This window comes from Schistocerca cancellata, chromosome 11 (genome assembly GCF_023864275.1).
Source record: "Schistocerca cancellata isolate TAMUIC-IGC-003103 chromosome 11, iqSchCanc2.1, whole genome shotgun sequence".
Lineage (NCBI taxonomy): Eukaryota > Metazoa > Arthropoda > Insecta > Orthoptera > Acrididae > Schistocerca > Schistocerca cancellata.
Window position 1 is genome coordinate 138,840,830 of NC_064636.1, and position 72,089 is coordinate 138,912,918.

The following is a 72,089-nucleotide window of genomic DNA, read 5'->3' on the forward strand; positions in this document are numbered from 1 at the left end:
AAAGAAATCGCATCAAGTCGGGAGAGCGTGGAGGCCATGACATGAATTGCTGATCATGATCTCCACCACGACCGATCCATCGGTTTTCCAATCTCCTGTTTAAGAAATGCCGAACATCATGATGGAAGTGCGGTGGAGCACCATCCTGTTGAAAGATCAAGTCGGCGCTGTCGGTCTCTAGTTCTGGCATGAGCCAATTTTCCGCGGGCTACGCGTGAAACTTGCCGGCACGCGTTCAACCGTTTCTTCGCTCACTGCAGGCCGACCCGTTGATTTCCCCTTACAGAGGCATCCAGAAGCTTTAAACTGCGCATAGCATCGCCGAATGGAGTTAGCAGTTGGTGGATCTTTGTTGAACTTCGTCCTGAAGTGTCGTTGCACTGTTATGACTGACTGATGTGAGTGCATTTCAAGCACGACATGCGCTTTCTCGGCTCCTGTCGCCATTTTGTCTCACTGCGCTCTGGCGGCAGAAACCTGAAGTGCGGCTTCAGCCGAACAAAACTTTATGAGTTTTTCTACGTATCTGTAGTGTGTCGTGACCAAATGCCAATGAATGGAGCTACAGTGAATCTACAAAATCGCTTCAATCATTTTTAATAGCCCTGTACAGTAATCGACGTGTTAGCTGCCGAGGCTAAGCGATGGGGTGTAAACCTCGATGTAACAAACATGACGTTTCAAGAGTTCAAAAATGTATTCTTGAAAGAGTAGTGGTCAGAGCTGATACAAGAGTGTGTATGGCACTATTTCGTAATGTCGAGGCCCTACGATGTAAACACGCGAGGCTCCATGATAGCATTTTGTGGAAACTGGATCCGCAAATTGGAATATTTGCGCGATCGGAAAACTGAATCGGAGATTATGTGGGAGCTGTGGCAGAAGCTTCCAGATGACTCCAACATATACTTGGGCAGTAGTTCGAGAACGATTGCTGCGTTTGTAGAGAAAGTAGAAGACGAATACAAATAGCGGAATAACCGCGAAAATGTTAAAATTCGTGGCAATGGTAACAATTACCACCATAGTCACCGTGGCAATAATGGTATCAACCACCATGGTAATAACAATCCACAGCAGTATAACAATAATGGTTATAGTAACAATAACAACAACTGCAGAAATGATAGAGGCCGGTATCAAGTAAGTACGGTACGTGGTCCTTGGAGGAATGATAGTAGAGAGGAGCGGAATGATTCATCCCGGCGGTCTGGTAGCCACAGGTCTGTGGGAATCGGTGAGGGAAGCAACCAGCCGCGCCCGTTAGGGGGGAGACCTCGGCGGCCCAAACGAGAACCTAGACAATGCCGCCGTGACAAATCCGGAAGGGTAACTCAGCGATGGGGGAATGTGCGAGAGAGTAAAGAGGGCGGCGCACCTAGAGTAGTGATAACTGAGCTGTAAGCGGCAGCCGGCGCAGCTGCCACTGCTCGTAAAAGTAATGATGATATTAGTGCACCGGTAGGGGAGCAGGAGGCGGCCGCAACAACGGTTACGCAGGTTTCAGCAGAGTACGAGTCGCCGGCGTAAGTATGAGAGCCGACCTCGAATAAAGTTTCCGGAATCGAGCAGGGAAATGTGGAATGCGACGAGGCGTGGTCGGTCAGTTCGGTCGGATGTACGACGAACTGAAAAGTTAGAGAGGATTGTATGGGAGGTGTGCTAATGGGGAGGGCGGACAGAAACTGACGCTTCTCAGCCCTCAAGAAATTAACGTTTCTGAAACGGAAAGCACTGTAGCTGAACGGCAGGCTTGTCCAAATGAAGTTTCTGAAGTAGCCAACGCCAGCGACGCTAGTCCTGTTGGAAACAGAGGCGGATGTTACGAGGAGGGGCAAGATGAATTCGGCGACAATGACCAGGTACAACCAGTTGAAAGCCACGTAGACTGCAGTATCTACGAGGCCAAACCTGGCGTTACACAGGCAGTGGAGACGGACGACGGTTGCGTGAGCTCGGCAGGTGACACAGAACACAAAACAGAGCACTTTCCTCCAAAAATCTCGGAAGACGACAGCCATCTTTGCGAAGAATACCTACCTGAAGTGACAATTAGCGAACTATTGGTTAAACGAAGTTCATTAAGCGATGAAATTGATAGTAATATTGCGGTGTTGAGATCAAAACAAGTTCAACTACCACAGGACAGAGAAATAGAGATCAAAAACGTTCAATCACAAAGAATTAGAAAACCGTCGGGTAAACCGCTGTCGGCATCGGAACCGGACAGAGTTTTCTGGGACGACCTGCAGATAGACGAGGATTTCTTGTGCGAAGAACAAACCACTGACAATGAAAGGTGTAGACAGATTGTAGTGCCCGTTAATATGTATGGCCTACAAACGCAAATTTTAATTGATAGAGGTGAAGAGCCAAGTGCTATGTCGGGAAAAAGTTTTCAGTTACTGAAAGGTAAACCAGAGGTAGTAGTAATGCTAGCAGTGGGAGTCAAAATAATCGGTGCTACTGGAAGCAATAGCAAAGCGATAACAAACCAAATTTTGGGTGTTTTGAGATTCAAGGAGGATCATTCGAACAGGAATTCGTCGTTGTGCCACCAGTGTTATTGCGGGTTTAGATTGGTTGTTAAAAGATTGCACAATTATTAACTGCAATAATAAGACCGTGAATGGCATTTCCAAAGACAAGACCGAAGTAAAGGTGAGTTCTGATGAAACGAGTGACGATGTGAGTAGTGAATACAAACCTATTCATCTTGTTACTTGTCCTAATGAGATTGGTTTAGGCAGGAGAATGGAATACTAGGGTATCCGCAATATGAACCTCGACAATTGTTTGGAAGGCGAAATAGAGAACATTGTAGGCACATTGCCAAACGCCCTGCCTGAACAAAAACGAGACCTGTATGACGTAATAATGAGAAACAAGAACATGTTTTCAAATAAACTGCGGCTTGTTACTGGCTATCATAGCAAGGTTAATACCCCATAAAGCATTCTTTGTAAGACCAAGTGCAGTACCGCTATCCAGGAAGGAGGCTGTCAAACAGAAGATAGATCGGATGTTAGAATGGAATGTTATAAAGAGGAGTACCAGCACCTATAACAATCCCTTAATAATAGTAGGAAAGAGAGATGGTAGTGTCAGGATTGCGATAGACACACGCAAGTTGAGCAAGGTCGTTCAACGTGAGAAGGATAGACCAGAGAGTATGGGAGAGATAGTGGAAAGATTTCACTGTGTACAGTCTATGACTAGCCTTGACCTCACAGCTGGGTACTGGCCAATAGCCTTAGAAGAAGAGTGTGGAAATATACGACGTTTTTATGTGCAGGCCGATGTTACCAGTACAGGGTAGTGCCGTTCGGCCTGAATACATCTGTTTCTGTCTTTGTCAGGGCCCTGGATAAGGTGAATTCGTCGTGGCGACAACATTGCGAACTGTTGGATGTAGTTTTCAGTGCGTTATGCAAAGTCGGAATGACGCTGAAACTGAGGAACTGTGAGTTTGTGAAGAAAGAACTGAATTTTCTTCGTCACGTTGTGACAACAGAGGGTATCACTAAAGAGCCTCAGAAAGTGGAGGCAATAAATAACTGTCCGTCGCCGAAGAGTAGGAAGCAGTTAAAGAGCTTCCTAGGGCTCTCAGGATTCTATCGCAAGTTGGCGCAGGGGCATGCATTAAACGATCCAAACCTGAACAGCTTGTTGCGAAAAGATACGCCCTTTGTGTGGAGTGACGAGTGTCAGGCCGTATCTGAAAGACTGAAAAATGAATTACGGCATAATAACATATTGTACCATTCTGATCTTGCGTTGCCATTTCATATGGGAACGGAATCGTCTAATTATGGCTTAGGAGTGGAATTGTTTCAAGAAGTAGGAGAAGGAGGAAATAAAGAACTCAGAACAGTCGCGTTGGCAAGCCGAACGTTGACGAAATGTGAGCGAAACTATACAATTTCTGAGAAAGAATGTCTCGCTACCGTATGGGGTTTCAGAAAATTTAAAGGTTATTTGTGGGACCGAAAGGTGATAATTCACACTGGCCACAAGGCGCTCACTTATCCAAAGGATCGTCGTTTCCCGCGTGAAAGACTGACACGGTGGTCTCTTTCCTTGCAGCAGTTTTACTGTGACGTTTGTCACGTGAGAGGATCGGACAGCTGTGTGGCGGGCGCGCTGCCACGTCTGCCTGAAACCGGCCATCGGCTTGTGGGGGACGAGTCTGAAGCCGCACTGAAATTGTACTGCTTTCAAGATGTAGAAGGTCGTAAAAGAGTAGAGACCATCTGTAAAAACATGCGTCGTCATCAAGAAGTATGACGAAAAGAGTAGAGAAGGGGAGAAACTGAGAAAGTATTATAAAATATATAACCATATCTTGTACATACGTAAAGGTGAAGAAAGCTATAAATGGCGAGTATGTTGGCCAGGCAAGTACGTCACGGAGATGATTGACTACTATCATTTACAGTCAACAAACTACTATCACTTAGCGTATGGTCACTGCGGACTATAGAAGTGCGCTGAGAAGCTGGCGGAAGTTGTAAATATTAGTAATATGCAGAAAAGAGTTGCTCAAGGAATAAGGACATGTGACAAGTGCCGGAGGGTGAAGGTAAGGAACTGCACGAACCGTGGCCCTAGGCAGACGATGTGCTGGATTTGGTTTGTAAGGACCTCTACGGTCTACTGCTCAACACTTCAGTGAATTTCGCGTACATATTAGTGGTGCTAGAAACATTTTCTAAGTGTGTCAAGTTTTATCCGATAAGAAAGGCAACAGCTAGAGCGGTTTATAACAGATTTGAAACTTCCTGGCAGATAAAAACTGTGTGCCCGACCGAGACTCGAACTCGGAACCTTTGCTTTACCACCTGAGCTACCCAAGCACGACTCACGCCCCGTCCTCACAGCCTTACTTCTGCCAGTACCTCGTTTCCCACCTTCCCAACTTTACTGAAGCAATATCCTTTCTTTCAGGAGTGCTAGTTCTGCAAGGTCTGCAGGAGAGCTTATACAACAGTACAACAGTATTGAGTAAAGTAAAGCAATTTCAATTTTCAAGTTTGAGAATCTATCGCTGGAAAAAATCCAGATCTAAATAAAATGCACAGATTAAGAGTACAGAAGTTTTATTTATTTTACGTATAGCTTGGAGCACGTGGCTGTTTAGTGTGGCACGTATTCTAGTATTTAATTCTGTTCAATTCATTAAGAAAAAGGCACAATTGTTCAGACAATAATATGAAATCCAGTTTGCAAAATAACTAACTTCAAAGTAAAAAGTGCTTGCCTTTTCTCTAAATTTCTTTGATGACGTTATTTTGACGTCACTGAAGGTCATTGTTCACATAACGAAGTTCAGTACTAACATACAGTTTAATTGTATATTTTTAAATCATTACTCGATTGCCTTACTCAAACTTTAATGCCAAAAACTATGTAAGAGTGACTTCTCAGTTTTCTTTATCATTACATACTCACTTAAAATTAGTGTCAAAAAACGTGGCAACCTACAGTTACCATGTCAGTGTTAAATAAGTAATACATGTTTTCCTCTCCCATCATCTTGTAGAGGATTTTGGATGTAAATTGCTCTAGTGTGCTGGCGACCGTTAATTATTTCCTTTTCGTTCATTATTGTAACTTTTGGAGTCATGATCAGTGGTACCCCTTTTCTGACCAGTGTTGTTCCTGAGTGAAAGCACAAAATAACTTTCATTTTTCCAAATTATAGCACTGTTCGGTTAACTACTTTTTACTTGTAGTACACTTCTCCATCAGAAGGGTCGGTTGTACACTTTCCTCCTACTTGCTGGTATTACTCCTTCGGGAAAGATAGCCTTATCCAGTTAGTAAAAATCCATTAGGCATACACGTGATCCACGGTGATTTCTTATATCGCAAGCAGGATAGGCCGATTAGTAAGGGGGAGGTTACAGCCTCCGCAGAAGGTACGGTGCGCTAGACTGAAGCGAACTTTGGCCGTTTGTCAGCTGTGATCTTTGTCACTGCTGCACTAACACATATGTAAACTTGTACATCACAGAACTTGGCAGTGGAAAAATTATAAATTGCTTAAGGAAACAGTTGACCTATTGTCTTGGATTGATATCAGACACTGCTGCCGGGTTAAAATGCATTTATCTGGAAATGTCAGTGAGCTGACAACACGTGATAAGCTGAAAGGCGAGACCGCCTTATCGGAATTCCCCACACTCGTGAACACCAGACCGGCGACGTGCCGGCGCGCACGTTTCGAGACAGGCGAAGGTCACTCCGAACAGCCTGAGCGACTGCGTAGCTGAGGGGTCAGAGCTGGCAGCAGGTTCAGCCGCCACTGCGCGCTCCAGGAGGTTGTGTCACGTATTTGGAGACGGAATGTGTCGACATCCGTACGGAACTTGACTTTGGAACGGGGTGCTCAGATGTAGCCTAACCCCGCTGCATGTGACGTACTGTGCGGGAGGGTCACCCGCTGCACTGAGAACCCTGTCCACATTCCAGGCTGTTGACAGGCGGCAGTGGTGTGTGGCTTCTGTCCCAGAATTCAGTACTGCAGTCGATATCTGACTGGCAAGTAGTGTTTCGTATTCCAAGGATGATTAAGAATGGGCATCAGTATATGGTGGACTATATCATCAAAAAGGGATGTAACTCACTGCCATTGTGTAAACATTATAAAGAATCAACTGAAGACCAACCATTAAAAATAATGCAGTTTTGGGAGATGGTGCCCACGCTTGTATTCCATATGAAGCAGCAAATGATGTGTGAAAATATTTTTCAATAAAAAAAAACGTTTACGTTGAAGAAGTAGTGCTTCAATCGAGGCTAAGACTTTTCTCACAACGTTACCGTCACGTACAAGTGCAAAACAGTAACTGTGTTGCGTTAGGAAAAACTGCATCCGACCGATTCTGCACGAATATTCTTTCAACAAAATAATTTACTGCCGAATGATGGCAGCAAACTTTTATCTACAGACGATCTTGGAGGACTGAATGACAGCACTGGTGTCTGTTGGCGGAAAAGAAAAAATCGTGTTCATCAAGCTGTGAATCATTCTTTATGGATGGAACATTGAAAAATTCGAACAAGTAGTTTGGACAGTTGTTTATACTACATACCAGTCTTACGAGTTCTTGGGAGGAAACAAGCACAATTTCATTGGTGTATGTTTCTCTACGCAATAAAAAGCGTGAAACATACGGTTTTTTGTTTATCTAATATAACGTGCTTGGACGGAATCCTGGTTCTCTCATGATGGCTTTGGAAGTCGCTATTGTCGAATCAGCTGGAAATTTCTTCCCTGAGCCAGATATTATAGGTTGCAATTTCAATTTTGATCAACGTTTGTGGAAACAAGTTCAGTTTCGCAGATTTTCTTACCTGTCTTTAGCACAACGAAGAAATACACACGTAAGAACGTATGGAGCTCTAGCCTATGTTACCTTATAAATACTGCATGATGGTGGGCTGTCTATTCAGAAGAAAAACAAGAGTTTCATAACTTCTTCGACTATTTTTGGACCAGCTGGTTGATAACGAGGATGTGCCAAGATATATGTGGAGTTACGGTGGAAGGCCCCATCACGCTAACAACGCCTCTGAAGGATGGAACCAGGCGATAAACATATTAATACCAAAACTTCGAACAAATGTTTACTCATTAGTGAGAAACCTGATACAGGGTCCTTTGACCACAAGTTTGACCCATTAATTTCGAATTTCGGTGGGAAAATACGAGAGAATTGAGCAATTAAGACTGACTAGACTACTGTAAAGAGTCAAACTGATGCCAGCTTAAAATCATTTCTGACCTGTGTGACCTCTGTACGGAAATTGCAGTGAAGAAGAAAACGTGACAACCATTGGAAATTATGTGAACATTGAAAAGAAGTTCACTGTAACTCATACACACTGGAATGCTTATAAAACCACGAGTCTGGATGGATGTACCGCTTGTTGTCAGACAATATGAATGTGTGTGTCTGTGTGTCTGTCTAAAAGCTCCAGAATACATCTTCTGGAGAGGGAGGCAGACTCTCTCATCTCGGAACCACTCATCCTGAAAATGATGGCTGTATACACGGTGGCTTGCAGTCACTGGATAAAACGCCGACGCTGTTTATGACCGTGTTATACTGCATTCTTTACCACAGAGATGGGCCCTGCATCTTCTTCTTCAGGAAACAAGAGGTAAATATGTCTGTTCAAACGAGTGTTGGTATGTCAATCTATTTAGACTTACAGTGGTAATGGAAGTCAGAGACTGTGGAGGTGCCAAGTTAGACGCGTTAGGTGCTGCTGGTAAAAGTATCAGCCAGCCACACACCTCGAAGTAGTCGACATTATTCTCACCTCCTTACGGCGCCAGTACTTAAATGCCAGTACAGGGTGCAGACCGAGGTATGCAGGCAGACATCGGCCCTCGAATGCCACACGACCAGAATAAGACGGTATGCGGACAACATCGCTTCAAGCCTCACACCTCCCTCCGCCGAACACCCACCTCTGTCTCGGGGATTCTACAGGATGTTTCAAAAGTGTCCCGCGATCTTTAAAGGTAAGTGAGAGAACTCGAACGCTTAGAACTCGACGAAAATGAGCTTAGAATATAAGTCGCTCATCCCAGGAACTACGCTACGAAGCACTCGCATGCCAAACAGCACGTCTTGGCACGAGACACATTCGAATGATCACCTTTCGGAGGTCTAAGAGAAGAACTTTGGGAACGCGAAGAAACAAAATATCGACCCACTAGCGCCAGAAGCACGCATGTATCATCGCCGTGCTTGTCGCTACATTCCGCTCTGCTTAAAATAATTACAGTGAACTTTTTCTGCTCGAAAGAAAGTGTTGCACAGCCATTGAAACTTCGGAGTACTGGAGTTGGGATTTCAGCGAAGTGCTGAAACCACAATATGCCACTTGTTCGACATTCGGCATCCCTTCTGCACGCAGGCAGTCCAGTATCGGTCACCACACTAATTACATTTTCAGACGTTATTTATACGTGAGTTCGTGACCTGCCTTTTGGTAAACGTGTTGTAACGTAAGCTTGCATTTCGATGCAAAAAGTCTACCGTATGGCACAGAGTGAAGTCTGACGATGAACCTACGATCGTGTAGCTTTACGCGTCGTTTTCCACTCTGCGTTCTTACAAAATCGACGACCCTTCTCACGCAGAGCTTACGCAGTGTTTTGGTTTCCCTCGCTGTGCTTTCGGTGCTGTTGTACGGACACTGGAAGTGTTCCTCCCTCACCCCTCCAACAGGTGGTCGTCCAAATGCCTCTCGTGGTCACACGGGCTGTTTTGTACGCGAGTGTACGGCGCGTATCAAAAAGGACGGCGCAGAGTTACACGGCTGAAAGTACACGACAGTAGAAGCACAAATGTCGAGTAGACATGGGCCCCGAGACGCATACCTCAAAAGTTATGAGCACTTGTTCAGTGGAAGAGTTGTGTTCCAAAGTACCGAAGGTGAACAGGTGCTCAAAGTGTGCTGCCCCTGAGTAAAAATTCGATCATATTTTATCAGCACAAGATGTACATAGCCTCAAAATACGCAAAGTAGTAGCATAATAAATATATAAATTTTATTTGTTAAAAGGAATTCTATAATATGTTATAAATAGCACGATAAAGTGGTGGGCGTGCCTGCCGATCACGGTACAACAGCGAACTGGCGTCTAAAGAAAAAACAATACAGAAGGCCAAAAAAGTGTTAATCATTTAAAACAACAATGATGTAAAAGAATAAGAATTTTAGTAGTATGTCCGAAGTAGGTCTGAAGTAGACACAGAGTTCGTCGTTTGTTCTTGGTTAGGACACTAGTTCAACGTTTGACGCTTAATTAACATTATATCTTGCAGTAGGAGAATTTATGATGTGACTTACGTATTTCCACCGATTCGCAAAGAAAGGAAAATTAGCAAGATAGTATTGGATTCTATCCTGATTGGAAAGTTTGAAATTTGTCATCACTTACGTAAGGCTCATCTTTTCGTTTAATTCTGAAAAAGAGAAGTCTGTTTTCACTTAAGGTGAGTCAACAACCACATAAAATTCTTTGTATAAAAGCGAATAATTCTCGGTCGGAGATTGTTCTTATGTTAATTGAAATGGGAAGTTTTAAAGTTAGATGCTTCCAAATGGTTTATGAAACAAGGACTGAGCTGTTCTAGAAAGTTGAACAGAGGTTCAATGTAGTATCTGAAGTTAATTTCAGAATAAATTTTGTTTGGGTTGTAAAGTGACGTAGCTGCCTTTGGTTGAACTTTCGTTGTCTTCGGAGTAGTAGTTCTATACTGTAAAATGCCCACTACAGTAGTACAAGTTTATATGCCTACTGGCTCTGCAGATGATGAAGAAATTGATGAAATGGATGATGAGATAAAAGATATTATTCAGGAAGTGAAGGGAGGCGAAAATTTAATAAAAAAAATGGCTCTGAGCACTATGGGACTTAACATCTAAGGTCATCAGTCCCCTAGACTTAGAACTACTTAAACCTAACTAACCTAAGGGCATCACACACATCCATGCCTGAGACACGATTCGAACCTGCGACCATAGCAGCAGCGTGGTTCCGGACTGAAGCGAATAGATCCGCTCGGCCACAACGACCAGCGAAAATTTAATTGTCATGGGTGACTGGAATTCAAGAGTAGGAAAAGGAAGAGAAGGAAACATAGTTGGTGAATATGGATTAGGGGTTAGAAATGAAAAAGGAAGCCATCTGGTAGAATTTTGCACAGAGCATAACTTAATCATAGCTAACACTTGGTTCAAGAATCATGAAAGAAGTTTGTATACATAAAGAATCCTGGAGATACTGACAGGATCCGATAGATTATATAATGGTAAGACAGAGAGATTTAGGAACCAGGTTTTAAATTGTAAGACATTTCCAGGGGCAGATGTGGACTCTGACCACAATCTATTGGTTATGACCTGTAGATTAAAACTGAAGAAACTGCAAAAAGGTGGGAATTTAAGGAGATGGGACCTGGATAAACTGACTAAACCAGAGGTTGTACAGACTTTCAGGGAGAGCATATGGGAACAATTGACAGGAATGGGGGAAAGAAATACAATAGAAGAAGAATAGGTAGCTCTGAGGGATGAAGTAGTGAAGGCAGCAGAGACTCAAGTAGGTAAAAAGACGAGGGCTAGTAGAAATCCTTGGGTAACAGAAGAGATACTGAATTTAATTGATGAAAGGAGAAAATATAAAAATGCAGTAAATGAAACAGACAAAAAGGAATACAAACGTCTCAAAAATGAGATGGACAGGAAGTGCAAAATGGCTAAGCAGGGATGGCTAGAGAACAAATGTAGGGCTGTAGAGGCTTATCTCACTAGTGGTAAGATAGATACTGCCTACAGGAAAATTAAAGAAACCTTTCGAGGAAAGAGAGCCACTTGTATGAATATCAAGAGCTCAGATGGAAACCCAGTTCTAAGCAAAGAAGGGAAAGCAGAAAGGTGGAGAGAGTATGTAGAGGGCGTATACAAGGGCGAGGTACTTGGGGACTGTTATGGAAATGGAAGAGGATGTAGATGAAGATGAAATGGGAGATATGATACTGCGTGAAGAGTTTGACAGAGCACTGAAAGACCTGAGTCGAAACAAGGCCCCAGGAGAAGACAACATTCCATTAGAACTACTGACGGCCTTGGGAGAGCCAGTCCTGACAAAACTCTACCATCTGGTGAGCAAGATGTATGAGACAGGCGAAATTCCCTCAGACTTCAAGAAAAATATAATAATTCCAGTCTCAAACAAAGCATGTGTTGACAGATGTGAAAATTACCGAACTATCAGTTTAATAAGTCACAGCTGCAAAATACTATCACGAATTCTTTACAGACGAATGGAAAAACTGGTAGAAGCCGACCTCGGGGAAGATCAGTTTTGATTCCGTAGAAATGTTGGAACACATGAGGCAATACTGACCTTACGACTTATCTTAAAAAAAAGATTAAGGAAATGAAAACCTACGTTTCTAGCATTTGTAGACTTAGAGAAAGCTTTTGACAATGTTGACTGGAATACTCTCTTTCAAATTCTAAAGGTGTCAGGGGCAAAATGCAGGGAGCGAAAGGCTATTTACAATTTGTACAGAAACCAGATGGCAGTTATAGGAGTTGAGGGGCACGAAAGGGAAGCAGTGGTTGGGAAGGGAGTGAGACAGGGTTGTAGCCTCTCCTCGATGTTATTCAATCTGTATATTGAGCAAGCAGTAAAGGAAACAAATGGAAAATTGAGACTAGGTATTAAAATCCATGGCGAAGAAGTAAAAACTTTGAGGTTCGCCGATGACATTGCAATTCTGTTAGAGACAGCAAAGGACTTGGAAGAGCAGTTGAACGGAATGGACAGTGTCTTGAAAGGAGGATATAACAGGAACATCAACAAAAGCAAAACGAGGATAATGGAATGTAGTCGAATTAAGTCGAGTGATGCTGAGGGAATTAGATTAGGAAATGAGACACTTAAAGTAGTAAAGGAGTTTTGCTATTTGGGGAGCAAAATAACTGATGATGGTCGAAGTAGAGAGGATATAAAATGTAGACTGGCAATGGCAAGGAAAGCGTTTCTGAAGAGGAGAAAGTTGTTAGCATTGAGTATAGATTTAACTGTCAGGGAGTCGTTTCTGATAGTATTTGTATGGAGCGTAGCCATGTATGGAAGTGAAACGTTGACGATAAATAGTTTGGATAAGAAGAGAATAGAAGCTTTCGAAATGCGGTGCTACAGAAGAATGCTGAAGATTAGATGGGTAGGTCACATAACTAATGAGGAGGTGGTATTGAACAGAATTGGGGAGAAGAGGAGTTTGTGGCACAACTTGACTAGAAGAAGGGACCGGTTGGTAGGACACGTTCTGAGGCATCAAGGGATCTCAAATTTAGCATTGGAGGGCAGCGTGGAGGGTAAAAATCGTAGAGGGAGACCTGGAGATGAATACACTAAGCAGATTCAGAAGGATGTAGGTTGCAGTAAGTACTGGGAGATGAAGAAGCTTGCACAGGATAGAGTAGCATGGAGAGCTGCATTAAACCAGTCGCAGGACTGAAAACCACAACAAAAACAACTTTGTAAAATACGCGAACCTATCAATTGATGAGAAAATGACGACAAGCGTAAGTGAAGCCTCTGTTGTATATTGATTTATTTTGATGATAGGTGTCGGTATATGTAGTGGTAATGGTAGTATGGACCAAAACAAGAAAAACACGTCCAGTAAAGATGTGCTCTAAAATGCATACCTTAACAGCTTCTGAACTGCTACCCCTGAAGAAACGTTATTACCGGCCAGTGTTCAACAGAAGATCCCAAAGAGGATGGCAATAGATAATCACTTTAGAGTACAACATCAGTTCTGAGGAAAACAGCACACCACTTCTGAGCTGTGGTTGCCTAGCTGACGTATCTGAAGATTCCGGTGAAGATATCAAGAGAAGATACTGACAGGATATGACACCATAAATTGACGACGCTACCCAAGTAGCGTATCAAACAGATTTTCAAGGAATATTGTCAATAGGCAAACACAACATAATACTTGCCAAAATATGGGAAGCAAAGAGCTTGCAGTAGAAGAGATTTATTTCACAATATTCAAAACCAATAATACTTCATAGCTCTTAAGGTATGCGTTTTAGAACCCATGTTTACTTGACACTTGTGCTTCTATTATCGTGTACTTTCAGCTCGGTAGGTTTGCTCCATCCTTTTTTAATACACCCTGTATACACACACACACACACACACAAACGGTGTTTCTCATTCCAGAAAACGGAAGGTGTCCCTGATCTTCTGTAGCTGTGTAGATACAGAGAGGACAGCAAAAGAAATTTTGTAACATGAAAGTTAATGAAAGAAGAAATGTACATTCTTTTACTTAAGGGTGAGATAGCGTGTCAGACACTTTCAGACTCTCCTTTCAAGTTAAGCTCGATTTATCTGCAGACGTCGGCTGTGTTGACGTTATCGCACTTTGGAGTAAGCGCTCGGAGAGATAAGCTGGTTACCAAGTGACCCTTATCGCAATTTAACAATTGTGAAGTCGGCTGACAGGTGTACCGCGCTGTGTGCTCTGGGGAGAGTTAAGTTTTTCAAACAGTGATTCCCGTTAGCGAAACTGCTAAGAAAATACGGTAGGTCCCGTCAGAGTGACTCTTATCAACACAATAATAGCAACTACAAATAAGAGAAGGAAGTCGGCAGTTATGTTTGGGGTAAACATCTCGAGCCATTAATATCACGAATTGCTATAAAACATCACGAATTTCTGTAAAATTACCGTTACAGGGAGCGAGTGGACTCGTATTTGACATTCTCTTTTCTACTGGTTGGTGGTAATTTCGAGGAGCAAACTGTCTTTCTTAGCCCACAATCGACAACAGATTTCCTTTCTTCGAAAATCATTCACCAGATGTAGTGATGCAGCAATAAATTTACAACTGCTGCAAGTTTAAATTTCAGTTTTGTGACCACGGCACAGAATAAACGTCAATAAGGTAATTTCGAGAACGAGTGTTACGTTTCTGATGTTTTAAGGCCGGTGTAGTACCCTATCCTCGAGGTGTCCACGAGAGTAGTTCTCCAACAAGATAACGCGACACCCGGCCTGCCTCAGTACGGAAGGCACTGGGCTACTCCCCCGGCTGGCGCACTCTCCGTGTCTCTCAGCCGCCGGACACTTCCGGCGACGGGCCGCCGACAGCCTGTCGCAGACACTGCTCGCCGGCCACTGCCACCGGTGGGGTCTGCACGCGGTGGCCGACCGAGCTCACTCCGGTTCGGTGCCGGGCTGTGACAGAGCAGTTTCTGAACTATCGATTGCAGTGGCCAATATTCTGAAGGTCCAAAAAAAAATTATACATACTATTTGTGGAGAATGTGCCCTGCTTTGTCTGTTTCACGTCAGACTATTCGCTCGAATGAAAGAGAACTGACTTACGACCATCGGCAGTACAACTCCACCTGTTCCGCAGACAGTGGAAAACAAACTGTTTGTGCCCATTCGAATACAGATTGTGTACAAACTTATCACTCGAGAAGTACCAAATTTCGGTGAGACACAGAACTAGTGTCGAAATTTTTAAATTTCTGAATGTGAGACGTGTCAGCCGGCAACGACAGACAGGTTACGTAACCCCGGTCGGTCGGCGCACTCTAGATCGGAGATAACCTGATAGGGGCCGCCACCTGACTGTCGCGCACGCGGCAACAGGTGGACAGAGTGACGTCACGCGGACTCTGCCCCCGCCGCCAGCCATATAAGCGGGGAGCGGGCTGTCCGCGCCGACACCGCTGCACCGGCGGCCGACGGAGCGTTCTGCGTGCTGCGCTGACTTTGTGACGTCACTTCTCCCCGAGTCTGAGGTGAGTAGAGGCTGGCACAGTTGCTCCACGCTGCCGGCAGGCGCCGCACTGCTCGGACAGCCGGTAGCCCCTCCCCGCACTTTAGGTCCTGCCGAGTCTGTGCGCGGCAGCTCTGTAATTTGCAAAGGGACACAGGGCGGGGCCGTAGTACGGGCCACGCGGCCGCCACCGTCAGGCCGTGTCTCCCCGATGCCCTGGGCCTTCGTGTTCTGCACCCGTAGCGTTACACATCTTTCGTGTTCTAACCGGGAAAAGAATGGTTTTGCCGGAGCTGAAAGACGCCGCTGTAATAAACTGTCGCAAATGTCGAGACGACATTGTGCAGTGTAGAGTTATCGAGGTGAACAGTTCTTCCAAATGAAATGTGATTCGTATACTTTTCAATTCAAACACGTTGTTCCCTTCAGTTTCAGATCAATTCACAGCCTTTGTCTTCAGGGAGGTAAGCTCAGACCAAGTTGCCAAAAAGCCTCTCCATGTTACACAGAGATCAGACTATTGCTGTGATGTTTTTTACTGTGTTTTGTGTAGACAGTTGAAACCGCTTCGTAGGACAACTCACACGACACAACTGTGAAGAAAGTAGCAGCTAACTGGTAACAAAACTCAGTTTCTCAGTTTTTGCCGATGCTAACCTACCAGTCCTTCAGATGTTGAAGCACTGTGTGTTGGCGTAGCTATAACCCTAGATGGAAACATAAACTGTGAGTGTGTAGCAGGAAGACAGAAAGTGCGACACCTGCCTATCTCCTCATGTTGCCCCCTTTAAGTATGTAGTGCCTCGTTACATCAGCTGATATTCACGGGGTAGCAGTGTATTCCATTGTGTGAAAAGTTTGAGGTCATCCGCATGAGTGCTAAAAGGAATTCCTTAAACTTCGGTTACACAATAAATGAGTCAAATCCAAGGTCGTAAATTCAAGTAAATACCTAGGAATTACAATTACAAACAACTTAAATTCGCAGGAACACACAGAATATGTTGTGGGGAAGGCTTACCAAAGAGTGTGTTTTATTGGCAGGACACTCAGAAAATGTAACAGATCTACTAAGGAGTCTGCCTACACTACTCTTGTCCGTCCACTTTTATAATACTGCTGCACGGTGTGGGGTCCTTACCAGGTAGGACTGACAGAATACATCGAAAATGTTCAAAGAAGGGCAGCACGTTTTGTATTATCGCAAAATACGGGAGAGAGTGTCACAGAAATGATACAGGATTTGGACTGGACATCAGTAAAAGAAAGGTGTTTGTTGTTGCGACGGAATGTTCTCACGAAATTCCAATCACCAACTTTCTCCTGCGAATGCGAGAATATAGTGTTGACATCGACCTACATAGGGAGAAACGATTACCACGAAAAAATAAGGGAAATCAGAGCTCGTACGCTATACGAGATTGCAATAATAGAGAATTGTGAAGCTGGTTCGATGAACCCTCTGCCAGGCACTTGAATGTGATTTGCAGAGTATCCATGTAGACGTGGATGTAGAGAAGTTTTTGTGACGAAAATATCTGGAACTCTGTAGAGTAGTCGATTAAACGTGAAGGTTTCGTGCAATGGGAGAGGCGTCTTCCTTTACAGTTCAGTCATGTATACTCTGAGACATCTCGTGATGGAACTGATTTCTGCTTTACATGTATATTGCTTCTGATCAGGCTTCACAGATCAAAGGAACTTTTGCGATAAGGAGGAAGAAAATCACCCTCAGTTAAAGGTGCCACCAGTCTGGATTTAAATATAAATGATGTCACGTTACGAGTAAAAGAAGTTTGTTGGTTTACAAATTTTTACCACGACACAAATGAATAATCTTTGGACTTGGAATGATAAAATTTTTAGCAGATGAAAGCAGTTTCGAAGGGACTCCCGAAGTGTGTGTGTCAGGCAACCCCGGTAACGAGTTTTCTGGACTGGTAGCTTCACTCATTTCGTGGCAAATGAACGGGGGAGGAACATGTGGGAGTTCCGAGGCTGTATTACATTGCTACAGCTTCATTATTGTTTTTCACTTCGTTATGTCATAGAGGTATGAAATTATATTCTCGAGCGAATTATGGCAGTCTGTGTTGAGTGCCGAGATTTGGTCATTACTGCGGAAAAGGAAAAAAAAGGTACTCACAGAGTGTGTGTGTGTGTGTGTGTGTGTGTGTGTGTGTGTGTGTGTAAAGTCATAACAGAAATAGACACGTATCTAAAACAGGAAATATGTTTATGGCTCTTGAGCAAGTACAGTTGTAATGCACTGGTCATTCTAGCAGTATGGCACATTTTGACACTGTGCAATGACCTATTTTCGTCTTGAACTCTGTGATAGCCGTTTCGAATAAGCGAATGCGCACTACTTCACACCAGTCACTGGTGAATGCTCAGAACAGACAGCAGTGAGTGATGTAGGGAGTGTGACTTGTCAAGTGGGAGAGAGTCTGCAGAGGACACCGTACAGGCTGTGAAAGATTATGAGAACATATGTGGAGGAAGTAGGATCGCCCACCCCTGTAAGTGTGACATATAGCGCGCTCGCTTGGCGGCGGGGAGGTGAAGTGGAAATTCCGCACAACGGATTACCGACCGTGGGTGGTGCAGCCGCCCGCCTGAGTGAGGTTTTCAGGCGGTTTCCCACACTCGTTTACGCTAATGCTGGGTCGGTTCACGATTTCCACTGCACAAAATACGGTACAGAAGCAGCGAGAGTGTGAACACACACACACACAGAACAAAGTGTACACAGTCAATAGACAGGATCCACAAGTATCTCTCCTCCGTTAGGTAACTGACCATTGTAGTGAGATTAACTGTAAGAAGAAGAAGAAGAAAAATAAGAAGAGGAGGAGGAGGAGGTGTTGAGAAATAATGATCGCTAGTACTGATATAGCATGAGGGGAAAAGCGTAACCACAAGATGTGTGGCTCACAATATAAGACAGTGAGGCTCTTAAGTCGCAGACAGTCAGTGTTAAATACATGAGTGACAACGTATAAGTTACCGAGATTTGATCTGTGATGTTAGTAAGGGGAATAGTGAGACATGAGCTGCTTAGTTTACTGTATGAGAGTATGGGTCGACATTGTGACTCGATCGAATTTGAGTGGGGGAAGAGGAAGAACTCGTGGTGTTAAGGTAACTGCAATAAATAGTGGGCAGCTATTTGTCCCCTGGTTTAGGTGAATTGTGTCAGTATCTAAAGTAGAGGTTATAAACACCGAATTTGAAATGCAATTAAATATTTGGTCTCCTAGAATCAGAAAGTGTAACTGAGAAATAAGATAAATGAAAACGATGCTGTTACGAATACCACCATTTACATTGTGAGTGTGTGACATCAGTTACAAAACGATAGCTCATGTCTCAGCTAACTGACAGACACATTCTCTGTGAGTCGCTGCACAGCTGACCAATTCTCGGTTAGGTGTCGTCTTGTCGGAATGCGTCCGAAAGGTCGAGAAGGATCGCAGTCCGAGTCCGACAGTTACCCCGTGGCAGTGTTCGCCGTTAAGTCACCCCCGACTTTAGTAGCAGATGTTCAGAGCACTGTGCGAGGGAGCTCCTAAGAGACGTGCGCAACTAGCTGCTAGCCGCGGAAGAATACAGATTTCTGGAGTCAAATATAGTTCTTGTCGTAAATAACTGGAGAGATTGGGACGGTTACTGTCTCAATTTCTGCAGAAAGAAGTTAGGCAAATGAGGTCTGCACCACTCCTGAGGACGCTCAAAAATCAGGGTGCTGCGGCGAGACGGTAAGTCCGGAAAGCCGTGTTGTCGGAGATGTGCAGCTCGTCACGCGTGGCGCGAGTAGGCTCGTGCGCCGTACGAGTGTGGAGGGCGCCGTGTAAGGCGGGCTCGGTGGCGCCGTGTTTCAGGACCTTCCGCCATGTCGGCCGCTGCTGAGGTTCAGAGGACGGCGGCCGTGGACCTGGGCGCCCTGCTGGACGCGGGCGAGGGCGCGGTCGTCACGCTGGTGGCGGGAGAGACGCGGCTGGCGGCGCACCGCGCGGTCCTGGCCGCCAGGAGCCCCGTGTTCCGAGCCATGTTCCAGCACGACACGCTGGAGGCCAGCTGCGGCGAGGTCAGAATGGCGGACGTGGAGGGTCCGGTGCTGAGGCATCTATTGTCTTACGTGTACACCCTGCAGGCCCCCCAGCTGACCGGCACGGCCCCGGAGCTGTTGGCGGCTGCCGACAGATATGGCCTGTCCGCCTTGAAGGCCGCCTGCGAACAGCAGGTGCTGGCGCAGCTGGAGGTGGAGACGGCGGCGGCTGCAGCTGTGCTGGCGGTGAGGCACTCGTGCCCCAGCCTAACTGCGGCCGCCATCCACTTCATAAGGTCTCAAACACACAAAGTAATGGTGACGCAGGGCTGGGCAGACGCCGTGCTGCAGTACCCGAAAGACATCGTCGAAGTCAGTCGGCTGCTCGGTGAGCCACCAGCAGAACCCAGGTGAGCACGGGGCAGGATGTTGTTCTGTGTCTACCAGTAACATACGTGTGTGTGTGCGTGTGTGTGTGTATTTCTCAGACTAAAATATTTATACTTGAAAAAAGAGACAGCATTGGTCGTATATTTTTCTATTGCAAAATCGATTTTCTGTCACTGAGTGACCATCTTCAGTGCTATATTGTATAACAAATTGGGATGCACTGTTGTTACTAGGCTTACGGCAATCACATAGACTCTATGAGTCTATGTGATTGCCGTAAGCCTAGTAACAACAGTGCATCCCAATTTGTTATACAATATAGCACTGAAGATGGTCACTCAGTGACAGAAAATCGATTTTGCAATAGAAAAATATACGACCAATGCTGTCTCTTTTTTCAAGTATACCTGTTACCTGGTCGTGGTGCACAGGACAACATGGAGTCGCCAATCACTAAAATATTTGTCAGCGTCTCACCTCGGATGTATCAGTGCTGTACAGTACCTATGCACGGAATGCCATTCGGTGACAGCTCACGATGCCGTAATTGTCTTGTCACGACTGGTTTATTACAGCTCCACATTGAACTCTTTTTGTCAGCAGTTACGTCAATTAAAGGAATCAGAGACACGCCCAGTGTAACATCTCAGATACTTCCATTCTCTCCTGCTCCAGTTTCCCCACAGCCCATGTTTACTACTATACAGTGCTGTGCTCAAACGTACATTCTCGCAAATTTCTTCCTCACTTTAACGCCCATCTTTGATACTAGTAGACTTCTCTCAACCAGAAATGCCATTTTTACCTGTGCTACTCTGATTTTGATGTTCTCCTTCCTCCATCTGTTATTTTGCTGCCTAGTTAGCAGAGCTCCTTAACTTCAATTACTTTGTGACCATCAACCCTGATGTTAGGTTTCTCGCTGTTCTCATTTCTGCTACTTCCCATTACTTTCGTTTTTATTCAATTTCATCTCAAACCATATTCCGTATTCATTAGCTTCTTCATTCCATTCCCTGTAATTCTTCCCCACTGTCATTGAGGAAAGCAATCTCATCAGCAGTTGTTATCATTAATGCCGTTTCATCCTGATTGCTTCTTCGACGTGTGGACTAAACAGTACGAGAGAAAGACTACATCCCACTTTTACACACATTTTAATCCGAGCACTTCGTTATTCGTTTCCCAGTCTTATTGTTCCCTCTTCGTTGTTGTAAATATTGTATCTCTCCTGTCTTTCCCAAAGCTTACCCCTAATTTTCTCAGAGTTTCGTACATCTTGCTCAATTTGACACTGTCAAATGGTTTTTCCTGGTCGGCAAATACTATGAACGTGGCTTGATTTTTCTTCACTCGTGCTTCCATTATCAACAGCATATCAAAATTGTCCCTCTGATGCCTTTAACTTTCATGAACCCACATCTAACAGAACTTCAATATCCTGTTCCAGTCTTATGTACCGGGGAGTCAAAAAGTCAGTATAAATTTGAAAACTTAATAAACCACGGAATAATGTAGATAGAGAGGTAAAAATTTACACCCATGCTTGGAATGACAGGGGGGTTTTATTAGAACAAAAAAAAAAAACAAAGACGCTTGAATGATCACTTGCGCATGTCGTTTGGTGATGATCATGTGCTCACCCACCACTTTCGTCATGCTTGGCCTTCCAGGTCCCCAGACCTCAGACCGTGCGATTATTGGCTTTGGGGTTACCTGATGTCATAAGTGTATCGTGATTGACCGACATCTCTAGGGATGCTGAAAGACCACATCCGACGACAATGCCTCACCATAGCTCCGGAAATGCTTTACACTGCTGTTCACAACATTATTCCTTGACTACTGCTATTTCTGAGGAATGATGGTGGACATATTGGGCATTTCCTGTAAAGAACATCATCTTTGCTTTGTCTTACTTTATGCTAATTATTGCTATTCTGATCAGATGAAGCGTCATCTGTCGGACATTTTCTGAACTTTTGTACATTTTTGGTTCTAAAAAAACACCATGTCATTCCAAGCCTGTGTGTCAATTTGTACATCTCTATCTTCATTATTCCGTGATTTATTCAGTTTTTTAAATTGATATTGACTTTTTGATCACCTGGTATATTATTCTTGTCAGTAACTTGGATGCATGTGCTGTTAAACTGATGGTGCAATAATTCTGATACTTGTCTTGATCTTTTTCTGATAGTCAGATGGTGTATCACCAGACTCGTACATTCCACATTCGAACGTGAATAGTTATTTTGTTACCATTTCTCCAATGATATTAGAAATTCTGATGGAATGTTATTTATCCCTTCTGCCTTATTTGATATTGAATTTTCCATAACTCTTTTAAATTCTCACTCTAGCACTGGATCACCCATCTCTTCCATGTCGACTAATGTTTCTTCTTCTATTACGCCATCAGCCAAGTCTTTCACGTCATGCAAGCATTCAGTGTATTCTTTCCATGTGTCTGCCATCTCCTCTGCATTTAACAGTGGAATTCCGGTTCCACTCTTAATGTTACCCCCTTTGCTTTTAATTTCACCAAAATTTGTTCTGACTGTCCTGTTATGCTGAGCCAATGCTTACAACAATCATTTCTTTTGCGATTTCTTCACCTTTCTCTGTGGCTATATGGCCTTAGCTTCTACACACTTCCCATTTATTTCATTCTTAAGTGAGTAGCACGTCTGTATTCCTGAATTTCCCTGAACATTTATGTACTTCCTACTTTCATCAACTGAAGCATTTCTTCGGTTACCCATGGTTTCTTTACAGTTAGCTTCTTTGTACCTATGTTTTTCTTTCTAGCTTCTGTGATTGTTTTTAGAGATATACACTCCTCTTCAACCACGTACCTACTGATCTGTTCATTATCACAGTATCTATAGCCTCAGAGAACTGAAAGAACTCTTCATTCCTTAGTACTACTACATCCCACTTCTTTGCACACTAATTCTTCCTTGCTAGTCTCTTAAAATTCAGGCTACTCTTCACCACTACTAAATTGTGATCTGCATCTGTATCTGCTTCTGGGTATGCCTTACAGTTCAGTATCTACTTCCAGTATGCTATGTAACTGAAATCTCCCCATATGTAACGTCCTTTCCCAAATGTAACTCCTCTTCTTGTGATTCCTAAACAAAGTATTCGCTATTCATAGCTGAAATTATTGTACAACTCAACTAGTGTTTCTCCTCTCTCTTTCCTGATACCAAGTCTAAATTCTCCTGTAATTTTTTCTTCTTCTGTTTCCCTTGCTGACTATTAGATTTTCATCTTCCTTTACATACTGAATTAGCTGTTTAGTATCCTCACATAGTTTTTCTATATCTTCATCTTCAACTTGCGATGTCGGCATGTATACCTGAACTATCATTGTCGGTGCTGGTGTTGGTTCGCTGTTGATTCTGTTGGCAAGAACCCTATCACTGAAATGTTCACAGTAGCTCACTGTCTGCCCTACCCAACTACTCATAATGAATCCGACCCCTATTGCGCCATTTTCTGCTGCTGTTGATAGTACCCTATTCTCATCTGACCAGAAGTCCTTGCCTTCTTTCCATTTCACCTGAATGACCACCACCGTTTGCAGATTGAGCGTTAACATTTTCCTTTTCCGCTACTGGCCATTAAAATTGCTACACCACGAAGATTACGTGCTACAGACGCGAAATTTAACCGACAGGAAGAAGATGCTGTGGTATGTAAATCATTAGTTTTTCAGAGCATTCACACAAGGTTGGCGCCGGTGGCGACAACTATAATGTGCTGACGTGAGGAAAGTTTCCAATCGATTTCTCATACACAAACAGCAGTTGACCAGCATTGCCTAGTGAAATATTGTTGTGATGCCTCGTGTAAGAAGGAGAAATGCGTACCATCACGGTTCCGACTTTGATAAAGGTCGGATTGTAGCCTATCGCGATTGCGGTTTATCGTATCGCGACATTGCTGCTCGCGTTGGTCGAGATCCAATGACTGTTAGCAGAATATGGAATCGGTGGGTTCAGGAGGGTAATACGGAACGCCGTGCTGGATGCCAACGGCCTCGTAGCACTAGCAGACGAGATGACAGGCATGTTATCCAGATGGCTGTAATGGATCGTGCAGCCATGTCTCGATCCCTGAGACAACAGATGGGGACGTTTGCAAGACAACAACCATCTGTACAAACAGTTCGACGACGTTTGCAGCAGCATGGGCTATCAGCTCGAAGACCGTGGCTATGGTTACCCTTGACGCTGCATCACAGACAGGAGCGCATGCGATGGTGTACTGAATGACAAAACTGGCTGCACGAATGGCAAAATGTCATTGGCGACATCACGGTGAATGCACATTGGAAGCGTGTATTCGTTATCGCCATACTGGCGTATCACCCAGCGCTATGGTATGGGGTGCCATTGGTTACACATCTCGGTCACCTCTTGTTCGCGTTGACGGCACTTTGAACAGTGGACGTTACGTTTAAGATGTGTTACTACCTGTGGCTCTACCCTTCATTCGATCCTTGCGAAACCCTACATTTCAGCAGGATAATGCACGACCGCATGTTGCAGGTCCTGTACGGGCCTTTCTGGATACAGAAAATGTTCGACTGTTGCCCTGGCCAGCACATCTCTCACCAATTGAAAACGTCTGGTCAATAGTGGCGGAGCAACTGGCTCTTCACAATACGCCAGTCACTACTCCTGATGAACTGTGGTATCGTGTTGAAGCTGTACACGCCATCCAAGCTCTGTTTGACTCAATGCATAGGCATATCAAGGCTGTTACTACGGACAGAGGTGTTTGTTCTGGGTACTGATTTCTCACGATCTATGCACTCAAACTGCTTGAAAATGTAATCACGTCTCATTTCTAACATAATATATTTGTCCAATGCATACACGTTTATCATTTGCATTTCTTCTTGGTGTAGCAATTTTAATGGGGAGTAGGGTATTATTTTCTAGCTTTCCAACCACATTCTAACTCCTCACATTCCACGTCTGGACTCGTATAATGTCATCCCTTGGTTGGTTATTCAATCCTTTTGTCAGGTCATGTCACTCTTGGCAGTCTCTTCCCAGGTATCCGAATGGGCCCAGTCTGGAAGCTCTTGGCAGGATCATCATGATACGTGTTCAGTTACAGGCCACATGTTCTGTTGATACTCTTTGCGTACCTTTAATGAAGTGGTTTCCATTTCCTTCTCATGCCACTCATGATTGCTGAATCTTCCACTAACCTAAACGGCAAGGCAGAGCCCTGAGCCTCCGTGGTCCCCTCCGCCCACTTTAACAAGTCTGTTGGCTGAATGAGGGTGACCTTTTATGCCGGGAGCCTTCGGCTGCCAATGCTGATTATTTTTATTCACAATGTGGATGGCGGGATTCGAGCCCAGGATCGAGGACGACGATACCTCTAGACGACGGGCTCCAAACAGCAGGGTAATGATTCCCAGTCAGACGTCCAGGCGCCACGCAGGGTAGCAGTGCGGTCTGAGGCACCTCGTCACGGTCTGCGGGGCTCCGCCCTCACCCCCTTCCTGTTTGGAGGTTCGACTCCTCCCTTGGGCATAGGTGTGTATGTGTTGTCCTTAGCGTAAGTCAGTTTAAGTTTAAGTAGTGCGTAAGCGTGGGGACGGATGACCTCAGCAGTTGGATCCCGTAAGATCTTCCCTAAAATTTACAAATTTTTTTACAGCCGTCCAGTACAGAAGGTGCTGTGAGCACAGGGGCTCCTCATGCACATTGTGAGTGAACGACAAGAGAACAACCCAGTCAGCACGACAGCATGGTCACGCACAGTGGTGGGCCTTACAGTCACATTGTGTTCTCGTCTCTGTTCAGCCATCACCCGCAATATGTGCCATGCCTTTCCTCCTAGGAAACACACAGGTACTGGTTACCTCACTGTACTGGATGCTGGAGGAGCGGGCGACAAATCTCTGCCCTCCTGTCACGTCTGTAATCGTCTCTGGCGCCGCCGGAGGCCGTCCAGTGGGAAGCACCAGCTTGCTCCTGCTGGGATACGCCAGATTACGTTGCCTATGGATCTATTTGAGTCTGAAGCATCTTCTACAATGTCAGTACTGATGTGTCGCTTGGATCCTATTCGTTAGTCTCTGTCTCTCAGATACGTATGCTTCATACAGGGCTGTCTCCTTTATTTTTCAAATCTTTTGGAATGTGTATGCAATACTCTACAGATTACTTGACAAGTTGTAAACTTTGCCTGTGAGGCAATGTTGCCTGTACTGCCTGACCCACTTTTTCTTGTAACAGCAGCCTGTAGTGTAATCTTCTCAATCTCAATCTCTCTTGTCCAGTTTAAAACGGAAGATAATGTTTGAGTCAGAAACACATAACCCTTGCTGTCTTTTCAAGAAATCGAATTATAGAGACATTACATGCCTGTATGATTTTGTCTGCGTTACTGAAAAGCAAATTTCGAAACTACTCATTGTAACATTTGCAGTATAGCTGTTGTAGTTCCTGGACATCGCCTTCTTCATTCCCTCAGGCCTCAAAGGTATTGCATGGTAGTTATCCACTGTTCATCAAAATATCAACCTATCAAACAAGTCCTGTATGTAAGTTGGTACCCCGAGTTACCAGATTATATCCTATCTCCTCCCCCCCCCCTTCTCTCTCTCTCTCTCTCTCTCTCTCTGTCTTCAGTGACATCATTGAGCTTCCACACATTAGGTTTCAACCAACCTCACAAGCCAGCCGACTTGAACTGCTTGTCAGGTTGTGCCCGACAGGTGTTGTGTGAGTGAGGCAGAGCTGCTGGCCCCTGCGGCCGGGCTCTCATGTCCAGTTCGGTGTCCGCCGCCTCCAGCCGCGCCTCTTGTTTTCCAGCGCGCCGGCCGCCCCCGCCGCCCGGCCGCCCAGCGGCAGCAGCCGGACCACCGCCGCCACCCCCGCCGCCCCCGCCGACTCCGCCGCCCGGCCGTCCAGCGGCAGCAGCCGGCCCCCTGCCGCCGCCCCCGCCGTCCCCGCCGCCCCCGCCGCCCGGCCGCCCAGCCGGACCACCACCGCCGCCACCGCCGACCCCGCCGACCCCGCCGACCCCGCCGCCCCCGCAGCCCGCCGATCTCCCTCGCCGCCCGACAGCGCCGCCGTCTCCCGCCTGCGGTGAGTGGCGCCGCTGCAAGTCCGCGACTTGTACCCTCACGCCAACACTTACTGCCGTGTCAACCAAACGTTATACTAACGAAGAATTCGAATTTCATATAGTTTTTGAAATGTTAGATGGCGCCCAGGTTACAGTTATCAGGAAAAGTTATTTCCTTGCTTAACGGTGTGTTTAGTGTAGTTGCCACTTTCGATGGTCTTTATGCATGTTACAAATTACTCGTGAGGGAAATGGTTGTGAAGCCAGGGTTTCAGTGCATCGGCATTCACGTAACCTAGAGGATGCATTAATGAATCGTTGCGTATACAGGTGTATGCACAGTCCCAAAAGAAAAAAAAACCATTGATAAAGTAAGAGTAAGCAGAATTAGAAGTAAGAGGGCTCAAAACCGGCTGTTAACAGCAGAGGGTGTTGATAAGGCTTGTTTCGTGCGTGTCCTCAAATATTATTCGAATTTGCTTGAGATGACTTTCCAAGATGGATACTTTCGTATTGTAGGGCATATTCTGAGGCCTCAAGTGATCACCAGTTCAGTACTGGAGGGCACCGCGGAGGGTAAATATCGAAGAGGGAGACCAAGAGATGAGTACACTAAGCAGATTCAAGGGGATGTAGGTTGCAGTAGGGACTGGGAGATGAAGAACCTTACACAGGATAGAGTAGCATGGAGAGCTGCATCAACAACTTTCGTACGTAGCAGCCATTGATGATCTTAATGCAAATTAAAGCTCTGGTAGTAGCGTTTAGAAATGAAGAAATTCAGAAAACATCAGCCACAATGAAAGTTGGAGTCAGGGGTGAAGGCAGGCACAGGTGGGGTGGCGGCTGCGGTGCCCGTCGACGAAAGGCGGCAAACGAGGTCAGCTCTGCTGTGGGCGTGGCAGGGTGGAGGCGTGTGCAGCACTGCACACCCCGCCCGTCTTAAGCCACGCCCTGCAGCTGGTGGGATCTGCCACGCGTCTCGAGCACAGTATCTCCAGTCAGCGCAGAGCAGTTTTTTCCTTAACAACTTCCTAATATTCATCTCGCTTGTTCGAAATCAGCGACCGATGTTAGTGGACATACATAGTCAGCTTTCTGAAAAAGTATGCCTTACAGCCAACTGAAAGGTTTACAAGATGGCTTCACTGAGGCTCAACTGACATAGCTGTTTTTGGACTTGAAGAAGATGCTTGATGTACCAGAATAACATCTGCACAGGACTAGGACTAGCAACATTGCGACTATTCAGCATGCCATTTGAAAGTGATCAGAGCAGAATGCAGCAAGTCGCAATAGAATAGAGGAGTGTCCTAAGTTTCAAGTGGGAAAGTAGGTGCAAAATAAATGCTGTAGCTCAAATATATGCACTGACTTTAGAAAACACATTGCTCCCCCTATACGGAGACTCACGGATTTCGTGGCTCGGTTACATATCGTGGTCAGCTGTAGACATGTACAGCGTGTGGACCTACTTGTGATCGAACCACCGGCCTCCTACTGTTACAATCCAGTTTCGTTATTCTATTAGCGAAGCGAGGGTTGCATCGTTCTGTCCACCGAAACCGTCTGTGATAACGTCTCGGTGTTGCACCGCCCAGAACCCTACCAGGCTGCCTTAACTGATTTGGTTTTTTCTCCTAGTTCACTATATTATAACGACGGTTTATTTTCATATATTGACACGTTTGTCGGATATATAGCGATTGTCAGCTGCCATTGACGGAAACACAGCCTGACCGTGTGCCACTCGCGCCTGCATAGCTCCATATATGTGCGAACTTCAGATACATTAACTTCTTACACAGGGAACAGCCTCTTCACGCTCTGTACAGTATCACTGTGTGCAACTGGCAAAATAGCACCACGCAATAACAATGCTGACTGCACAGGAGTGAAGCTCAGCTTACACACCAATAGTGAAAGCTACTCACAGCTACTACTGGATTTTACACTACTATTATTGTCGAGGGTAAAACTAATGAGAGTAATTAGAGCCTTATCGGAAACTGGATCGTCCCAGTGGCAGGGCGTGGCCAGGGTTTAACGCGGCGTGAGCGGCCACTTGCATTTTGTAGGCTGGTGGGTGCAGCTGTCAGTGTGGCGACGTCAGGCCGTGTCCTGCCTGCCCCTCCCTGGTGCTGCAGGCGAGTTTCAGTGACAAAGCGTTCAGGTTTGGAGTCAGGAATATTTGGTGCATCAGTGAAATAAGGCAGCAAATCCAGTGAGCAACTGCAAACACTGTATTCCCATTAACTGACACCACAGTTCTGAAGTAATGTGGTACACTGCTGCTGGTCGCTGTTGTTTGACGTTCCAGTAAGTCTCTGGAGTTAGCTCCCTGCCCAAGTGAGAGAAAGTGATGGTGCAACCAAGCCCTGACACCTTCATGGATCGGACCGCTCGCTGGACAGCATATATGGTGAGAGCCGATTTCTGTCGTTCTTCTAGCTGCAGTCTCCCGACCTCTTAAGAAAAATAATGTAGAGGTCCTCTGCACACGAACGCACGTCCGAAGGAAGAGGCACAGTGACAACAACAGCTGTTAAGAAGATACAATCAACAACACAGGCAAGGAATTATCGTCTCCATCCTCCAGTACCTGACAATGGCTTTCAATCAGAGTATCCTCCCCTGCACGGTGATTGATGTGTTGCTGTGTACATAGTTCCACGTAGTCAGCGCGTACGCCACTTTCCCACTAGAGCGCGCCCCGCTAAGCACAACAGCGCAGGCGCAGCGCTCGTCCGTCTCCGCACTACGAGATGGCGCTGCCTTAGAGACGGACCAAATTCTGCTTCCGCCGATCCGCGTATTAACGTGTAACGCAGCCAATGAGATTGCTGCTAACACAGAACCTTTTCTCCTCGTGGATCACACTCGCGCAATGATACCTGAACGCGCGAGGTATTATAATGTGTGTACAGACCTCCGATTAGTCAGTCGGCATCAGTCTGTAGTCAAGTTTCAGTCTGCGCCTAATAAGATTTATCATATTTCTGTACATAGCCATGAAGATAAATGAATAGACACTTTGTCAGGTATCAGAGATATGTGAGAATAAGATTAACGTACCAAGACCACAGGAACATCAGATTGTCAGTTGTAAACAGCATCCAGAATCAAGTTACGTAATGTCTATGATTTTTATTATTTCAATAAATGTGTGAAAATTAATCAAGTTCTCTTTAAAGTTGGTCACCGTCAATCTGCTACTCTAAGCGTGCAAGTGGCATTTCTATCGTCTGACCTAAAGGCAGAAGATAAACGCGCCACTATAAGACCACGAGACATATTGGTGACACTCGCCTACTTCGTTAGAGCGACAAGTCAAATAATCTGACGGTGTGTGTACCGAAGGTCTTACAGTATGCACACCACATGCGTGTACACGCATACAGACTGTGATGGAGTAACAACGACATTTGGGAGTTCGGGCCTGGCCGTGAGTCGTGCACGGATAGCCGAAGTGGTTAAGGTGAGCGCTCGCGCAAAGAAAGAGATCCGGGGCAGAGTCCTTGTCTGGCACAAATCTTCATTGCCTTCCGTCCCTCACACAGCTGACGGCTGTCCGTATTCGCGTCTGTGAGTACATTTCAAGCTCTTCACAACAGCTGCAGCCACTACAGTGCCTTCTTCCTCGCACGTGCACGCGTGTCAGAAGGAACGTTGCGTCGCTAGTCTTAAAAGCACAGGCGCGGCAATATCGTCAGTGACAACACACTGGCGTGACAAACGTCGTGGGATACCCTCTGGTAACGTGGCGGGCATTCCTTTGCTCGACGTAGTGTAGCAGCTGGACGTGGCGCGGGCCCAGCAAGTCGCCAGAGGTCGCCTGCACAGGTACTGACCCGTGCTGCCCCTGCAGCGCTCCATAACTGCGAAAGTGCAGCCGGTGCAGGATTTTGTGCACTAACAGATCTCTCACTTATGTCCATAAATAGTCGGTGAGGTTCATATCGGGCGAGTTGGGCGGCTAAATCATTCGCTCGAGTTGTCCAGATCGTTGCTCAAACCAGTCGCAAATACTTGTCGCCCGGTGACAGGGCGCGCTGCCATCCACAAACATTCCGTCGTCGTTCGGGAACTCGAGGTCCTTGACTTACTCCAGGTGCCCCCAAAGTGGCCGACCTCAACTCATTCCCAGTCAGTGTTGGGTTCAGTTCGACGAGAGGACCCAGTCCATTCCGTACAAACGCAGCCCTCTCCACTGCCGAGCCACAGTGCCTCGTCGACATCTCGCCTCCGGGGCTTTGCGGGGTCCGCCTCGGAGGCGAACCCCACCGCCAGCCCTCACCACCTGAACTCTGGACCCGCCTGACCGGCCCACAGTTCTCCAGGTGCCTAGTCTCCAGCCACGGACCCCAGTGGGGCGATGCAGGCGATGGCGCACTGTTCGCAGAGGCACTCGCGTCACAAATCTGCTGCCGTAACGCATTAGCGCCAAATTTCGCAGCACAGCCCCAACACATACGTTCGCCGTAATGTCCCACGTAGATTTCTGCTGTTATTTCACGCAGTGTTGCTTGTCTGTCAGCACTGACGACTCTTCGCAAACGCCGCTGCATTCGGTCGCAAAGTGAAGGCAGTCGGGCACTGCGTTCTCTGTCTGTGCTGACAGACAATACCTGAAATTTGCTATTGTTGTCGTACTCACATCACTGTGGATGTCGTAATATTGGAATCCGTAACAATTTCCAAAATGGAATGTCCCATGCCTCCAGCTTAAGGATGTTGGTGAAATGTAGATACATCAATATCTTCTCCAAAAAATATTGATGTATATCGGCCATCATTTTCTGTCGGTATATCAATATGTCGATATCGAAACGGCAATATCGACTGTGATACTTATATTTCATATTATATTTCTTCAGAATTTTCGATAAATATTTGAAGCTGCCTTTTTTTCAAAGATATAGTGGGACATGATTCTCACCATCAAGTGTGTAGTAGTCTTACTACTTTCTGAGCTTCAATCACATCTGATCGTGCCCTTTGAGTGTGTGAATCAAATATTTGTGGCAGAGAAGAAAAACAACGATTGCACCATGGCGCGGGAGGGGGAGAGGGGGGGGGGGGTTGAATGGAATGACAAGATTTACGATTTGAACAAACAAAACACCAATTTCCTTACAAAATAATTTTTAACGCAACTAGTGTGCTATTTTTGCACATCGAAATTCTTGAAAAACAGTTGCTGAAAATGAAGAACAAAAATCTAAATGACAAGCCGTGGGCGCAGACGTGTGAGGGGAGATGCTGACGTAATCGGCGGGCAGCGCTGCCAGCGGAAAAAGCAGGCTTTAACTTGGCCGCAGAATTTCGACGCTGCAGCTGGTAGTTCCCTGTCCTTTGCAGAAATGGAAAAGCAGGGAAGTGGGCATGAAGTGTTTCGGACAAACCCGCTGTGGTGACGAAACACCACGGTGGACCCATCACATGCCTTTCATTGTGCCACCTGCGTGCAGGCACCGTTTTTAGCAGAGTGTTTATCGGTGTGCCTGAACGTCCAACGTTTTACTTCAAACTCTCACTGTAAAGGGGATAGGCAGGCTGCTAGCTCAGGGTGTATACGACCCGGGACAACCGGGAGATCCGGGAAAAACGCGGGAATTGTTTAGAATTGTGACAAATTTTCACCGTTTTAGTTTTGAGTTAAATTTTTGTGACTGTTTATGCAGAGTTTGTCGCTTACCACCATTGGTGAGAGGCAATATTCTAACAAAGGATAATACTGTACCCTGCCACTGCAGAATAGTACTGCAGCAACAAAACACGAACGACAGAAAAGAAACGAAAATAAAACTTTAGTTGCGAAGGAAATGCGCCACATACAACAACAAAACACAGTGCTCATACAAGCGTTTGCCAAGAGCAAAGTATGTCGAAGGCTGTAGGAAGACTATGCAGTGCTCGATAACAACAAATTGCCTCCAATGAGCGTGACGTGACGACTGTCTGAATTGGATTCGTCTGAAGAGTTGCAACAACAAATTGCCTCCGATGAGCGTGACGTGACAACTGTTTGAATTGGATTCGTTTGAACAGTTGCGGGCTGCCTCTCGCGCATGCGCAGTTGAGTCACGTATGAGCAGTCCCTCCTCCCTGTTGTGGTCACAGAAGTGTGGCTGGGAGCCGCCATCTGACGTCGCCGCCCTTGGGAAATGCGGTGGATCCGGGGCTGGTGCACAGGGCAGCCCGAGCTGTGGTGGGCGGGTGGGTCGCCTCCACGTGGCCTGTGGATACGTCCAGCGGTTTCACTGTTTCCTCTTCGTATATTGCTCTCGCGTTAAATTAAAGCAAAACGGATTTTTGTGACCGGGAGCTGTCAAATGAATTAAAATACGTTCACATTATTAAGGAAGGCTAAAATATGTTGTCAGTTTCAGATTTTATTTCCACCTTTGACAGTCAACCATTAGTCGCCTTGCAGAGGAATGAAGTTATTTTTCGCTAAAGAGAAGTGGCTTTTATTAATCTTTCCCGCTGAGGCAGTCAGTTTATTTCAAACAAAGTGTTTAATTTCACACTATTGCCTAGTTTCAACTGTTCGCTGCGTTTCAGGTGCACTTATGGTATTATACCATGATAAAGAACCAAACATGATGTAATGCAGTACTGCTGCTGCAAGAAAATTTAAATCCGAATCTCGACTTAGGAATGCGCACTTTAAGGCGAATTGTGCATTTTAGTGTGGTGCACGAATTCCGGAGGCTCTTGAAGTAATCCTGTGATGTCTTGTTTCTTTCGTGACATAATGTAAGATATTTCAGAGTTTCACGCGTACGAACATGAGGGCCTCCTGCGTCATCGTAGCTGCGCAAGCGCGGTGACTCCTTCCACCTGTCGCTCTCTGTCAACTGCTGAAACGAACCTCGTATTTCTAACAGGTCGCGGGAAAATACGGCGAATGGTGGTTTGAAAAGCGTTACATTCAAAGCAAATTTTCTTTTACGCAAGGTGAACTGTGTGCTACAATGTACGATGGGCTTATTAAATCACAAAGCGTTTGACTCTCATTTAAAAATCAACTCTTTGATGGAGGAACGTTTGGAAAAATTTCGACCCCGGAAGATGAGACATTTGGGTCGTTAGTAAAAATTTTAGTGGCACGTTACTATGACGTGTGTTGAAGTGGAACAAGGGCACAGATCATCAACATTACATGTGCAGTCTCAGCTTCTCTTGCAGCTTATTAATCTTTGAGACCAATGTAATATGTGAACAATGTGTATATTAATTTAAACCATCAGCTTTTCTTATTTGTGTCTTGGCGTTACTTACGAGTGATGTTGGCTGACTACATCGCTTGTCGTGTGCTGTCATCAGCTGGCGAGATCACGTGACATGAGCTATGGCTGGCTTACAGAAGCTCACCGCAATCTCGATTTCAATGCATCGGAATGTAATGTGCGGTGTTTGGGGGAATCCGAATGTATACCTCCATAATAGGAACATATGGACGACATCAAAGGCCTTGCAAAACGTTTTTTTCCCCGCTGAGTTTCGTTTTCTTAACGGCCGGGAAATTCTACGTCGGTATAACAATCAAAGAAGCGATGAGTTTTACAGTGGCAAGGAAGATTATAGTGTGACTTAACACGGAAAAAGTGTATTTTTATCCGGGAGAAAGTCATTTTTAACCGAGAAGTCGAGGAAAAATGCGGGAATTTTTTTTTCCTTGTCCACGTAGACGCCGTGTTAGCTTGTTGGTGTACAGAAGATGTAATAATAAGTCGATAGTTCTACAACTCTACAACCAGCAGTATATTTACAATGTGCAGCCGATATTTTTATACGAAGGAGTGTCGCTATATTTTGTCCGCCGACACACACTTTTTTCAAGATATCGAGAGTCGGTATCGACATTTTAATTAATATCGATCTATTGGATGCTCAACATTATTAAAAATACCCTGGTCTAGCGCCGACTGCCGTTCCGCAGCCGAAGTGTGTCCAATGGGGCCGTGCGGCCATCGGAGAAGGCGGCGGCAGCCCTTGCAGGCGAGCCAGCCGAGTACAGGGGGCAGCCCGGCCGGCGCTCGGCCCTCCCTGCAGCTCGCGTGCGCCACGCCGCAGCCGCCTGCGTGTGCAGACACGGCTGTCGGCTCAGTCTAACATTCGACCTGGTCTTTCCTGAAGGCACGCGGTTGGTTCCTGATGGTGGAACACCTGGTCTCAGGTCGAAATTACAAACTACTCGTAATTGTAGGTAGACGGAATACACTTTATTCAAATACTTTGAGCACATACTGAAATGTGTTCGACAGTCGCTGGCAGGCGGTAGGGGGCGTCGCTCGCGAGGGCCGCCTGCCCTGGCCGCCCTCTGCCCTGGACGCGGTACAGTGTGTCCGTCAAGTCGTGCGCCCTCTCCGCTCCACAGTGCTGTCCCGGCGACCCAGTCTGGCGGCGCTCACTCCCAGCTCAGCGACTGCCCCGTCCAGAAAAAACACGGCACTGCGGGGTAAATTGCACTAACACGGGAACAGGAATCTAATGTCAGCGTTCCCGTATCTCTTAGAAGTATAAAAGCGGATGCCTGTTCGTGTGAATGCGTGTTCGTGTACAACTTCGTCCACAATTGGCGCATACATTCCGTCCGATACGGTTTTTAAACAAAACACAGTGCAGCTGTACTGGAGAATTTGAGCCTTTCCTTCGATGGGGCGCTCTGAAACGCGACAACTCTTGCGACACGAGTAGTGCTCAGAAGTAACGGGGAACTCGCCATTTTGCGTTTGTTATAACTGAGATTCGCAAGACTTTTTTGTCGTTGTGTAGGTAAACATGTCTTAAAAGTATGTCTCCACCAGGAAATGGGATATTTTGTGTGATGTCACATCTTGGAAAGGTTATTGGTGTGTTAGTAGAAGTGGCGATTATTTCTTTCATGTAAAAGCGGACTATCGCATTTGAATTAAATTTGGCTGTGAGAACGGAGTGAAAGTCATCAAGATTTTAGAGACATTAGATTTTGCTTTTGTCGAATCTACTATCAGTACGGGAAGTGTTTACGACTGGTGTAAATGTTTCTTCGATTTCAACAGTTCGATGCAGCACAAATTCCTGTCACAAGGTGAAACGGTCAGCAAGCACTAAAACCTACAAGCTCAACGCCAGCGGCATGACGCAATCAAAAAAAAAAAAAAAAAACTCTAGATTTGTGGCGGAACAGTTGACGATTTCTGCACTGCGATAACGCATCTGCTTAGAATTCGTTGCGTGCTCGTGACTGTTGGCTACAAACCATACTGTGGTGACGCCCTTGGCTGCACCATCACCCGATGTGAAATTTTGTTCCTAAAAATTACGACGAACCGTAAAGGGCTGTCTCTTTCATACACAGATGAGATTTGAAATGCACCGCTGAGAGAACTACAGGGTATCACAACAAAACTTGCAGAATTGTTTGACACAGCGGAAGAAACACTGGAATAAATGTATTCAAATGTAGTGGAAAATATTTTGATGAAGACAACGTTGATATAGAGTAATACAAAAACCCAGCAATGGATGCAGTATTCACCGCTCTCGCTTTCACTAATATTGTCCGTGTGGCGACCTACGTTTTGTTAACAGACGAGGAAGTTGTGTTTCTGTACTTAGACATGTCATTAGTTACCTATGTTTTCTTCCCGAGTGTCGAAAGGGGTTGCTGTAAAGACAACGTAGAATCAGAGGTGTGTTTCTCTGAAGCTCAAAGATCGGCTACCAACAGGATGCTGAGGTCACAGGAGGTGACTCCTCGGAGTGAATTAGGAGAAAAAGTTAAAACAGCTGGCAATGAGATGCAGTGCACCAATTTTTAACGGGAAGCGGCTGCAGATTCCGATAATGGGATACTGGTATGTGTCTGTCATATGCTGGTTGATCTGTATCCTAGAGGGAAGATTTGTAGATTTGTAACTGGTGGCTGGGCGGAAGTGTATTAAGGACTGCTCGCAGTTTGGCGTGTGTGACGGTTTCTTTCATTCGGTGTGTGTGTGTGTGTGTGTGTGTGTGTGTGTCTGTGTCTGTGTGTGTGTCTGTGTAGTGGAGTGAGAGAGTGTCGATGTTTTGTGCAGGAGCCTCTCTCGACAGGAGAGAGGGAGGAGGCTGATAGAGGCGGCCAAGCAGGGTGCGGTGGAACAGCTGCGCGAGTTGCTGGCAGCGGGGGCGGACGTGGGGGTGAGGGAGGAGTGGTTCGGGAACAGCTGGACCGCCCTGCACTGGGCAGCAGGCAGGGGTCACGAGGCGGCGGCCAGCTGCCTCGTCGCCGCCGGCGCGGAGGTCGACGCCAGGGGCAGCCTGTATCAGAGCACGCCCCTGCACTGGGCTGCAGAGAGTGGCCACGCTGGTGTGGTGCGGCTGCTGGTCGGCGCCTCTGCTGACCCCAACGCCAGGGATCCGCTGGGGTGGACGCCGCTGCACTGGGCGGCATATCAGGGCGAGGCAGGGGCGGCGGCTGAGCTCCTCCTGGCGGGGGCGGACAGGGGGGCCCGGGATGACAAAGACAGGACCCCCCTAGACCTCGCCAGGAACAACGGAAAGCAGCAGCTGGTGGATATGCTGACACAACGCTGACATACGGCACTCAGGAAGCACAATCAGTTACATCATATCTGTCGGTCTTTCAAATAAAGAATACAAAAAATCAATCCTTTGTTCATTTATTTGTACATATCATTTCGTGCTGTGTATGACAACTCCGGTAACACCGTGACAACTGCAACGACGAGAGATACCTGTAAACTAATGTGAGGAAACCTTTCTTTTGACGATTCAGTCTGTAAAATACTTCACGGTCAGTTTTTTGCAAAAGATGAGTAACAACTGAAAAACACTCCACTATTACTAAATACCACTTGTCTCTTTCAAGATTGTCTTCCTCATGGTGTACAACACATGCAAGAAACTTACAAGAACACAGCCGACATCTATCACGACCGCCTGCATTTCAAAACGTCAGCACTCAATCTCTTTGAAGACACGAATGGCGCAATATTGTTGGTTGTCTACCACATCATGCAGCTGCATCAACGTTCCTTGTTCGAACCAGTCCACTACATTACCCCATTATTGGAAACTCTTTGCTGGCCGCAAGCCTGGTGCTATGTTACACCAGCATATACTGCACCATACTCAAATTACTGGCACACAAGTCGTTCAGTCAGAATGTGTCTTCAGTTGCTTTCTCACGCCGAGTATTCTTATGTATCTGCATTACGCAAATACTTGCCGTCTTTAATTGCAGCTTCACATTGCCAGCAAGAGTTACACCACGTACTGGACAACACTGCACACGGAACGAGTCACACATCAGGCAGATTCGTAGAGGTCACGCTATCACGAAAAGTAAAATAGATAAAATTCTCTACTTTGGCCCACGAATCGAGCAAGTGCTTCCAACTGTTGGTGAGATTCTAATGAGCGACTTGCTGTTACGTTAGTTCAAATGTAGATGTCACTGCCGATGTAAACAACGCAGTTTGCCATACTGTCGCCATCTGTATATGAGCGTGTCGTTATTTCATAACTTTCGTCACCTGAGTCTACGACGTTTAATAAAAATGACGGAACGAACAGTGGGGATGTCAAAAACGAAACGCACTACGACAACTAACTTTTAAAAGACGTTTCCTGTGACAACAGTGCTACACTGAAGCGAATCGCTTGTGGCTACACAGAGGGAAGAGATACATGTCCAGTGTGCACAGAAGAGGTTCTTATAAAGTGTCGAGCGATGTGAAAGACTCATAAAATGTTGACGTCGAAAGTGAACTGGCTGGATTGAGCGTGGAAGGTTCCATTCCCTATCGACAGCAACAACTTATTTTTCCAGATTTTAGGTTTCAATGTGAGTCTGCAGCTAAGGGAACAGTGCAGAATACAGCGGCGGCGGCGGCGAGCGAGAAGGCGTTCCCCGCGCATGCGCCGGCAGCGGATTCGCCGCGCGGCGTGACGGTGAGTGGCTGGGGTGAGGCTCGCGAGCCAGCCGTGGGGCCGCCAGAGAGACTCGCGCCCGCCAGCCTCCAGCACTCGGCTGCGAGGCGGACCTGCAGCTTCCCCTCAGCCAGCGTCGGCCGCCAGGGCCCACGTGTGGCGCAGCAGGCGGTCACGTGTGGAACCGCTACACGGCGAAACAAACTACTTACACGCACACATTCACACCAGGTTACGAACGGAAACATAAAACACACTAAATTTTCTGAATCTCGCCGTTCGAAAGAGAAACACCACACATGGCTTCACAATATTCGGGAAACCGACAACCTCGAAGGATCGCCGTTCACAAACTGCCGAATCACCCGGTGGCGCACGGGCTTCAGATTCGGACTGCACAGACTGAACGGAACATCCGTAAGCAAACACCGTCACACGAAGCAGCTACACACAATAAAACATATAGGAGAGGAAAATAGTGGCAAGTGCCATATGGTCAAGAAATTAAACCAACAAATTAGTAGAGAGAAAAGGAACACTCAGACACACTCGCGCACAGGGAGGGACAGAGAGAGAGAGAGAGACAGAGAGAGAGAGAGAACAATATTCAAATTCGTCGCCGAATACTCTCGACAAGAAATGATCGCCAATGGCGTTGGCAAACGCTACAATGTGTGTGTGTGTGTGTGTGTGTGTGTGTGTGCAGTGCCCTCAGAACGTAGAGGAAGAATGTCGCAACAAAACCTGACTAATAACAAATATGTAAGCAAAATATTTTGATACGCCAAAATCATGTCGTTTAATAATCAACAGCTTGCTGATAAATTTCATATTTACAGCGTTGACTTTGCAGATGACAAGCAATCATTGCAGGACAGCACACAGATAGTCCTGCAAAACTGTGTAATGTGAAAATTTCGGTAAGGAGAAAAACTAACAAAAACTTTCTTTAAGCCTCACTGTGTTGGATCAATTAAAACATAAAATACGTTCACTTTCTACAGCTTACAATAACCACATCTCACTCTGGATGGCACAGAGGTGCCGAAACATGTTTGGGTACCAACAAAAATTAGTGTTTCATCATAAAAGGGAACCCGATTTCAATAATATATGTATATATTCGCCGTTTACTGTAAAAGTTACTTTCGCAACTGCAATGTCGTCTTTTGGCTCTGAAAAAGATTTCATCTCGGCACATGTCAGACTTTAAACTCCTGCGACACACACACACACACACACACACACACACACACACACACACACGTCCCGATTTTTGTAACTTCATGTGGTGAACCGTTTCACCTATTTAAATGCTATCTGTTTTACTGCACTCTTTAATAAATGTACTGTGATGGCGTCTTGGAATTAATTTCAGATGGGTTAACTACTCTCACCACGAAATTACACACACAGATCGCCTGCTTGCATCTAATAGCTGTCCGTTCTGCTGCAAGAACTGCCGAAGTGGCCATATCAGGGAGAGACGTACGAAGAACAACCAGGAGGGATTGCGGTGAGTCGGCACATTAACATCGTACAGGAAATAGTCAACTGTAGCAGTCTCGGGTGGGAAGTGTTTATTGCTTTCTTCGGAGTCGTGGCTACATTCAGAAACATGTACTGAGATTTGGTACCAAATGGGGGTCATGCGCGTAAAAAAACGTTTGGAAGAAAGGTAAGGAGTAAATATTTGTACAAAGAACGGATGTTGAAATATTACAGCAATGAAACAAAAACGAGAGGAAAAAATAAATCTTTAGTTGCAAAGGACATGTGCAATTTACAACAAGAAAATACAGCTAAAAATATGTCAAAGGCCTTAGGGCGAAGACGAGGTGATACTTCGTAACAATAAACTCCTTTCTGTGAGCGTGACGTCACAGCTGCTTACGTCAGGTTCATCTGGGCTGTCGCCAGCGGGCTGTTGCGCATGCGCAGTTGACTCGCCAGCGAGCAGTACCTTCCCCCGCCCCCCGCTGCTCGGACTGCTCCGACCGCTAGCTGTATCGCGCGCCCTGGCTGCCGCATTCGCGCATGCGCAGAGTTATCAGAGTAGTTGTTGCCGTGAAAGGGGGGGGGGGGGGGGTAGTGTCCACGTGACCCGTGCTTGCGTTCAGTGATTTCGCTGCTTCCTCTTCATATACAGCTCCCACGTCAAATGAACACACAACGTATTTCTGTGGCGAGGAGCTATCAAGCGTATTAAAATACATTTACATATTTATTGAAGGCAAAATTATATTATTAGTTTCAGTTTTCTGGATTTTATTTCAATGTTTTTGGCAGTCAAGCATTCCCTTTGCAGAACTATGAAGTTATTGTTGTCAGTTTGCTAAAGAAATTTGGCATTGTTATTGTCGCAGAGGCCGTCAATTTATTTGAAACGAAGTGTTTCGTTCCACAGCTGTTCGTTGAATGTAAAGTGCACGTTTTCATGTTCTGCCATGTATGGCATGATGTCATAAAGAAGAAAAAAGATGAGATGCTACAGTACTGCTACTCAAAGAAAACTTACGCCGCAAAAACCACACCGAAAAGCTTAATGTCAGGTGGGACCTACTTAATTGCGAATCTGGACAGTGTGCACTTCAGACTGAAGTATTCACGTTAGTAAATGCACTCGGAGTATCCTCTGACGTCCTGTTTCTTTTTGTGCTTTACACACACAAACATGCGGCCTTCCTACGTCACTGCAGCTGCGCACGCGCAGTAATGCCTGTTTTCTGGCGCTCTCTGGCTACTGCTAAGCCGAAGATATTTGTGACGGTCTCGGGATAGTTTTGCGAATGGTGGTTTGAAAAGTGTTACTTTCAAAGTAAATATGCTTCTACGCAGGATGAATTATGTTACGTGTGGGAAAGTGGGCGGAATTCCTTAAATCACAGAGCGTTTGACTCTCGCTTAAAACTGAACACTTTCAGGACCAACCACGTAGAAGAATTTCGAGCCCTGAAGACCAGACATTTACGTCAGTATTTTAAATTTACTGGCAAATTTGTGCGACGTACCTTAAAGTATAACACACGCAATAAACGTCGATATTGTATGTGAAAGCTTGGCTTTTCTTGTTGCTACACTACATATTTTAATGTTAACCCCTAACTTTTCCTATTTGTGTGTTCGCCCTACGTAAGTGATTGCTATTGGCTTAGCACATAACGTGTCCTATGCTCTGAACGTCTGCTGTCATCGGCTGGCCACGTCACGTGCCATGACGTCGCAATCTCGATTTCAAATCTCCGGAAACTAGGGTGCCGTGTTTGGTGCAATTCGAATTTATAGTTTCGTAATACGAAAATATGCACCGTATATGTTGCTGCAAATCAAAGGCCGTTCAAAAACTTCTCTCCCCGTTCCATTTTTTCCAGGAAGTTCCACGCCAATGTATAAACCGTAAACCATTCAAAGGATTGATAAGTTTTACAGTTCCGAGGGAAAATCTACGGGAAACCTACCTTCACTTAGCACGGAAAAAGTGTATTTTCACCCGGGGAAAAGCATATTTTTACACCCTGAATTACCAGTAAAAGAATCAACCAAAAAACAGGTGAGAATCCTGGAGGCCAAAGAAAATGCGTGACCTTTAAGAAGCAGCAAATACACTTTCCCACAACGTAAGTAAGACATCGGGTAAAAATTATTCTCTGTATCAGGAACCTGACTTGGGCACGATCTCGGGTAAATTACTCTAAAAGCTGACTGATATTGTCGTGTTGGTTGCACTAGAGATAGGAACGACAGGAATTACCGAGAATAAGTACCATTCATTTCATTTACCACTATTATTCATGTGCAACAGGTGTATTTACCGGTTTCCGCTACTTGCAGAAGACTCCAAAGCTTGGAAGGCTTCGCCGTAAAACACGTAACGTGGTAATTGATGTACTCGATGTCCCCGGTCTGCGACTCGTATTTGTTACATTAGAGGGTGCTGTGGCGTGGCTGGAGGATGCGATATCTTTCATTTCGATAACTGTGCTCAGATGAATCAGACGAACCCGTTAAATACTTCGGAGCAGACTGCGAATAACGCAAACAATAAACGTAGGTGACTGGACGATTAGTCGGAAAACAGAGTGCGCGCTCCTAAACAGAAAGGTGGCAGCTGAAGGGCGTGTTGCACGATGCCTCGGAAGTAGCGACAAGCGCGTGGTAACATTCTTTCTGGGAGTGTGGCTCATTTCCAGTGTAAGGGGGGCCGTGCAGATCCTGATCCGCCCATTCGAAATCTACATCTACATGATTACTCTGCAATTCACACTTAGGTGCCTGGCGGAGGGTTGATCGAACCACCTTTAAGCTACTCCCCTACCGTTCCACTCTCGAACAGTCGCGGGAGAAACAAACACTTACATCTCCCCGGGCGAGCTCTGACTTGTCTTGTTTCATTATGAAGATCATTTCTATCTGTGTAGGTGGGCGCCAAAAAAACATTATCGTACTCTGAGGAGAAACTTGGCGATTGAAATTGCATGGGAAGGTCCTGCCGTAGCAAGAAACGGCTACGTTTTGACGACTGTCACTTCAATTGCTGTATCGTATCCGTAGCGCTGTCTCACCCATTTCGCGGTAATACAAGACGACCTGCCCTTCTTTGAACTTTTTCGATCGCTTCCGTGAATCCTGCCTTAGGCGGGTCCCACACTGCACAGCAGTACTCGAGAAGAGGGCGTACAAGTGTAGTGTAGGCGGTCTCTTTAGTATACCTGTCACGTTTTCTACTTCTGTCAGTAAATCGCTTGCTTTGTGCACAACATTATCCATGTCATCGTTGCAATTTAAGGTATTAACAACTCTAATCCCTACGTATTTAGCTGAATTCATATCCCTCAAATTTTTTTGATTTATCGTCTTAGTGGTTTCTTTGTCGTGCTCATGTGGACGAATTCACACTTTCCATGATTTATAGTCAATTGCCAGTTCTTACACTATTCGGATATCTTGTCTAAATCATTTTGCAATTCTTTTTGGTCATCTGATGACATTACATGATGGTAAGTGGCTGCACCAGCTAGACACTGTCTAAGAGCAGTGCTCAGATTGTCTCGTAAGTGGTGTACGGAGACCAGCAACAGCAGAGGGCCTCTTAACACTTACTTTGGGGAACACCAGACATTACTTCTATTTCACTCGATGACCTTCCGTCAGTTACTACCAACTGTGACTTTTCTAACGAGAAATCACGAATCCAGTCACATAACTCCACAGGTGCGCAATGAAACTGGAAGGGATGGTGTGAGAAGCGATATGGAAACCTAAAAACTACGTAATCAAATTGACGTCCCTTGTCAACACCACACATTAGTTCGTGGGAATAAAGAGCTAGTTTTGTTTCACAAGAGCGTTGTTTTCTGATTCCGGGCTGGCTATTTATCAATAAATCTTATTCTTCGAGGCGGTTCATAGTGTTCGAGCGCAGTATATGTTCCAAAACACTACTGCAAACCGAGGTTAGCGGTGTGGGTCTGTTATTCAGTGGATTACTCTTATCCCGCTCCTTGGCTATTGGTGTGACTTGCGCAGCTTTGCATTCTGCTGGGTACGGAGAGCTTTCTGCCAGCGAGCGGTTGTGTGTGGCTGCTAAGTGTGGAGCTGTTGTATCAGCATACTGTGAGAGTAACAGACTGGTATACAATGTGGACCGCAGGCTTTGCCTTCCTTGTGGTTTAAGCTGTTTTGCTGCACCAAGAATTTCTGCTTCTGAATTACTCATATTGGCAGTTGTCCTCGATTCGAGTCCTGGAATGTTTACTTCGCCCTGTCCTGTGAAAGAAATTCGGAAAACGGTTTAGTAACTCTGCCTTCGTGGCGCTGTCATCAAAAAGATCACCATTGTTATCGCGCAGTGGAGGTATCGATTGCGTCTTCACGGTGTATCCGATCCGGGACAACTGGGAAATCCGCGAAAACCCGCGAATTTTTCCATCCGGAACAAAACTAGGAAAAACCTGGAATATTTAAAATGCCGCGAAATTTTCATTGTTTTAGTCTGCAGTCAAACTTTCGTAATTTTGACTGGTAAGAACTGATAAACGGCAAAATGTGTCAGAGGCTTTAGGACGAACTCTCGAATACCTTATAACAATAAACTGCTGCCGACGAGTGTGACGTGACACCTGTTTGCATTAAGTTTAAAAAAATGGCTCTGAGCACTATGGGATTCAACTTTTGAGGTCATCAGTCCCCTAGAACTTAGAACTACTCAAACCTAACTAACCTAAGGACATCACACACATCCATGGCCGAGGCAGGATTCGAACCTGCGACCGTAGCAGTCGCGCGGTTCCGAACTGGAGTGCCTAGAACCGCTCGGCCACAACGGCCGGCTAAATATCACACCGACGCATCCTTTTATGCGCAAAACAGCTTAGGCTCTGAAAAGATAAAATGTTTCACGCGTTCCTTGTCTTCCTAGTACTTTCTGTTCACGAAATGTCCTACACTAAGTGCGTGGTTTGAAGGAACCCATTTTAAAAAATCAAATACCTCACCAATGCAACTTTTTCACACCTCATTCGCCTTCCTGCCGTCTTCTCCAAATGCCTTAAATTTGCTACTTGGCAGTCAGATACCGCATCAGTGTAGCTTTTTATGCACAAAACAGCTAGGTGTGAGGCGGTGAACTTTTAACACTTCGTTTCATTACACCAGTTTCCGCTGTCGGTTTGGTTGTTTACTAGTGTGCATTCCAACCTCCTTGTCCATTTACGCAGCTCGCAATTCCTGTTGCGGAAATTTTTCATTTTCCCCTCAGATCAGAAAATAAGTTTTGTTTGAGGGCCCCGCCTTGTGCGTTGTGCGGTTCTGATGCGTTCTTCTCGTCGTCATTCCGCTACACAGGACGAGCCGTAGTGCTTCTGGAATCTCGACACGCCGTTTTAGATCACTGTGTAGTTTACCTCCCATCTCTTGCGATCCTACTGACATATTCTTGTGTAACCGTGCAGGAGGGAGATTGTAAACGTTGTAATAACCAACTCCAGACTGTATCGAGCAACAACTGGTCATTTTCAGAGTTCTTCTGCACTATCGCGAAATAGTGGGGGGAGTGTCACGGATACGATACCGCAGATGGGATGGCAGAGATTAAAACAATGGCGCTTTTCCGTGCGACGAGATGTTATCCGAAATTTCAGTCATCGTCTTTCCGATCGCAATACGAAAATGTTTTGCTGCCGTGCACCCCGTAGAGAAAACTCTTTTGAAAGCCTTACTGAGTGTTTTTGCAGGTCTTTTGCGACGTTGTACCAGTAAGTAGGGATAGCGGAAGTGCTCTATGCATGACAGACTTTGGTGACGTCACAACACGGACAGCCGCGAAGCATTTATCTCGACTGATTCCGCAGCGTGACGTATACCCTAGTGAGCTTGTCCTCCTATTCTTCTCTCCTGTATAATACATTTAGTACCGTGAAAGATTCACCCTTTAACGACGAAAGCAAGACTTTTTGATTCTATTGTGTCTACCTTTTGTTATAATATAGTTGAAGACACACAACTGACGAACATCTGTCACACCGTTTCTTACGCTCCGGGATAGAAGCGCCAAACGTGTACTTTTTTCCCCGCTCTTTTCCTGCCTCGACAAGCCGGTCACGTGACCTGTGCTGGCTGCAGGTCACCACTGCTGTAACGTCTTCCATCTCGTAATTCTGCTGCAATCTGCTCCGTGTTCAGGGTGTATATTAAAACTGTCACATACAACGGAATAGTCCAGTAAGTCATGTCGAAATCTACTCTGATAGTTTTTACAGAGGAAGAAAACAACGAAAGAAATGGATTGCCAAACTTTTAGCTGCTAAGGAGCACTGCAAGTATTTTGTAAAAAAATGTTGGAGTTACGGTGCACACATTTTTGCCGCGCCGAGAGCAGCTTACGACAGTGGTTTGTACAGCCCTGCCCGCCTAGCGCGCGACTCGCAGAATCAGACAGGCAGCGCCGCGCAGCGGGATTGTCCGGAGTTAACAGACAGCAATTCTAGGCTCTTGAAGCCTGGCTTACGTTGTGTTTAGGAATCCTAGATACTCGGTTCGCTAGACAAACAAACAACTCGTACGAATGAGTTTCATTGCGAAACACAATTAGAATTTCTCAACGTAGGTATGTGTCTTGCAGTACCACATTTTATACCATTTCCTGTAGACCATTCTTGGCAATCATGATCGAATGTTGTAGATTTGACTATCAGGGAAGCAGTTGTTCCTTTATTCTCTGTAGTCGTCACAAAAATGCAAAGTGTCACTTGAATGTCAAAAACAAACTGGACAAAGGAAACATTGATGCAGCGACCACTAGTTTTATTTAGACAGAACTGGGATGGAGTCAGAAATGGTCCTGGGCATTGTTCTGCATATTGAGCTTTATTCCAGGCATGAGTGATGTAATTCGTAAAGTGTGGCCAAGACAACTGGCGATGCACAAATGTCGGTAGCTTAAGAATACTCTTCCGCTGATAAATCTGAAACGAGAGAGAGGTATCGGAAATGATGTTGTCTGGTAATTTCCTGATAAAATGCTTTCCACTGTCGAAAACGTCCTTTATCCAGAGGTCGAATCGCACTACTACTTCCAGGCGGAATCCACATCACATCCACAGATTTTTCGTCGCCCTCCACAAAAACAGAGGCGTCGTTATGTCCAGAGGATGAATCCAGCAAAAGCAATGAATTGGTTTCTGCAGCTGGTAGGAATACGTTTCGAACGAAATGTTGAAAATTATTCTTTCCCATTTTTACAGATTATGATGCATTGATCACAAGATCTTTTCCCACTTGACAGTCCATTTTCTATTTTTGGTCCCTAATTTGTGTTGCGGTTCTCGCAGACTGATGCACAGATGCGGAAACAATAAACCGCCCGTACTTACCAACGGCACTATCGCACAAGAACGTGTCACTGCATTCACTGGGTGGGCAGCCGCCTCCGTCTCTTTTCCACCCCGACACGATAAAGAGCGGGGCGCACGCAGTTCTCTCACCAAACCCGACTGATCAGCGCTGTAAACGCCAGTTGCGGCGACGGCGGCAGGTTTCGCCTCCGAGTCAGCCGCGAATTCCCGTGCAGCACTGCCCGCCCCTGGCAGCTGCTCCACACGGTCACGTGACGTAAACTCGGCGGCTCTGCGGCCTCCTGCTGTGCGCGACTTCTGGAAGCTGCGCAGCCGGCCGGACAGAGGCCCAGAGCCGGCCGCAGCCCCGCACACCTCCGCCGCTGACGGCGCACAGCCTCCCACGGCCAGTCCTCCATCTCCCCCCGACAGTTTCTCCACTCAGCTGGTTTCGGGTCTCCGTGTGGCGCAAATTCCTCACTTCCTGTAATTCATTCTTCCACTTCTACTGTTCACACTCCGATTGTACGAAACGGAAACGCCTTCGCACACTGCGTAACTTCGAGCGTTTTCCCGTCCTTCGCCCGACTGATACTCCGCTGCCTTCTCTTTGTCGCTGAAAGCTGTTACAGTACGTGTGTTGTTTCCAGACTTGGGAGGTATTCTCCTTCACAACTGTTACTGGCACGGCTGACGTCGTTCGAACCACACTTCACGGAATCGTCACCGTTACTTCGTATCTCTCCTGACGTATCCACAGTTTCAAACGAAATGTCGACATCATTCGAATGAATGTCAAGGGAATCAACTAACAAATGACAAATATGCACATCCTCAGGACAAGTAGGTGATTTCGGCTGGAAGCCACGTTGTTCATATTTCATCATTGCTAAATTGAGAACGGTAACTTGAATCCACATTACTGTGAAACAAGAAGAAAAAACGTTCTGTTAGTAGGTGTGCCTTACGAAAGCGCACTAAATATTAAATCAGCTTCATCTGTATTGTCAGTAGCTCCCAATACTGCAAAGTGGAACTGATAATTTGTAATAAATGTTTCTTGACTGGCTAATTGCAGAGAATAGTAACAGTGTACTATAGTGTCCGAAAAACTATCAAGGAAAGGTTACCTGAGACGTCCTTTACAAATTACAGTCGGGTTGTGTCGTCTTTCGTGATTATAAATGCACCGCCGATGTCGGCTGTGTTGAGCATGCGGAGCTGCTACAGCACCAGTAGGGCTGTACATTTCTACCCCTGCCTGGCGCGCAACGCATTTGGCAATTTTCAACGATTTTTCTAAATATTTGCAGTGCCTCTTAGCAGCTAATATTTTCAAAGTGCATTTCTTTCGTTGCCTTCTTCCTGTGTAAAATATTTGAGGGCTAGGTTTCGACTTGTCTTATTGGAACATTCCCTTGTTAGTTTTCTTGATCACTATGTGAAACGAATAAAGAATTGTAATCCGTATCTCCTCTTCAAAACTGAGCCATCCGCCTTATTTAACTAGTGGACATCATAAAGTTGTTCCAGAAATCGGCGCGATTCGCATCTCTAAGCCTTCTTCCAAAATCATTGCCCACTATGGGACAAAAGCATCTACTTTTCATCCAAAATTTTTCGTTGTCTTACGAAAGGCATTCCATACCTCGCGTGTGGTTGATGCGGTATTGAATAGGATATATATTTCACGACAGATGGATTGGTCGTCGAAGCACCATACCGTGGCCCGCACGTTCACCAAATCTGACATCCCCGCATTTCTTTTTGTGGGGAAAGTTGAAGGATATTTGCTATCGTGATCCACCGACAACGCCTGAGAAATTGTCAGCGAATTGTCAATGCATGTGCTAGCATTAAGAAGGCGAACTACTCGCTGTTGAGAGGAATGTCGTTACACGTATTGCGAAATGCATTGAGGTTGACGGACATCATTTTGAGCATTTATTGCATTAATGTGGTATTTACAGGTAATCACGCTGTAACAGCATGCGTTCTCAGAAATGATAAGTTTAGAAAGGAACATGTATCACATTGGAAAAACGGAAATGAAATGTTGAAACCTACCTGCGTTCTGTATTTTAATTTAAAAAACGTACCTGTTACCAATTGTTCATCTAAAATTGTGAGCCATATATTTGTGACTATTACAGTGCTATCTACCACAAAGCGAAAAAAGTGGTCCAACTAAAACATTCACATTTCTTCACGTGCTGCACGAATATGTAATAAAAAATGGGGGTTCCTATTTTAAAAAAGACGCAGTTGACATCCGTTTGACCTATGGCAGCGCCATCTAGCGGGCCAACCATAGCGCCATCTGGTTTGCCCCTTCAAGCTAGACGTGTTTCGTTGTTTGCAGTGTTTTCGTTTGACGCTTATTTCGTGAGATATTTGTACCAGTCACTGTCAATGGACCACCCTGTATATATATGACGTAGTAGATGACGTCGGAAGTTCCGTCAGGCTTTTGCTGTTGTGGCGACAGTAGAAAACCTTAGCGGGATGCAGGAGAGCCTGCACAGGATCCAGAGTTTGGTGCAGGGAGTCGCAGCGGACCCTCAACACGAAAAACTGTAACGTATTGCGAATACATATACAGGAATATCGTTCACTGTATGATTACAAAATTACAGAAGGGTTGCTGGAATAATGATGGTCAGTAGTATTGGCTCTTAACTCCTCGAATTTTTCGGTGTGCTCATTTGGCGAGACGTGTGAGGGCGTGAAGTGGTACGTCTTCAGAGTGTTCCCGTAAAATGCTCGGGTCTGTCGAGCGTCTCTGTAGAGCCCCCCCCCCCTCCCCCCCCACACACACACACGCTACTGCATGCTTGACAACCACACTCGGGCAAGCTAGCTTGGCCGTGTGCAGGGGAAATTAGCCCAAGCGTCGGACTTGCACAAGCAGCTTGACGCTTGACGGAATTTCGATTACGCGTGGTTGTGCGAGCCTGCAAGCGTGTCCGTGGTTGCTCGTGTGTGCGTATAGTAGACAGACTGTGGAGAGCGCGAGTTTATTTAGATTTTGTGTCGTTTCCTTCTTCGTTCTGATGTCGGACAGGAAAGTGTCGGAGGAAATTATTAGGTGCCACCAAAGACACTCACGTTTATGGAATATAAAAAGTAAAGAACATCACGATAAAACGAAGAGAGACGCGACATACGAGGTGCTTCTCACAAAGTACAAAGAAACAGTCATCAGCCACTGAAGATACTGTTATTAAGAAGATTAATAATACATTACGAACGAATTACAGACGAGAAGAAAGGAAATGTGGCAGCAGTTACAAATGAGGGGCTGCAGCAGACCAAGTCTACAGGCCTGTCCTGTGGCACTTTGATCTTTCCAGCTCCTTAAAAGAACAGCGCCGAGATGCCCTTCGAGTAATTTACGAGGAATAGAGGTGAGTGAGACAGGCTGTGGTGGAACGCCCTGCTTAACCCGCAGCACAGGACAGGTATTTCCAGTTGTGGAAAGGGGCCAAAATAAGCGGCTGTCAGCTACACTCGAACACGCAACTTTATTGTTGTTTGATCAAACATTACAAGACCACAACAAAACATTTTCTTAACACACACAGCTGTAAATTTTGGGAGTCAAGTACCGGCTGAAAGCCGCTTTATTTTCAAAAACGGCTGAAGACCATTAACTTAAAACGCTAACATGATCATAAATTGAAAAGGCAAGCCTCACCTTACAATAGTTCATTCAGGCTGAAGGCCCGAGGAATTTGAGATTTTCAGATGAAACAATCTGGATTCAAATCGGCTGAAAGCCCAACACTTGAGGCTAAGGAATTGTTTTTTTAATTGTTTTAGGCAACTCAACTGAAACAGAAATTTAAAAGGCAAGACTTATTGTAAAGGTGACAGCCCAAAGAATCAAGAGACTTCAAGACCAAACAAGTTAAATTCAAATGGCTGGAGGCCCAACACTTAAAATTCGATAAAACTTTTAAAAAAATTTCTTTTTTACCAAGGCCTTATGTGAAATAGATTTTTGAACTAGGCTGAATGCCTTAAAAGCAAAACAACTCAAACACCAAATCGGCTGAAGGCCCAACACCTAACATTCAACAGCATTAAAACTTTCAAAATGCCCAAGGCGTTATGTGCCAACAACGCTAATTTAAAAATCGGCTACAAGCCAAAGAACTAGACACTGCTACCAGCAGTGGCAGTGCAAGGAAAAGGGTTTCGAAAAAGACGGTCATGTGAAACCCAGCTCGCGCTATTCGTCCACGAGACTCAGAGGGCCATAGACACGGGTTCACAGGTAGATGCCGTGTTTCTTGACTTCCGCAAGGCGATCGATACAGTTCCCCACAGTCGTTTAATGAACAAAGTAAGAGCATATGGACTATCAGACCAATTGTGTGATTGGATTGAGGAGTTCCTAGACAACAGGACGCAGCATGTCATTCTCAATGGAGAGAAGTCTTCCGAAGTAAGAGTGATTTCAGGTGTGCCGCAGGGGAGTGTAATAGGACCGTTGCTATTCACAATATACATAAATGACCTGGTGGATGACATCGGAAGTTCACTGAGGCTTTTTGCAGATGATGCTGTGGTGTATCGAGAGGTTGTAACAATGGAAAATTGTACTGAAATGCAGGAGGATCTGCAGCGAATTGACGCATGGTGCAGGGAATGGCAATTGAATCTCAATGTAGACAAGTGTAATGTGCTGCGAATACACAGAAAGATAGATCCTTTATCATTTAGCTACAAAATAGCAGGTCAGCAACTGGAAGCAGTTAATACCATAAATTATCTGGGAGTACGCATTAGGAGTGATTTAAAATGGAATGATCATATAAAGTTGATCGTCGGTAAAGCAGATGCCAGACTGAGATTCATTGGAAGAATCCTAAGGAAATGCAATCCGAAAACAAAGGAAGTAGGTTACAGTACGCTTGTTCGCCCACTGCTTGAATACTGCTCAGCAGTGTGGGATCCGTACTAGATAGGGTTGATACAAGACATAGAGAAGATCCAACGGAGAGCAGCGCACTTCGTTACACGATCATTTAGTAATCGCGAAAGCGTTACGGAAATGATAGATAAACTCCAGTGGAAGACTCTGCAGGATAGACGCTCAGTAGCTCGGTACGGGCTTTTGTCAAAGTTTCTAGAACATACCTTCACAGAAAGAGTCAAGCAGTATATTGCTCCCTCCTACATATATCTCGCGAAGAGACCGTGAGTATAAAATCAGAGAGATTAGAGCCCACACAGAGGCATACCGAGAATCCTTCTTTCCACGAACAATACGAGACTGGAATAGAAGGGAGAACCGATAGAGGTACTGAAGGTACCCTCCGCCACACACCGTCAGGTGGCTTGCGGAGTATGGATGTAGATGTAGATGTAGATGTAGATGTAGACCAATCACGGGTCGGCACACACAGCCAACCCGCAACCGACCGCCGGCCGTCGGACACGTCGTCCGACGAGGCGACCGACCGACCGACCGACCGACCGACCGACGGCCGGCCCGGGCGGTCCGCACTCGGGTCACGGGGTCACGGCTGGGCGCACCTGCCTGCTGGCGCGCCCCCACCCAGCTCCCGAGTCGCAGACCGCCAGCTCCCGACTGCGCTGCTGGCGCCTCCCAACTCGCCGGCAGACACCAACCAGCCCCGGCAAGCAACGGCGGCCAGCCGAGATAATACGCCACGGCTTGTGTCGGTAAGCGCCGCTGCTGCCGCTCGCGGGCAGGCAAGGGGGCAACTCAGTCACGCCACTAACTGAAATTTACATAACGAGGTGGCAGTACAGCGAAAACAGGACGTCAAGTGAGATACGGCGCGAACACGACCCACGCACAGCTCGTGTTGGTAGTGGTATTTAGTTACGGTAGCACTGTTACAGTTAAGATATATGCCTATGCTTTTATTTCTTCGCACTGTACTGCAATACTCATTGTTTTCTTTTACATTTTTCTGTACTGCTAATGCAAAAATTATGTGGCCAAGGAACTTGTCCTTCATTCACAAAGTAGTTCATAAATTTCTCTCTCACATATTTCGCATCAAGTGGAATGTCTCCCGCAGTAGACTTTTGCAACGGTAGCATACTGGATTCCTCTCATCTGAAGCCATTATGGAACAAGCCATGTTCTATGTCCTGAGGTGCACAAGGAACCCGATGCTAATTTAAAATATAACTTATTTCATGATACACTTGTAAGAGAATTTGAAAACTGTTTCCCCAAGAAAGTAATTAAATCTAATTATAAGAAACCACGCAAAAAACTTTGGCTTACTAAACGAATAAAAATATCTTGTAACCACAAAAGGGAACTGTATCTAACAACAAGAAAGAGTAATCACCTAGAAACAACCAAATATAAAAACTACTGTGTTACATTAAGAAAGGTTATTAAAAAGTCCAGAAGCATGTGCATCATGTCTGAGATTAATACCTCTGATAACAAAATCAAAACAATTTGGAATATTATTACAAGGGGGACAGGGCAACCTAGAGTACAGGATGACGGCATCACCATCTTAGCCAATGGAAACATGATAAACAAACCGGAAGTCGAAAACGTTATGAACGTTTTTAAATATTGTAGAGAAAATAGGATCTAAATGTTCATTAGAAGAAGCAAGGCAGTTAATGGAACAGGCCTTACCCACACCATTTGATACAATTGAAATTCCACCCATCTCTCCTTCTGAAATTAGGAAGATGATAAACTCTCTCAAGAATAAAAGCTCACGTGGAATTGATGACATTTCCAGCAGGATAATAAAAGCTTCTTCCCAAGAAATAAGTGGGATTCTTAGCCACATATGTTATAGCTCTCTGAAGCAGGGTATTTTCCCAGATAGACTGCAGTGTGCCATTGTTAAACCACTGCAAAGAAAGGGGATACGTCTGATGTCAACAAATACTGCACAATCTCTCTCCTGACTGCCTTATCCAAAATTCTTGAAAAAGTAATGTATTGTAGAGTAGCTTCACACCTTTGTAAAAATAAAGTTTTAACAAAATGTCAGTTTGGTTTTTCAATGTAAAATGCTATATATACTTTCACTAATGAAATATTAAATGCTCTTAGTAACCGGAAGTCACTCGTTGGGATTTTTTATGATCTATCAAAGGCTTTTGATTGTGTAAATCATGGAATACTTCTAGATAAGCTCAAGTACTGTGTTACGAATGGGACAGTGCTCAAATGGTTTAAATCATACCTAACTGGAAGAGTGTAGAAAGTTGAAATAAACAGTTCGCATAATACGCAAAAAAACTGGTGATTTCTTAAACTGGGGAACAATCGAGAATGGGGTGCCGCAAGGTTCGGTCTTGGGTCCTCTGCTGTTCTTAATATATATTAATGACTTGCCATTCTATATTCACGAAAATGCAAAGCTGGTACTTTTTGCCGATGATACGAGTGTAGCTATCAAACCCGACAGACAAGAATTAACTGGTGAAATTGTAAAAGACGTTTTTCAGAAAATCATTAAGTGGTTCTCTGCAAATGGGCTCCCATTTAACTTTGACAAAACACAGTGTATAAAGTTCCACACACTAAATGGAATGACCCCATTAATAAATATAGACTTCGATCAGAAATCGGTAGCTAAGGTACAATATTCAAAATTTCTAGGTGTATGTACTGATGAGAGGTTGAACTGGAAAAAACACACTGACGATCTGCTGCAACGTTTGAGTTCAGCTACTTATGCTGTTAGGGTCATTGCAAATTTTGGAGATATACATCTGAGTAAATTGGCTCACCACGCCTATTTTCATTCTCTGCTTTCGTATGGCATCATATTCTGGGGTAACTCATCATTGAGTAAAAGAGTGTTCATTTCACAAAAGTGTGCAATCAAAATAATTGCTGGAGATCATCCTAGATCATCCTACAGACACCTATTTAAAGAGCTACAGATCTTCACTGTAGCCTCAAAATATATATATATTCACTTATGAAATTTGTTGTTAACAATCTGAACAAATTCATAAGTAATAGCAGTGTACATGGCTACAACACTAGGAGATAGGATGATCTTCACTACTCAAGGTTAAATCTAACTTTGGCTCAGAAGGGGGTAAATTATGCTGCCACAAAAGTCTTAGGCCACTTACCTAATAGCATCAAAAGTCTGACAGATAGCCATATACCATTTAAAAGGAAATTAAAAGAATTTATTAATGGCAAATCCTGTCTCATCCCTGTTCTGGGATGAGTTTTTGTATATAGTAAGTGGGTAATTTCCCCAACCCCCACAAAAAAATTAAAAATATTGAGTGTCATGTAATATTTTGTCTAATGTAATATCTTGTATAGACACCTTTAATTAACCTGAAATGTTCCACATCATTACTTAGTGTCGTATTCATGATCTATGGAACAAGTACTAATCTAATCTAACCTAATCTAATCCTCCAAATCAAGAGAATCACATGGGACATAAATGTGAATCACAGTAGTCATTCAATAATTATGTAAAGCAACAGTTGCTATTACCACCTTATCGACAGGCCCGACTTCCAAATTAATAGCTGTGTGGAGAATCCTAAAGCGTGCTGCCAAGATCCCAAATACATTCTCAACAATGGGCCGAGCTTTGCATAATCTGTAGTTGTAAATTTTCTTTTCCGTGCAGTTCAAGTCACTCTGCTGGAATGGTTTCAGCATATGAGCCTGAAAGGAAATGCATCATCCCCTACAAATACATATGGTAGTTTTCGTGAACTGTTCGCAACTTTTTTTCTCTTTTCGAATCTTGAGGGTGTTAGTTTGTAGTCTCCTAAAAAATTCAGTATTTAGAAGAACACCGCCATCAGATATTCAGCCATTGTGCCAAAATCGAATGGAATAAATCTCTAATTTGCATCAGGTATTGCAAGTAGGACCATACTATGTGTATGTTTGTAAATGAAATAAAATGATCCACTTCCTGCTAGAGGTACAATCTCTACACGCTTTCCATCTACACTTCTAAGACAATGTGGAAAATTCCACCTCCTTTCAAAATCCTTTGCAATACTGGCCCGTTGATCCACTCTTTCAGGAACCAGAAAAATGTAAAACCTCAATTTTAAACATGTTAGCTTAAAATTACATTATTATGAAAAATACTGTATAGTATTGTTACATCTGTTAAATTTTTTTGGGACCATAAAGACATCTGCATGACCTCTCCCCCACCCTCACCTACCCTCGCATGAAACATATTTGTATACATGAAGGTAATATTTGCCCCTATTACTATATTTACATTATAATTGTAATCTCGTTTGATTTCCAACACTGCATGCATTGTTCCTTACTCTCTTATAGAAAAGATTATTTTGTGTAATGTAGCTACTTCTTTCCATTTTCAATGTTCATGAGTGTTCAGTATTATTTGCAGAATGAAATTGCAACAGTACCACTCCCCATATGACAGCACATGAAGGAAGAGTTGGAAGTGCAAGTAGAGCCTCTACCTCACTCACAGCGACATGAAATTTCCACTGTCCCATCTACTAGTAATGGAGGGTCACCAGAAGTTTTTCTTTCAAAAAGGAAACAGAGTAGACCAAATAGCAAAACAAGGAGTACCCTGTTCTGGGAGTTATTAGCGAACATTTCCAAAGACAAAAACAAAAGAAAGATGAGGAGCGCGATGAAGTTCTTGGGAAATCGCTTGCTGCTAAAGTGAGGGACGTATTGGACCACAAACAAAGACTGGTGGCAGAAAACAAATCACAAACGGTTCGCTGTTCGCGGCTGAAATGGGCCAGTTGAAGCCCGGCCGCCCAGCCTGCGTGGTGAGCGCAGACTCCACTTCCTGCCGTGCAGCGATTACTGTGCGGCAGTGGGCGGAAGCGGTTCAGAGTCACTTCCATCATTTGTCAGTAATGCCGGTGACATTTAATATGTAAAGTTATTCATTTTGTACTAGAAAAAATTAAAATAAAATACCATTCATTGAATTCAAGTTCATTTGTGCTTTTAGAGTAAAATTTAAATTTTTAACAATTTTAGAAAGTTACGTTGTCCTTCTGATTAGCTACAACCCAGCCTTAAAACATTATTTTTCCTATATGTAATGATTTACGTAACTGCAGGCAGTGCCAAATGAAAAACGAGCGTTAGTAATAAGTAAAGACATACAGCAAAATTTGAGTATTCGAGATTTGAAACGCCAAGATATTTGCAATGAATGACCAGTTGAATTCACTGTCATCAAAGGCCTACCAAATGAAGTAATGCAGTTCGCTACTACAACAACCATTTCAAACTGAAGCAAGAGGTACAGAGACAGCTGCACTGTCGTCGAACGCCCATAAAGTAAAACTATGCTGTGTGGTACGGCAACAACCATTTGAAACAAAAGCAAGAGGTACGCAGATAGCTGACTGATATATTGTTGCCATGAATGTACTGATGAAAAACAGTTTGCTAGCATATGAAATGTTTTCATTTCAAGTCCAAAAAATGTGCAGTAATTTGGGGTGGATAAGTATTACAATATTTATAGAGTAGGGACTGTAAACGCTACGGGCTCAATAAGGTATTGCCTCAAGAAGTTTAAGTACATAAACCAAAAATACGTTCAGTGGTCAGAGAAAAACTTCATAATGAGAAAACGAGTGTTTCACTTACCTTTAAGAAATTACTTTTGAACACCTCATGGATAGCATGGCAGGTTTCAGGCACTATCACACTTGGTGCCTGTGGTGAAATTACAGACGTGGATTTGAGGTCTTCATAACTCCTTCCTGTCGCGAAAAATCGTAATGTTGCTGTTAGCCTTTCGTGTGGTGTTATAGCCTCCCTCATGACTGTGTCCTGCATCTTAATCAAAGGCCAGGGACAAACGATTCAAATACGTTTCCTCATTCATCCTGAGGTGATTACACCAATCATTAGGATACATCTTCAATTCAATCGGTAAATTTGTATGAGAATACGATTTTCGTTTCTTAAGGCACTCTTTACTCCACATATCGCGTTTCCTCTTTTGTGTTTTTTCCCGTAAAAGAAGCAAAAAGGCTGTAACAGCAAGCGCATCGTTGTCTGTGTTGGACATTTTCCAATGTAAACAAACTGATGCTTGTACGTGCGTGCTTGAGTCGTGTGGGGGCGCGAGGAATTTGTGCACGCTTGCGCAAGCGTGACAGGCAAGCATGCAGTGCCGTGTGTGGGGGCCGCAACGGTCTCGCGCCGAGCAGACGATGCCGTGACGAAACGCGCCGCTCTTCTTTGGATCGTCCCTTTTGCATCCCGCCTGGAAGGCGGTGCGCGGGTAGGAGCAGGATAAGGTGAAAATCTCTCGGTGCTGCAGTGTGAATTAAAATCACCTTTACTTTAGCAACAAGAGTAATACATAACTTTGCCCTGAGGTGCGAAGCTGAAGCGAAGTGTCCCGGCCGTCTGCTCTCGATCAGATGGGCAGAGACATTTTAGACACGTCAGAGAGTACAATCTTTCTCAATATTGGCTCACATGTCGAAAAAAAAACACCTCCATTTTATGTTCGAGAACAAGAAGCTATAATTCAAGAGGTTGTAGATGTTTTGCACACTATGGCAACTCCAGTTTTACCAGTGCGAGAGTACGTCATACTACCATTTGCGAAAAAAATTGTGAGAGCTTGTCTCGTCCGTTGTAGATGGTACATTCAAATTTCATTAAAAGGCATTGAGCGCGAGATTAGCCGAGCGGTCTCGGGCGCTGCAGTCATGGACTGTGCGGCTTGTCCCGGCAGAGGTTCTAGTCCTCCCTCAGGCATGGGTGTGTGTGTTTGTCCTTAGGATAATTTAGGTTAAGTGGTGTGTAAGCTTAGGGACTGATGACCTTAGCAATTAAGTCCCGTAAGATTTCACAAACATTTGAACAAAAGGTTTTGCCACAACGTAAAAAAGAAACGCCCATCAATGATCATTCGATGATGCCCTAGCCTTCTCTTCTACTCAGTAGGCAGCATGTCACTGATATAAAATTGATAGGCTACCTAGTTAAATTGAGCATGAGAGTCACTTTTCATGGCGAGTAATATTTTTTCCAGCAGTCGGATTACACTCAGCAGGTGGGTCAAATGGGAATCCGTGGAGGGGAGGCGGTGCTCTTTCCGAGGGACACTGCTGAGACGCGAGGTATGAAGCTGGCCACAGAGGGACTCTACGGCCCAGGACACACACTTCGTGTGAGGACCGTGCCGCTGAAAACACGGTCACAATGACTGCGTCACCGTCACGCTGCACAGAAAGCGGTCCTCGGTCTACAGGCACACACAGGAGTCGCTGATAGCGTTGACCCTTCTGCTAGAAATGCTGGCTGCGATTTGGAATGAGCCGACCACATACTTGCATTGCAGTCAGTGGTGGATCATAGTCGTGCCACTCTCATATCTGGAAATGAGTCACCTTTTCCGAACCCTTCTGCTAAGGAGGAGCCCCAGCGCCGTTCCCCAGACAGCCCCTCTGCCTCCTGTAGCTGCTCCTCTGTCTCTGCAGCTTCATCCAACTGATCGTCCAAATGGAAGCTGGACAGCGCTATATTGAAGACCTTCTGCATCCGCTGCAGAAACACGGATAGCTGCGTTAATGTGTGCGTTCTGACCACTCGGTGGAAAAGCAAAGATGTTGGGGTAGCTGCACCGGCCAGGTACAATGTGTAAGGCCAGCGCCAAAGGAAGCTTGCCTCTGCAACACGAGACGGTAAGAGAGATAGTACGAGCAGTTACGGTGGTGCTCCACGGTGGGAAAATTAGGAAGACTCCACATCATACAGGGCGTGGAAGGAGGACAAGGATTTTGCCAGTGCATTGAGGTATGTCTCCAAACTACATACAGATACTGCAATCTGCAGGAGATGTACATCTCTCAGCGTTCGATGCTACGAGCAGTAATATCGACTTCACGCTGGCAAATAATGCAGCAATGGCATACGTAACAAACTGGACTGCACACGACAACATAACCAGTAGAGATCATAATGTCATAACATACACACTAACTCACACTCAGAACACAATGACCAAATCACACACCAGACACTTGCTGTTGCGCAAAGCAGACTGGAACAAATTAACGGAAATTATCCAACGACACGATCTACAAAACATCAATGGAAGTATCGATTATAGAGCACAGAAGTTGACACAGGTAATACAACATGCACAAAACACTTCAATACCGACAGCAAAGAACACAAATTGCTCACCAGTACCAGGGACCAACGAAGTCACGAGACTCAAACAAGACGCAAGACGCAAACGAAAATTATATCAAAGGGCGATAGCAGATAGGGACAGACGAATAAGACTTGAAGCATATAGGCATGCACAAGACTTATATAGACAGACCCTATACGACACGTGTAGACAACAATGGGAGCTATTTGTAACAACACAAACAGAGCAAAATATATGGGGGGAACCATACAAAATACTGACAGAGAAGATAAAAACGCCACTACTTCTGGGAACGCTACGGCAGGATGACGGCACGATGACGAGGGGATGGAGGAATACAGCGGAGTTTCTGCTGTATAAACTGCTCCCTGACGACGTTATCGATACAGACACACAATACCATGCAACACTAAGAGAAAACCTACACACGCCATACTATTGCTGCAACTGTCACCTGTCCTTTTGCGCAAGAAGAGATTGCGCTAGCAATCTCAGAGCTCAAAAACAAAAAATCACCTGGACCAGATGGTATCCACTCGGAAACACTGAAAAAACTAGCACTGCAGATCACCACGTACCTAAGAACGTTACTGAACGGTGCCTTACGGCTGGGCAGGATACTTCCAGCATGGAAAACCTCCAAAGCGGTCACTATTAAGAAATCAGCGGACAGGGATCCTTCAGATCCAAAGACTTAAAGGCCAATATGCCTGATGCAGGAGAAGCTACTGTGTAAGCGCCTGCAAACACAGAGCTCCCAGGGGTATGAGCCAACACCAGTTCGACTTCAGATCTGGCAGATCAATAGATGATGCCATCAACCAGGCCCTGCACATAGTTAACACCACAAAACAGAAATACGCCATGGCTATAATGATTGACATTGCCGGAGCATTTGATAATCTTTGGTGGCCAGCACTATTTCAGAGGCTAAGACATCTGGAGGTACCGCTATCACTGTAGACTACTGTAAAGACCGAGTGCTCGAATGGCAGATGGACAGCCGGAAAGAAATTAAAAGAATTACCGGAGGCTCTCCTCAAGGGTCGATCTGCGGCCCCATCTTCTGGGACATAACAAACGAGCCCATCCTACAACTTCTGGATGGGGATGACAGCTCAGACGGAATTGTCGCCTATGCAGATGACGTATTAATTGTAGTCACGGCATACAACAGAGCCCAGTTAGAAGAGAAAGCCAGTGGAATACTACAAACAATTACTCAGTGGTGTCACAACAACAAACTCAGGATAGCCGAAAACAAAACAACATACACTTTACTGAAAGGATCACTCCAAAGGAATCCATCGGTTAAAAATGGGGACACAAACATCAAATGAGCACGCATTACGCGCTATCTTGGGGTATACATAAATGAAAAATTGAATTTGCACGAACACATAAGGCTAACAACAGACAAAGCAGAAAAAATACTACACAAACTGGTGAGGCTAAATTCAAAACAGTACAGACTACCTCTACCAGTCATACGTAGAGACCACCGTGCGCTCTTCGAATCAGTACTCAGCTTCGCAGCTAGCACGTGGGCACATAGACTGAACTCCAACAAAGAATCCATCAGACGAGGGCAGAGAAGTGTCCTACTTAGGCTATATGGAGCCTTCGGTACCACCTCAGCGGATTCACTGTGTGTGGTGCTCGGAATATGCCCCATAGATCAAATACAGAGCTGTGAGGTACTGGTTAAAGGTGGGGAGACCAGGTAAGGTACACACAATAACCGGTGTGCCCATAGAGACGATACATCACCTTAGAAGTTGCCGTTTGGATACATGGCAAGTTGAGTGGGATGTAAGTGATAAGGGACGTAGACTGCACGACTTTCTCCCTGACATAAGGGAGCGCTTGAGAATGAGACATATCGATTCCGGCCGCGGTATGGTACATTTCTTAACCGCACACGGACCTTATCCCACGCACTTGAACCACGTGAGTCTGAGGCAGACACCTATATGCACATGCGGGGAAGAAGGTTCCCCAGAACACACTGTCTTTTTCTGCGGGCAATACGCAAACAATAGACATACACTACACTTAGACTACACAGGTACAGACGTAGATATATACATAGCAATAAGAGACGAAGAACAATGGGCACAATTAAACGCACTGACAAACAGTATTTCAAAAACTACACATGCAGAGTATATGCGGACACAACATTACAGACATGCCTATGTGCAGTGTAACAGAAATCTCCAGAGGATGGACAGCGATACCCACAGTGACAACGAAATTAGTGACAATGAGAAGGAACAGGAGGAGGAAGCTGAGATGTGACAGTTAACAAGCAAAAGTGCTGGCAATCTAGCCAAGAAAACACCAAATGCTGTACATGGATGGGCACCTAAGGTAGTTAATACATAGGATTAGTAATAAATAAGGATAAGCAACATTATTTCTCTACTAATCACCATTTGTGTGTGTGTGTGTGTGTGTGTGTGTGTGTGTGTGTGTGTGTGTGTGTGTGACTGGCGGTCAACGGCTCGAAGAAACCATTCCGAGGTATTCACTGTCAGTCACATTTGGTGATGGTACTACCAAATCTCTCATCTATTCTATCTTCTTTTTATATTCTTCTTAAAAAAACAACAAAATTTTATTTATATTTCAACCTTAAATTATTGTTATTTTGAAAAGTATCATTCTTTGTAAATGTTGTAGATAAAACAAAAGGAGAGAAAACTGTAAAAAGATGAAAAACAAAAATTGTAAGATGTACGACCTGTTTTAAACATCAGGTAAAAGGTCTATAATTTGGCAGTAAATAAATAAATAATCTCTCAGGGTGCATTCATGTCTGTCACCCACACATTCTCTTCCACTTCATTATTATGTACCATCCAACAGAGAAAAACTATGACCTATAAAAACTCCACTAATGTCATCCATTAGAGAACTCGATTAGATATTACCGCTGTAACCTCCCAACAGTTGAAATATAGTTATAACATTCAGAATTCAGTGTAACCTCCCCATACACAAGTTCCATAACCTACCAGTAATAAAGATGACTAACCTCTCAATATAATTATGGCTCTTATATACCTGTCGTTAATCAACTGACTGTGAACGTAAACTGGTAAATCCGAACGTCAGCAATGCTGCGTCATGATCCTGAAAAATCATTCTGAATAAATTGAAAATTCTTACCTCAACGAAGTCGCCGGATAATGCGTATATATCTGCTCCTATAAGAAATTTTTCTGGCACAGCCCAGTGCAATGCTGGTCACTAGATATGTCACGTACAAAAAGAAACAACTGATTTTTCTTTACGATAATTGGGATGACCTTGGTTTGGAGAAATTAGTAAATTCTTTAAGTTCAGATCAATGATTGTCAAGAGTTAATTTTATAAGAAAGATTATTATTAAAAGATTTTTAAAAACAATCACATGGGACTTGATATAACAATAGTACAAATTTATTTGTAAGAAGCGACAAATGCACGCGGCTGCCTTTACCTTACACTGCATCGCTCAGGCACCGCCATCGCCCCCCACGACCGGCCCCGCCAGCTCCACACACCAGACTGCCGGCTGCCACTCACCCCTGCTGCCCACACTGCCCTCCGGTCTGAGGTTCTCTTACAGCTTACATACCGCGCGCAGCGCGTGAGCAGTCCGTCGAAATTACTAGAGGGCACTAGCAATAAACTCTTTAGTCGTGGACCTCTTACACCTCGTCCCCGTCTTCTGGTGCTGGCACTGATCATACGTGGCGATCCTACTAAACATACAGGTGTTGGCTCATTGTAGCAGGTGGCTCATGACCGAGGTTATGTGTAAAGTTTCGTCACCTGTACTGCAGGGGGACCGTGTCCCTCAAGAGAGGGTCCCTGTGTCGTTGTTTTTTCCCCGCTGTATCACATCCAAGCCATGGATGAATACAGCTACATACAGAGCCATCACTTTTTCTTCCACCACAATTTCCAGGCCTATTGCAGATGCTAAACTGACATTAACACATCTCGATCCATCGGCTCCCGCAGAAAACTGGACATTGCATGGCGTAAATTTTGCTTCTGCTGCTTCCAGAATACATTCAGGATGATTGAAATAAAAGAAAGAGGCGGTTTTTCTTATTGACAAAAAAATATGCAGAAGACATCGCCTATTTTGTTTTGTGGCATTATGGAGCATTTCCAAACAGCTGACTCACTGATGACCTCTACATTTAAAGCCGTCTTTCACAGTGATGTGGCAGCAGATGTCTAGATGTTCCATTTCAGTTGATGCGTCATACTGATGTCATGTACGTGATCACAGGCTGTTGCTCCCACTAAGACTCTCGCTCTATCTCAAACAAGTGATGTCAGTCAATCATCATGTGGTAATCAACAGTGCACAAGTGGAGGGATTGGATAGAAAAGACGCTGTCGATTTGCTGTAATAATCACCACAGTTGACAGTGCAACCAGTTTTAACAGTTTTGCAGGTTTTTGCATAATTTCAATAAGGCAGCAGCCTGCTTCCCAGTTTCTGTGTCACCGTTGAACCACCCCTGCACTACTTTGCGAGTACTGCACGCAAGATTGGGAATGTAGGTAGATGAATGTGCAGTATGTCCATCATTGTTAATTGTTCAACATGTATACACACACACACATCAGAAAAAGTTTTGCCTCACCTCAGTTTCGAGAGGTCCGGAACCCGTACAGAAAATTGGAATACAGATCAACATAAACATCATTTCCGCCCTTTTTATTGCTCATGAAAACCACACATTGCATGTTGTACCACCATACAGCGAGCCCTTCAGAGGTGGTGGTCCAGATTGCTGTACACACGGTACCTCTAATACCCAGTAGCACGTCCTATTGCATTGATGCATGCCTGTATTTGTCGTGGCATACTATTCACAAGTTCATCAAGCCACTGTTGGTCCAGATTGTCCCACTCCTCAACGGCGATTCGGCGTAGATCCCTCAGAGTGGTTGGTGGGTCAGGTCGTCCACAACAAGCCATTTTCAGTTTATCCCAGGCATGTTATATAGGGCCACTCTAGTCGAGCGATGTCGTTATCCTGAAGGAAGTCATTCACAAGATGTGCACGATGGGGGCGCAAATTGTCGTCCGTGAAGACGATTGCCTCGCCAATATGCTGCCGATACAGTTTCAATATCGGCCGGAGGATGGCGTTCACGTGTCGTGCAGCCGTTACAGCACCTTCCAGGACCACCAGCGGCGTACGTCGGCCCCACGTAATGCCACCCCAAAACAGCACGGAACCTCCACCTTGCTGCACTCGCTGTACAGTGTGTCTAAGGCGTTCAGCCTGACCGGGATGCCTCCAAACACGTCTCCGACGATTGTCTGGTTGAAGGTGACACTCATCGGTGAAGAGAACGTGATGCCAATCCTGAGAGATCCATTCGGCATGTCTTCGGCCCATCTGTCGCGCGCTGCACGGTGTCGTGGTTGCAAAGATGGATCTCGCCATGGACGTCGGGAGTGAAGTGGCGCATCATGCAGCCTATTGCGCACAGTTTGAGTCTGTAAGACGACGTCCTGTGGCTGCACGAAGAGTATTATTCAAGATGGTGGCGTTGGTGTCAGGGTTCCTCCGAGCCATAATCCGCAGGTAGCGGTCATCCACTGCAGTAGCAGCCCTCGGGCGGCGTGGGCGTGGCGTCATCTACAGTTCCCCTCTCTCTGTACCTCCTCCGTGTCCAAAAAACGTCGCTTTGGTTCACTCCGAGACACCTGGACATATCCCTTGTTGAGAGGCCTTCCTGGCACAAAGAAACAATGCGCACGCGATCGAACAGCGGTATTGGCCGTCTATTCATGGTTGAACTACAGACAACACTAACTATGTACCTCCTACGTGGTGGAATGACTGGAACTGATCGGCTGTCGGACCCCCTCCGCGTAATAGGCGCTGTTCATGGATGTTTGGCTCCTTCTGGAACGGAGAGCAAACGTTTTGCGGAGTTCTTTTTTTAGTGGTGACCTGTGTCAACTCTTCCATAGAAAGTGCCGTGAAATGATCGTTAGCGGTGATTGTAACTGCGTGCTACGTGATGAAGATCAGGAACCACGAACCAATAAGTGTTCTGAACTGCAAACTTTGACATTTATCGCCTTTTTCATCCAAACGGCAGAGGGTTTACGCACTTTTATCATGGTGGACACAGTAGACTGGATAGAATTTACATTTCAACGCAATTAATGGCTCAAAACGTCCAGGCGGAAATCTTTTCGGATCATCGTGGCTATTTGTGTACCTTACACGTCACGTATGTACGTCCTGAACGCAAACATTCGATATGGAAGTTAAATACAAGCATTACAGGCGACACATGCCTTGTGGAACACGCGCATTCAACTTGGCAAGAACTGCGGCAGGGCCGTTAACAAGCGCCTTCTGAACTTGAATGGCGGCTCTCCCGTGCCAGACCTGCCATACGGAATCTTTTAATCAGTTACAGTCGTGACAGAGGCCACTGGGAAAAGACGACGGTTGCATTTTATCAAGACTGCTTAAAACATTTCACTTTCAAAGTTACAGACCGTCCAGAACTCCTGCCAACCTTACGACGAATTAAATGAAAAATTTTGCACACATTGTGTCGGGAATTTCAAATGGTTCAAAGCACTATGGGACTCAACATATGAGGTCATCAGACCCCTAGACTTACAACTAGTTAAACCTAACTAACCTAAGGACATCACATACAACCATACCCTGGGCAGGATTCGAACCTGCGACCATAGCAGCAGCGCGGTCTCAGACTCAAGTGCCTAGAACCTCTCGGCCACAACGGCCTGCCGTGTCGGAAAGCAAAAGGTTGAATGATACGTAGCAGGCGTTTCGATCCTACGCTGACTGAGCCACTATCCACGTATCATTTAAAACGGGAGCGATTACGGAGCGGCAAACTTTCTGTGAAGGAATGGATTACGAACGCCGGCGTAAAACGAGAAATAAACAGGACTTCCAGACAGAAATTTTCCACCACTTTCCGACGCTTTTTCAGCGCAGGCCTCTGCATCACGCTGCCCTTCACTCCTTTTTACGAGAAATTACACATGAATTAACGAGGAACGAGAGATTACTTTTGAATCGGTGTGTCCGACGTGATTAAAGCTAGCCCTAGGGGCAAGTCTCTGGGCTACGACACTTTTATGTGAAGTTCTTTGATATTTTAAAAGGCACTTTTGCTGCGATAGCCAACTAGCTGCACGAGGGCATCGGCGTTTGTTAAGAGCGTCTGGAGTCTCCTTGTTGTATTAATACCAGAAGGAACAGCTACTGTTAGGAGCGCCACCTGGCGGCCTATCACCTCATTAAATGCAGAGTACACAATTTTAGGTCGCTGCTATTCCAGGCGCTTGAAGCGGATTTATGGAGATGGTCGTTAGTCCTCATCAAAACTGTGCTGTTCCTGGAACGAACGCGTATGATACGGTTCTTGCAAACAATGATAGTACTGGTAATGCTACCTCTTTCCGTGGCAATGAGGCTGCAATCATTTCAGTTGACTTCAAGAATTCAATATTTTCATATGGACTCTTATGTTATAAATATGCGATCAGTGGTGGATCGATCTTCTCAAAGTCCCACTTGTTTGTCATCTGTTACCTCTTTTAAATATGGTTGCAGTCTTTTCTGGAGAATTTTGAGGAACACTTTTTAAGCTGTGCTAATTAATAAGATTCATCTATAATGTGTCCATTTTTGTTTATTGCCCTTTTTATGGAGTGGTACTATGACCCCTTCTTTCAACTGAGCTGGCATTCTTTCTTCGTTAAAATTGTTGGTCACAAGTTTGTGTATTTGCTTCACAAGTGAATCTCCTCCCTTCTGGAGCTTGGTTGTTTCTAATATTTTCATCGCATCTGACGTCTCCTCCATTGTAGTTGTGGATCTAAGGAATCTACATTTTGTAATTTATGTTGTCGATTCATTACTGCACTTCCAGCTTTAACATTTAAAATGTCCTCAAAGTAGGCCTACTTCACCCAGAGTTCCACATCAGCTGTACTAGGAAAAACTGTATTACTATTTTTATCTTTAATGCCATACATTCATGGTATATATCTGTTCCTGCCCCCCATGAACCATGGACCTGACCGTTGGTGGGGAGGCTTGTGTGCCTCAGCGATACTGATAGCCATACCGTAGGTGCAACCACCATGTAGGGGTATCTGTTAAGAGGTCAGACAAACATGTGGTTCCTGAAGACGGGCAGCAGTTTTTTCAGTAGTTACAGGGGAAACAGTCTGGATGATTGACTGATCTGGCCTTGTAACATCAACCAAAACAGCCTCACTGTGCTGGTACTGTGAACGGCTGAAAGCAAGGGGAAACTACAGCCATAATTATTCCCAAGGGCATGCAGCTTTACTGTATGATGGTGTCCTATTGGGTAAAATATTCCAGAGGTAAAATAGTCCCCCATTTGGACCTCTGGGTGGGGACTACTCAGGAGGATGTCATCAGGAGAAAGAAAACTCGTGTTCTATGGATCAAAGCATGGAATGTCAGATTTCTTAATAGGGCATGTAGATTAGAATATTTAAAAAGGGAAATGGATAGGTTACTGTGATGTATAGTGGGAATTAGTGAAGTTAGGTGACAGGAGGCACAAGACTTTTGGTCAGGTAGATACACGGTTATAAATACAAAATCAAATAGAGGTAATGCAGGAGTAGATTTAATAATGAAGAAAAAAATAGGAGCATGCACAAGCTACTACGAACAGCATAGTGAATGCATTATTCAAGCCAAGATAGGTATGAAGCCCACGCCTACCACAGTAGTACAAGTTTACGTGCCGACTAGCTCTGTTGATGACAAAGAGATTGAAGAAATGTATGATGAGATAAAAGAGATTATTCACATAGTGAGAGGAGTCAAACATTTAATAGTCAAGGGTGAGCCATTCAATAGAAGGAAAAGAAAGAGAAGCGAAAGTAGTAGAATATAGACTTGGGGAGAGGGGGGGGGGGTGAAGTAAGGGAATGAAAGAGGAAGCTGCCTGGTAGAATTTTGCACAGAGCATAACTTAATCATAGCTAACACTTGGTTTAAGAACCTTGAAAGAATGTTGTATACATGGAGGAGGCGTGGAGACACTGGAAGCTTTCAGATAGATTATCTAATGGCAAGACAGAGATTTAGGAACCACGTTTTAAACTGTAAGACATTTCCAGGGGCAGATGTGGACTGAAGACAATTTATTGGTTATGAACTGTAGATTAAAACTAAGAAACTGCAAAAAGATAAGAATTTAAGGAGATGGGACCTCAGTAAGCTGAAAGAACCAGAGGTTGGAGAGAGTTTCAGGGAGAGCATTGGAACATTTGACAAGAACAGGGCAAAGAAATACAGTAGAAGAAGAATGAGTAGCTTTGAGAGAAGAAATAGTGAAGGCTGCAGAGGATCAATGAGGTAAAAAGGTGAGGGCTAGTAGAAATCCTTGGGTAACAGAGGAGATATTGAAGTTAATTTATGAAATAAGAAAATATAAAAATGCAGTAAATGAAGTAGGTAAAAAGGAATGCAAACGTCTCAAAAATGAGATAAAGTGCCAAATGGCTAAGCAGGGATGGCTAAAGGACAAATGCAAAGATGTAGAAATATATATCACTAGGGGCTGAGATAGATACTGCCTACAGAAAAAATAAAGAGACTTTCGGAGGAAAGAGAACCACCTGTATGAATATCAAGAGCTCAGATGGAAAACCAGTCCTAAGCAAAGAATGGAAAGCTGAAAGGTGGAAAGAGTATGCAGAGGGTCTATAAAAGGGTGATGTACTTGAGGACTATATTATGGAAATTGAAGAGGACGTAGGTGAAGATGAAGTGGGGGATATGACACTACATGAAGAATTTGTCAGAGCACTGAAAGACCTAAGTTAAAACAAGACCCTGGGAATAGACAGCGGTCCGTGACAAAAACTCTACCATCTGGTGAGCAAGATGTACGAGACAGGTGAAATCCCACAGATTTTCCGAAGAATATAAAAATTCCAATCCCAATAAGAGCAGGTGTTGACAGGTGTGAAAATTACTGAACTATCAGTTTAATAGGTCACAACTGCAAAATACTGACGTGAATTCTTTACAGACGAATGGAAAAACTCGTAGAAGCTGACCTCGGGGAAGATCAGTTTGGATTTGGTACAAATGGTAGAATATGTGAGGGAATACTGACCCTACCTATGATTCTGTCATTTGTAGACTTAGAGATAGCTTTCGACAATATTGACTGGAGGTGGCAGGGGTAAAATACAGGGAGCAAAAGGCTATTTACAGTTTGCACAGAAACCAAATGGCAGTTATAAGAGTCAAGGAACATGAAAGGGAAGCAGAGGTTGAGAATTGAGTGAGACAGGGTTGTAGCCTATATCTGATGTTATTTAGTCTGTATATTGAGCAAGTACTAAAGGAAACAAATGAAAAATTTGGAGTAGGAATTAAAATCTATGGAAAATAAATAAAAACTGAGGTTTGCTCATGACATTGTAATTCTGTCAGGGATGGCAAAGCACTTGGAAGAGCAGTTGAATGGAATGGACAGTGGCTTCACAGGAGGATATAAGGTGAACATCAACAAAAGCAAAATGAGGATAATGGAATGTAGTTGAATTAAATGAGGTGATGCTGAGGGAATTAAAGTAGGAAATGAGAAACTTAAAGTAGTAGGCAAGTTTTGCTATTTGGGGAGCAAAATAACTGACGATAGTCAAAGTAGAGAGGGTATAAAATTTAAACCCGCTATGTCAAGGAAAATGTTTCTGAAGAAGAGAAATTTGTTAACATCGAGTATATATTTAAATGTCAGGAAGTCATTTCTGAAAGTATTTGGTGCTACAGAAGAATGATGAAGATTGGATGGGTAGATCATGTAACTAACAGGGAGGGACTGAACGGACTTGGGGAGAAGAGGAATTTGTGGCACAACTTGACTAGGAGAGGGAATCTATTGATAGGACACAATCTGAGCATCAAGGGTGAAAATCATAGAGAGGGACCAAGAGATGAATAGGCTAAGCAGATTCAGAAGGATGTAGGTTGCACTAATTACTCGAAGATGAAGAAGCTTGCACAGGATAGAGTATCATGGAAAGCTGCATCAAACCAGTCTCTGCACTGAAGACCACAACAACAAAAACATGTTTCTGAAGAACTTAATTGATCTGTAAAACTCTCTTGCAATGTGTGCAGAATATACTCCCGACCCTTGGTGCTTCCATTGCATAAGAAGCTGTGGGAGAAATCGAGAATTTTATTTCAAGTGAATTTTGGA

The 72,089-nt window shown here is 44.9% G+C and overlaps 1 protein-coding gene across 1 annotated transcript; it reads left to right on the plus strand.

Moving 5' to 3' along the window:
- Positions 1 to 19,246: 19,246 nt before the first annotated feature.
- LOC126108352 (poly [ADP-ribose] polymerase tankyrase-1-like) lies at positions 19,247 to 37,465 on the plus strand. The gene is made up of 5 exons (XM_049913566.1): positions 19,247 to 19,812; positions 26,644 to 26,919; positions 34,848 to 34,989; positions 35,173 to 35,366; positions 36,967 to 37,465. The coding sequence occupies exons 1-5, from the start codon at positions 19,247 to 19,249 to the stop codon at positions 37,463 to 37,465; spliced, it is 1,677 nt and encodes a 558-aa protein (XP_049769523.1).
- The last annotated feature ends 34,624 nt before the right edge of the window (positions 37,466 to 72,089 follow it).

Coding starts and splice junctions, on each gene's coding strand:
- LOC126108352 (XM_049913566.1), top strand. CDS start 19,247: ATGTCGGCCGCTGCTGAGGTTCAGAGGACGGCGGCCGTGGACCTGGGC. Junction 26,920..34,847: donor GCCGCCGTCTCCCGCCTGCG/GTGAGTGGCGCC, acceptor GCCGTTCCGCAG/CCGAAGTGTGTCCAATGGGG. Junction 35,367..36,966: donor AAAAAACACGGCACTGCGGG/GTAAATTGCACT, acceptor TGTTTTGTGCAG/GAGCCTCTCTCGACAGGAGA.